Source organism: Camellia sinensis, chromosome 10 (assembly GCF_055761805.1).
Source record: "Camellia sinensis isolate YWXY chromosome 10, ASM5576180v1, whole genome shotgun sequence".
Lineage (NCBI taxonomy): Eukaryota > Viridiplantae > Streptophyta > Magnoliopsida > Ericales > Theaceae > Camellia > Camellia sinensis.
In genome coordinates this window covers 60,642,386-60,714,474 of record NC_138970.1, presented here as the reverse complement: position 1 = coordinate 60,714,474, position 72,089 = coordinate 60,642,386, and the positions used below count along the sequence as shown (strand labels likewise).

The window sequence follows — 72,089 nt, the reverse complement described above, 5'->3', positions numbered from 1 at the left end:
GAATGGGAAATTGAAGCCAAAGTGTGCTCCATGGAAATGGAGTTTTGGTGGAAATTCCTTAAGGTTATAAATTGGCTTGTCCCACATTGATTTGGTGGGAAGTTTTGAAAGGGTTTATAAGGCTTAGGGTGAGATACTTGGGGTGTGCCCCAAGGGGTACCCAAGTGTTTTAGAGGGAGAGGTTATGGGCAAAATGGGCTAGACCCATTGGACCCAAAAATCACCACACGCGCGCACGCGCCGCCGCCGTCCATTCGGTCGGGCGGGCCAGGCTGGGCCTGGGCGCGGGTGCGTGGTGTGTGGTTGGGTTGGCCTTCTAATCTTTTTGGGCCAAAAACATTTGAATTTAATTTTATTTTTTGGTAAAATAAAATCCAGAATTCAAATTAAACTGATTTGGATTTTCTGTACATCCAAACAAGGCCCTTCCCGTTTTCAAACAGAAATAAACTGTTTTGGAATTAATGCACACCCAAACAGTTTGAAATTCAAAACCCAACAGGTATTATACCTGTTCAATTCAAAACCAAGAGCCACATACCTGTTCAATTCAAAACCAAGAGCCACCTTCACATCTATAAATAGACTAGCCTCCCATTTGGATTTTACTGAAAAATTTTCGTACTCCATCCTCTGCAAATTATATTCTTCATCTTGCTGCATTTTATTTCCGAAAGAAAGAGTGTAAACACTTAGTGTGTTCGTAAGGCAAACAATTTGTAGTGCTGCTATTGTTTGTGGTAAGATCATTTCATCCTGGGAGATAGACGTCCAAATTCTGAAAGCACCGTGGAGAGGACGAATCTGTCTTAAGGACACAGTGTTAAACACTGGACTTGATCAGAAAAGTTATTTAAATAAATTAACCAAGTAAGTTGTTTAATTTTATTCTGTTTTTATTTGTTTATTTAATCAGATTTTAATTTTATTTTTGTAACAAAATAAAATCTGTGGTTTTATTTATTTATTTTTATTTCGAGTTTGATTTTTGTAATCAAACAAATTCTCTCCTTTTTATCTATTTCTTTTATTCTTGTTATTGTTTTGTACACAACAGAATTTAATCTATTTAAATACAGTGAAGATTGTCCTACAATCTTAAGACAGATTCCTTTTTGGGTATCTTCATTGTATTTAATTTTCTGTGTTTTCAAATTAATATTCTGGTTGGAAAAACAAATAGTGATTTATGCTATTTGACAGATAGTAGTAATATACTGTCTCTTTTCTTTGACAACAACTAGTAGTACGATACTGGTGTCATTAACAATTCAGAATATTGTTTGGTATTACAGAAAATTCTTGTGATATTTTATTTTTCTAGTTTTAGTAACAAGGAAAATAAAATTATTTTGTTGTTATAATTTATTTTCTGGTTTTAGTAACTAGAAAATTAATTTGTGTTTTAATTTATTTTCTGGTTTTGGTAACTAGAAAATTATTTTGTGTTTTTTCTGATTTTGTAATCAGATAGTTTTGTGGTATTTTATTTTCTAGTTTCAGTAACAAGGAAAATAAAATTACAGTATTTTCTAGTTTTAGTAACAAGAAAAGTAAAATGATTTTGTGTCATAATTTATTTTCTAGTTTAAGTAACTAGAAAATTAATTTGTGGTTTGGTTTTCTGATTTTTGTGATCAGATATTATTTCGGTATTTTATTTCACTAGTTTTAGTAACAAGGAAAATAAAATTATTTTGTATTGTAATTTATTTTCTGGTTTTAGTAACTAGAAAATTAATTTTGTTAATCAATCATGTAACTTTGTGACTCGGTCACAATCTGTTAATTTTGTAAGTAACTTATGGTTTCGTTTGATAGACCACTTATTTTTGAACCCTTTGTGAAAAGGTGTTAATTATTTTGACTTTATCATAGTTCATCGTGAGTATACATGGAAGAATTTGTTTCTAGAGTAAAATATTAGTTTTACAAACTAATTTTATTTTTATTACAATGTGGATTCATAGTCTTGAATTATTTCTGCACTTGAGTCGGAAAATATATATATATATATATATTCACAAGAACATTTTAATGTATATTTAATTTGTTTATTTATGTACAAATCAAACTTATTAAATGAATGTATGTTTTATCATTTTGAAGTTTAAAGTTTGAATGCGTTGGATTTTATTTATGAGTAGAATCCTTTTATTTCATGATGCAAGTGATGGGATCGTGCATGATTAATTTATTTTGTTAATTCATTATTTTTAGTTGATGCGTTTGCTATGCATGTATGATATCAACTCAAGTTATTTCTTAACAATAATTTCAAGTGATTTGGAATGATAAATTGTTATGTCAACTTTGGACATAAGCATGTTAATTTGAATATTTCTAATCAATTTTGAATGGGTGTTTGAACACCAGAGAAATTTAAACATGAAGATGTATGTAATTATATCGGTCCGTTTAATTGGAAGGTAATTTAAGAAATCTTTTTTTATTGTTTATTGAATTATGTGACATGAGATGTCATTGATAAATATTTTACTTGCGTAGTAGAATTTGTTAAATCATGAACCATTTTATTAATATGGGGGTGCATCTCTTGCATTAGTTGAGATAATTTAATTTTCTTCTGTCACAAATATTTTTATGACAGTGACATTTATTTGTTATTGAGTTGCAAGAATGTATACAATCAAATGGGTTTTTGAATTGTTTGATTCTTAGGCAAAATTTTTTTATGAGGATATGATTTTGTCAAAACATTAATTCTGACTTGAGTAGTCATAATTATTTTGGTTTTTTCTTGAATTTGTTTTAAAATTCATTGATTTATATTAGAAGTGATAGGGGTGGTGAATATGATGCACCATTAAATGAATTTTGTGCACAACATGGCATTATTCACCAAACTACAGCCCCTTATTCTCCACAGCAAAATGGAATTGCTGAAAGGAAGAATAGAACCCTAAAAGAAATGATGAATGCCATGTTACTAAGTTCAGGCTTACCACAGAACTTGTGGGGGGAAGCAATATTGTCTGCTAATTATGTTCTTAATAGAATACCCCACAAGAAAACCAACAGCACTCCTTATGAATTGTGGAAAGGTCGATCGCCTTCCTACAAATACTTAAAAGTGTGGGGGTGTTTGGCAAAAGTTGAAGTTCCTGTTCCTAAAAAGACTAAGATTGGACCAAAAACAGTAGATTGTGTGTTTATTGGTTATGCTCAGAATAGTAGTGCATATCGGTTTCTGACTTATAAATCAGAAATACCTGATATAAATGTGAACACTATTATAGAGTCAAGGAATGCTGTGTTTTTTGAACATGTCTTTCCTTACAAGAAAGGACAGGAATTAAGTTCACAGAAAAGAACTTATGATTGTACACAAAGTCAAGAGACTAATGACAATCAAACACAAGAGACTAGTAATAGTCTCGACCAACAGGATTTACCTAATGATGAACCAAGACGAAGTAAAAGAGCGAGAACATCAAAATCCTTTGGTCCAGATTTTCTGACATACTTGTTAGAGAATGAACCTCAAAGCTTTAAGGCAGCAATGACAGGTCCTGAAGCACCTTTGTGGAAAGAGGCTGTTAATAATGAAATTGAATCCATTATGCAAAATCATACTTGGGAATTAGTGGATCTTCCACCAGGTTCTAAACCTCTTGGATATAAATGGATATTCAAGAGAAAAATGAAAGCAGATGGTTCAATTGACAAGTATAAAGCAAGACTTGTTGTTAAAGGTTACAGACAAAAGGAAGGTCTGGACTATTTTGACACATATTCCCCTGTGACAAGAATAACATCCATTCGCATGCTTATTTCTATAGCAGCGTTGTTTAATTTAGAAATACATCAAATGGATGTTAAGACAGCTTTCTTAAACGGTGATCTAAATGAAGAGATCTATATGAAACAACCCGAAGGGTTTGTAGTATCAGGGCAAGAAAAGAAAGTTTGTCGACTTGTAAAATCCCTTTATGGATTAAAACAAGCACCTAAGTAATGGCATGAAAAATTTGATCATGTAATGCTTATTAATGGGTTTAAGATAAACGAATGTGACAAATGCGTCTATGTTAAAAACACTGACCAAGGATATGTCATAGTTTGTCTTTATGTGGATGACATGCTTATCATTGGAAGCAGTCAAAACATGATCAAATCAACTAAGTAGATGCTTAACAAAAGATTTGATATGAAAGATATGGGGGTCGCAGATGTTATATTAGGAATGAAAATTACTAAAACATCTGACGGATATGCATTATCTCAATCACATTATATTGAGAAAATTCTTGGTAAATTTATCAAGGATGATTTGAATTTAGCTAGAACACCTGTAGACATCAGTTTTTATTTATCGAAAAATAAAGGTGATGCAGTGTCTCAGTTAAAATACTCCCAAATCATTGGAAGCCTAATGTACCTAATGAATTGTACTCGTCCTGATATAGCTTATGCTATCAGTAAATTGAGTAGGTACACTAGTAATCCTGGAGAAGACCATTGGAAAGCAATCATACGGGTTCTTAGATATCTAAGATTTACTCGTGATCATGGTTTGAACTTTACTCGATATCCAGCAGTACTCGAAGGTTATTGTGATGCCAATTGGATATCGGATACTAAAGATTCAAAATCCATTAGTGGATATGTCTTTACTCTAGAAGGCGCTGCTGTTTCTTGGAAGTCCACGAAACAAACTTGCATCACACGATCCACAATGGAATCCGAGTTCATTGCTTTAGACAAAGCAGGTGAAAAAGCAGAATGGCTTCGTCACTTCTTAGAAGACATTCCAATGTGGCCAAAACATGTGCCAGCTATTTGCATTCATTGTGATAGTCAATCTGCAATAGGTAGGGCACAGAATCACATGTATAACGGTAAGTCACGACATATTCGTCGTCGACATAATACCGTAAGGAAATTATTGTCAAACGGAATAATCTCAATAGATTATATAAAATCTAAAGAGAATATTGCGGATCCGTAAACAAAAGGTTTGACAAAAGAGCTTGTGTATAGTTCATCGAAGGGGATGGGATTAAAGCCTATTACATAAGAGTCGTCATAATGGTAACCCTACTTATATGACTGGAGATCCCAAGAACTAAGTTCAAAGGGACAACTAAGTTATGTATGGCTCACCAGAAATCACCAAGGGATTAAAATTCCTACCCATTCCTATGGTGAGAGTGATATCTGCAACATATGTTGTCTGCAGGGGTATAAGGATAAGCTTTGCTTTTAATGATTACTTATATCTTGATTAAGGCATAAAATCAAGACGAGTATAAAGAGATACTCACAATAAGAATCACCTATATGAGTGTTGAACTAGGGCCGGTTCTATGAGAATGAAAAGGCTAAATTCTCTAGAAACACTTATGAAAACCAGACGCGTTCAAGGCCAAAATGAACACAACAGTGAGAACCACGATGTGTTAGAAGATATTTTGTGTGAAATCTATTGTCTTGGCTTACACAAACGGCTGAACAATTCAAGGCATCGCGTCCATTGGTTAGCCAGTAAGTCCGATAGGTTATCACTAGGGAAGGTTCAAGGCCGAAAACTACCTATCCTGATGCAAGATATTTTCGACTTATACTCTTTCGATAAATCTGCATATTGTTGCATTTCCGTTGTCATCAAATTCCATTCATGTGGGGGATTGTTGGAAATGGTTATAAAATTCTAGATAAAACCAGAATTTTTTCCTAAGTTCGGTCTATTTTTTAGGTGGGTCCCGAGTGTCGATTTACTCGGGTCAAAGTGGTAACGCGTTCTATGCCGCGTTGTGATTCACGTGGTATATTTGGTTGCTCAAAACCATTACCGAGTGAATGGGAAATTGAAGCCAAAGTGTGCTCCATGGAAATGGAGTTTTGGTGGAAATTCCTTAAGGTTATAAATTGGCTTGTCCCACATTGATTTGGTGGGAAGTTTTGAAAGGGTTTATAAGGCTTAGGGTGAGATACTTGGGGTGTGCCCCAAGGGGTACCCAAGTGTTTTAGAGGGAGAGGTTATGGGCAAAATGGGCTAGACCCATTGGACCCAAAAATCACCACACGCGCGCGCGCGCCGCCGCCGTCCATTCGGTCGGGCGGGCTGGGCTGGGCCTGGGCTTGGGCGCGGGTGCGTGGTGTGTGGTTGGGTTGGCCTTCTAATCTTTTTGGACCAAAAACATTTGAATTTAATTTTATTTTTTGGTAAAATAAAATCCAGAATTCAAATTAAACTGATTTGGATTTTCTGTACATCCAAACAAGGCCCTTCCCGTTTTCAAACAGAAATAAACTGTTTTGGAATTAATGCACACCCAAACAGGGCCCTTCCCGTAATTGCTATCTGTTTGAATTGTTGAATCTGTTTGAAATTCAAAACCCAACAGGTATCATACCTGTTCAATTCAAAACCAAGAGCCACATACCTGTTCAATTCAAAACCAAGAGCCACCTTCACATCTATAAATAGACTAGCCTCCCATTTGGATTTTACTGAAAAATTTTCGTACTCCATCCTCTGCAAATTATATTCTTCATCTTGCTGCATTTTATTTCCGAAAGAAAGAGTGTAAACACTTAGTGTGTTCGTAAGGCAAACAATTTGTAGTGCTGCTATTGTTTGTGGTAAGATCATTTCATCCTGGGAGATAGACGTCCAAATTCTGAAAGCACCGTGGAGAGGACGAATCTGTCTTAAGGACACAGTGTTAAACACTGGACTTGATCAGAAAAGTTATTCAAATAAATTAACCAAGTAAGTTGTTTAATTTTATTCTGTTTTTATTTGTTTATTTAATCAGATTTTAATTTTGTTTTTGTAACAAAATAAAATCTGTGGTTTTATTTATTTATTTTTATTTCGAGTTTGATTTTTGTAATCAAACAAATTCTCTCCTTTTTATCTATTTCTTTTATTCTTGTTATTGTTTTGTACACAACAGAATTTAATCTATTTAAATACAGTGAAGATTGTCCTACAACTTTGGGAGTTACTTTGCTGGTGGACAACAGCAATAGCCACCACAAAGAAGGGCAGTATCAACTAGTGGACAGCAACAACAACTACCACAAAGGAGACTTACAACAAGATCAACTAGTGGAATGCAACAACAACCAAAGAGGGCATCAACAAAGAGGACATCAACACCAATAACAACTATGAAAAGAGATGAAGTTCAAGGAGCCATAGGCCATCAAGCTAGTGTTAATAAAGACATGGTCAACTAAATGTTGTGGATGATGGGATTATGAATTGCTTTTTTTTTGGAATGGCTATGTTACCTGAACCATTTATGTTTTTTTTAACTTTGTGAATGATGGGATTATAACAACAACAACTGCTTTTTTCTACTGCCTTTTTTGTAATGGGATTCAAGACAAAATTATGTATTTAGAACAATTTACTTGGCATAAATGGTTTTGACATGTTGGATGATTGTTGTAAATGCTTAGTTTGTGATAGGATTGACAAATTACTAGTTTTTTTATGCTCGGTTTGTGGTGTATATTGGTTTGGAACAGGTTCATGCTTGGCTTGTTTTGTTCTCAATTGCTCATGCTTGGTGTATATTGCATTGGTTTGTGCTTTATATTAGTTTGGAACAAGTTACTAGTTTTTCATGCTTGCCTTGTTTTGTAATTTGCTTAGTTTGTACATCACCATAAACAAACGCCCATTCTCAATGTTCAATCATTATTCACTTGAACATTTTGTCAAACACATCCAAGACATTGGCAAAACAAAATAAACAAACAAACATAACCATATGAAAAAATCCTTCTCATTGTTGACCTGGTCATTTTGTCAAACACATGGAAGGCATTGGCAAAACAAAACAAACAAATAAACATCAACATTGTTCAATTTCCCTTCACCTGATCATTTTGTCAAACACATCTAGAGTATTGGCAAAACAAATGCATAAACTTCATTAGAAAATCTAAACAAACAAACAAACAAACAAACATTACACAATCCAAAAACACATAAAAACAAAATAGGAAATTCTCATTTCATTCAAAATTATACATTAAATTCAAATTGACAAGTGCATAGTTGCCATTACATTCGCCAAACCATAATTGCTAACTTGCTAACTAACAAACCTATATTTCCTAACTGCTAACTACTAACATTCCAATTGCAATCACTGCAACAATCAATCCAGCTACAATTCCTTTCTGTCTACCACGATAAATTTGAATAACCTCCAATCTTGCAATCTCAATTACCATTTGCTCCAAGGTTACAACCTTGTCCACCAACTTTGGTGAGGCTCGTCCACCACAAGGACAAGTGGGTGGATCATACCAAGAGAAAAACCCACAAGCCCCAATTTTCTGAACAATAAAAATAAATTAGTAAATAAATTAAAAAATACTAATCAAAACCAGGTTTTAGGAAACAAAAATATAAACAAATTTTATAATATTAACGGGAGTGGAAAACTTACTCCATAATTTGGACAACCAAGAAACCTCCTAGCTGGGTTAACATAGGTTCATGAAGTTTAGATCTTTACTCTCAATCTACAACTGCACCGAATCGATTCACCCCAGTTGTTTCCACCCCAGCTGCTCTTTCACTCATATTTCACAATCGCTGAAAATGGAGTTTCATTTCCTTCTGGATACATCATTCTTGTTGCCCTAATTGACGAAATTGAAGAATTTGGGACAAAGTTTAGCCCTAATCAACGAAATCAAAGATTTGAGGCCTTTTATATAGGGCAAATGACAAACAATGTCATTTTGGGTTGGTTATGGCGTCAAAAATGACTTTCTTCGTTACTTCATAAAACAGAGATGGACACGGGATTTACATCATGACACAGAAGAAACTCTAAGGTTTTAATTATCAAAATTAAAACCTTGAGATTTAAATTGCAAAACACGTAAAACTTTGAGAATTTTTTTTTTTAATTCGTCCAAAATATTTGTCATGGTCAATAAAAAATAAATCTATTTAGACAAAAAATATTTTTTTTTACTTTTAAGATAAAACTTTTATCAATGACACTACATTATTCCCACCAATCTCACCTCAATTACCAAACCATCGTCATCACAACTACCTTCACTATCACTGTAGCCACCACACGTTGCCACCTCTAACTCTACTTTCGTCCCACCACCACCATAACCAAACATTAAAATAAATATTTTTATTAAGAATATTTTCTATTGAGACAAACGGAATTTTATTATTTTACATTTTCCTCTTTTCTCTCTCTTCAATTAACGGACCGAAAACGCTGTCGTTTTATCACAACACTCTCCCTCTTACCAACCAAGCCCTAATGCACACATCAACTCTCCCAATCATCTCCATTTCCCGCCACACTCTCTCTCTCTCTCTCTCTCTCTCTACAATGGCAGCAGACAAGAAGAAGAAGAAGCGCCGCCGTGAAGACTCCAGCTCCAGCTCCAGCTCCAGCTCCGACTCCGACTCCGACGGCGACACCAAAACCCGCCCCTTCAAGAAGCGCCTCAACCCCGACTCCCTCATCCTCTCCACCCTCAAAACCCTAGTCGCCAAGCAAAACACCTCCTCCTCCAAAACCCTAACCCTAGCCGACCTCTCTCTCTCCTCCACCTGCCGCGAAGTCTCCGACCTCCCTCTCTCCTCCGTCCAATCCGCCATCGAATCCCTCATCCTCTCTCTCTCCCACTCCATCCTCTCCGGCCACGGCTTCTCCTTCTCCGTACCTTCTCGCTCCTCCGCCAACCAACTCTACGTCCCCGAACTCGATCGCATCGTCCTGAAAGACAAATCCTCTCTCCGCCCCTACTCCTCCGTCTCCACCGTCCGCAAAACCACCATCACCACCCGCATTCTCCAGCTCATCCACCAGCTCTCCACCAAGAGCATCCACGTCACCAAGCGTGATCTCTTCTACACCGATGTCAAGCTCTTCCAGGACCAAACCCAATCGGATGCTGTCCTTGACGATGTTTCGTGTATCCTTGGGTGCACTAGGTCTAGCCTCAATGTCATTGCAGCTGAAAAAGGAGTTGTGGTGGGTCGGCTTTTGTTTAGCGACAATGGCGATATGATCGATTGCACCAAAATGGGGATGGGTGGGAAAGCGATTCCTCCCAATATTGATCGTGTTGGGGATATGCAGAGTGATGCATTGTTCATTTTGTTAGTGGAGAAGGATGCTGCTTATATGAGGTTAGCTGAGGATCGGTTTTATAATCGGTTTCCGTGTATAATTGTGACAGCGAAGGGGCAGCCCGATGTTGCGACACGGTTGTTTTTGAGGAAAATGAAGATGGAATTGAAGTTGCCGGTTTTGGCTCTTGTTGATAGTGATCCTTATGGGTTGAAGATATTGTCAGTTTATGGGTGTGGATCGAAGAACATGTCGTATGACAGTGCTAATTTGACGACACCGGATATAAAGTGGTTGGGGGTTAGGCCGAGTGATTTGGATAAGTATAAGATACCAGAGCAGTGTAGGTTGCCGATGACAGAGCAGGATATTAAGACTGGGAAGGATATGTTGGAAGAGGATTTTGTGAAGAAGAATCCCGGGTGGGTTGAGGAGTTGAGTTTGATGGTGAAGACAAAGCAGAAGGCGGAAATACAAGCGCTGAGCTCGTTCGGGTTTCAGTACTTGTCTGAGGTTTACTTGCCGCTAAAGCTGCAGCAGAAGGATTGGCTCTGAAGATTGGGGAATGAAAGTTGGGTGAGTTTGGTTATGGTAATTTCTGCACTTCTTGTTTCTCTGTTGAGGGTTGAGAAATTGGTTCAGTAGTGCCAAAGCTTTTATATGTATGTTTGGATTTCAATGTTGCAATAACAATTGTATTTCACTACAGTCAATATAGTTTATGCTTCATTGAAGTAGTGATTCTGCTGTATGTTTGGATTTCAATGTTTGCCATAGAAGTTTTCTTTGTTGAAAATGAAAATAGAAAACAAAAACAAACACAACCCGGGAGTTCATATGCCAATTGAATCAATTAGGGGCAAAATAACAGAAAGAAGAGAAAGGAACAAATGGCAAGAGTGTTTCTCAATTTTACAAAATTTCAATCTACATGTGATATTATTACAACTTGCATTTCTCAATATGGTACATGGTGTCCGCGGCCATTATGTTGTGTTTTGGGGAACAATAATAATGAAAAGAATGACAAAGCTGACAAGTGCATTATACACAAAATTTGGAGTAGCTAAATATTAATAATATCACCTTCTAATGATTACTTACTCGTCTTTGTAACCAATAACGCAATGATTTCCTTGTAACCTTCAACCTATGCAAAATTGCAGGCCTTCGGGCAGAAGGTTTCAACTTTGTTGGGAACCTATTACTTCCTAGAATTTCTTCCTCATTTGCATATGAAACAAGAGAGGTACTCGGATTGAATTTTTCAGATCTGGCCAAAGTGACCTCGAGCCCCAATTCATCCTGCAGAAGTTTGGTTATAGCATCTTCTACCTCTGATTTGGCTTTGGCAGAGTTTGTACTTGTTTTTTTGACTTGTAAGATGATGAACAAGTCATCTTTTAGCGGACATCCTATAAGCACAAAACAGTCAAATGTCACAATGCTGAGTAGATTGTACACAAAATATGTGCTTCACAATGTGTCAAAACTAATTGTAAAACATCTGACAAATCAAAATGAGCATTCACACCTTGGGCATTGTTTTCTTTGATCATTCTCAGAACCGCAAGAACAACAATTCGAGCTTCAACCTATCAAAGCACATATTACGGAATATTTTACATATAGAGTCGCAATAAATAGGTGAATAATGAAAATTGTCTTTGGTATGGAGAAGATTGGGTGATTCGGGGTGGTCTTTTAAGAGAACAACTATCTAATGCAGATGAAAGCAAATGTTTCCCATGATTAAGTCAACAACTGTGTGTAATGCATGATTGCCAAAGATATCAAACATAACATTGCCAAAAAGGATTCTACGTTCTATTCGCTATATTAATTGTACCTTTGTGAGACCTTGTAGATCAATTGCCATGCTTTCAGTGTTTCTCTTTTGCAAGTGAACCGCAACTTTCTCAAGAAGCAAGCTGTGAGGTCCCCCTAAGTCAGCCTCGTTGCAAGAACTGAACCGGCCTTCATACTGATTATTATTTTGTATTACTCCTTCACACCACTCCTCTATGAGTTGTTTAAGATAGTAGTCATTGGATTTGTACCTACAAAGTTGGCATTTCAAATAACATCTAATGGAAGGTCGAAAATAGAAATCACCATTTTATCCATCATATGCATTTATTTGTATGAATTAATAAACTTGTGTATATATTTTAGTTTAGCAAGCAACATGAACACATATTTACAATGGTTTAACAGGCAACTCGAACAAACAACCACTATTATAAACATACTGGTATATAGTCATGATTCATAAATCAAATGTATGTAGTTAATGTTTGCAGCATAGATTCTTTAACAAAGGAGGTGATGACTGAACATACCATTGAGCTCACAATGGGTAAGGTTTGGCCGCAAGCAAGGGGGAGAGAGAGAGAGAGAGAGAGATGTGATCGTCCTACTTAAGATATGGCTGCATTGCAATGTCAAAATTTACCAGGATGGAGAAATCGCTGGCTTCCATGATTTTGTTGCTACATATCTTGTAAAATTTTGAAATTCTACCATCCAATAACACACTTAGCTTGATATTAATAATTCAAAGATGGGGCAAACTTGGGACAGCAGAAATGTGTAGTGCAGAAAATAAAAGGTGTCAAGTAACCTGTTCGTGTTCATGACAAGGAGATCAAATTTAAGCCCATTTTCAATCTATTGCCATAACAAACGTGAACTTGTGCAGACTAGAGTATACTAATCTACAGATGTATAAATTTTATTTCCTGAATAAGTAACCTTCATGCCAACTGGAACACAGATTTCATTTATAGGGAAGATGCTGGCCCAAAGGATTGAGATAGTAACACAGTTGAACATTTGGAAACAATATAAACAAAACAGAAGGTGAAATGCACAAGTGACAAAAGAAAAAAATGTTGGGATAATCATACATATTTAGAATTTGTGCCAACTTCAAATACACAATTAGCCAACCTAAAAGTTGAACTTGAGAAATTACTGTAATAATTTACTGGAAGTTAAACATACCCTGCTTTACGCATATCCTGATATATCTCCAGGCATTGTTGGACTTCCTGCAGGGAACCATATGTGCTTCGAGCTCTTAAAAGTGTATTGTATGTTACCTGAAATAACAACCTCAAGGAATTAATAGGGGGAAAAAAAAGAAAAAAAAAACTTTATTTCTATCCTTCCAATCAACATTCTTAAGATAATAATAAGAAAACCATAACCAAATTAGACTGAAATTGCTAATATTCCAGTTGTCCTGGAAATGATGAAAATCAACAGATGAGAAGCAGAACAAGCGCTCTTCTAAAATCATGATAAACATATAATTCAATTTATTTGAAGTATTGAATTATAAGGAAAGTTGATTTGGGGAATTGGAATGCAATGCAATTTAAAAAGCCTCAACCCTAATTCCCTGGGGTCAGCTATAGATCCGTCTTCTGCAGTCAGGTTGCTCTATGTAAAGGCATTCGCAGTTGGAGCAAGGGAATTAGGTCATTCCTTGTGATCTCGACCCATATCCTCTTTGGCCTTCCTGACAGCATCATCAACTAGGATCGAATTAACAATGCTTTAGTTGGTCTAAGTTGCAGGTGGCCAAAGCATCTCAACTTCCTCCAATTTATCTTCAATCGGTAAACGGTGCCATTTCTAACTTCTCACAAATGTATTCATATTGTATTGTATCTTTTCTTGTCACACCACTCGTCCATTAAAACAAAACTAGGAAAGCACATGTTCAAAATTCGTAGCATTACCATATTTGGTTTTATTTGATATCTTTTCATTTCTGCAAACAAGGAGAATGCTGTCTTCAGATCTTTTCTTTCCACACAAACCTGTTAACCATAAGACCAAGATGCATCAATGTAGAGGGCCAAATTAATCTAAGATAACACATTTCATGGGGAATCACATCATGTTCATAGACTATATTTGAACCTTGATGACTGCTGTATATGCAATGACATCAGGTTGAATGCCAGCCTCACGCAAAGAACTCAAAATCTGCACTGAAAGAAAAACAAAAGGTTACTCGAGAACTTATATCACCATATGAACAATCAACCAGTTACATAGCCAATGCCGCAAAAAAACAAAAAAAAAATGTCAAATCCTGTTACACTATCATATCCATAAACTCTTCAGCTTACCAGAATGCTAGTTACCTCCTTATAAAAGAAACCACCACCACATTCCTTTTGGCCTTCACCACAAACCTTAACCCATTCAACTAGAGTTGAATTTGTTGCTGGGGACTAGACTACCTCATCTTTTTTCTCATCCAGGTTAATATTTTTTATATTATCTATTTAAATATTTATTAATTTATTGTCTTTTTATAGTTTTCTACTATTGTATGAACACCTTGTAGAGATTTATAGATTTTTCCTTTCAATATGACAACCATGCATCGATCATACAATCCTTCACAAAAATTTAACTGTCCTATTAGCAAGGCTTAACCTACTTGCCACCCAATTTGACCAGATTACATTCCATATACGGCATTAGTGAGGTTTATCCCAAACCTTCTAATTCTAAAGCATTCCTCCACATTTTAGGTTCCCTTTACATTCTTCATCTTGTAGAGTAAAGGTCCAAAAGTACAATACAATTTAACTGCACCAAGTGTAAACACATTTAAAATTTTGCAATGATAAAATAACATGCAAAAGGAACTGAAAAGTTGCAAAATATCTTCTCATAAACGTTCACTCTATGGTCACTGCAGAATAGATTTGTTACAGCTTCAATTTTGAAAGGCAATATCACATTTTTCAAATGGTGATGATAGAAAAAATAGCTAAATCACATGTACCTGCACAGCACCTTCAACATTCCCTGAGCCCCCACAGATGTGAACTAGAGTTGACCAGCTTATATAATTTGGAGAGAGACCTACTGCATTCATCTCATCCATTAAAGCTTTTGCACGGTAGTAATCAGTACCACAGGCCTTCATTAAAATATTATACGTTGCAGTTGTAGGTGTAAACAGAACACGCCTAGGAAAGTTTAAATTATGCGACTTTGCTGTGCGATTCAACATGGTATTGCTGAAATTTCCATAAGCACCTGCATTACTATATTTATTGACATTGTACCCTTCAACAGAAGCTTTATGAAACCCACTTTCCTTCCAGGACCTGAAAAGACGGAAAGCCCTGTCGTACTGGAAAGCCTCAACACAAGCATGAAGAAGCACATTGCAACACTGTGAATTAGGTTGACAACCGGTGAGAAGCATCTCATCAAATAACTGAATTGCCTGCTCTACAAGACCTGCATTTGCACATGCACTGATCAATGATGACCATGTAACTGTATTTGGAGCGACTCCAGCTGATAGCATATCATCTTTGATTTTCAGTGACATTTGCCACAATTTTGCATCTGCAAAGATCTGGAGATTTGATTCGTTAGCTTGAACATACAGAATGAAGAACCTAACTAATTGAATCTAAATTGTACCAAGAAGTAAAACTAGCAGGTTCAAAGGAGCAAAAGGAATGCAAAATAATGACACTGATACTGATGTTCATATAATTAAAGTGAGATTTACCTTTATAATTGTGCTGTACGTGAAGACGTCCAATTTCAACACTCCTGATGATTCCAATCGTTGAACTTCACTATAAATGTTTTGGGCCAAATCAACTCTTGCAGCAATACAGCACGACTTCAAAAGAATATTATAAGATGTCATATCTGCTGCAACACCTAGATTCTGGACATCAAGATAAAATAAAATTTAAAAAAAAAAAAAAAAAAAAAAGTTAGCAAAGTTATCTTGATGATATGAGTGCAGGGAATAACCCGTTTGTATTTAACAAATTTATCATAAAAAAGAAACAGACGAGGATAAAAATTAAATGTGCTCCTAGAAACTCATCCATATGTGAGTCAGCCATGTCTCTCCTCCTAATTTCAATGGAGAAAAGGGATTCATATAGCTGACCCCACTTGATTGGAGGGGCACAAAGCTTAGTTTGGTTGGTTTGGTTTGCTATATATATATATATGTTTGAACACATCTTTCAGTGTTTGAAGTATATACAAACAAATAAAATATTTCAATTTAACACAATTGTCTGAATATGCAAAAATTGGTTTATGTCGGTGTTCTCTTTTTTCTTTTTGTCCAAAATGTGCAAGTTCATCTCAAATGGAAAGTTGAATCTACAAGTGTGTTTTGCATTGTGAATCTTTTAAAACTAGGCAATCTATATTGGTGAACAAGTTATTGAGCTTTTGGACTGTGGGTTTGTGTGGGTTACTATTAATGGGCTATAGTTGAGATTGACTAAGGCATAATCATCAGTAATATAAAATGAATCCTGATAATAAATAGATGGGCTGGGGTTAACACAAAATCAGCCAACCCACCCTTCTGGGCTTCCTCAAGATAACAGAAGGTCAAAGTCTCTCTTCACACAATAGTTATTAGGTGCTTCCTATGTCCTTGGCAATATATATATACAGGGGAGCACATGCACCTCACCCTTCCCCCCTCCCCCCGTCCATGCACAGAGTAGCCAAGACTAGTTGGGACATGCTTGTGTGTGTGCGTGTGTTGTTGTGAGAGAGAGAGAGAGAGAGAGAGAGAGAGAGAGAGAGATTACTTTCATATGCTTGTAAAGTTGCAATGTGTAGCTCAAATCACAGGCATTCACATTCATGAGGCTGTTGAAAACATAGATATTTGGGGTGACCTTTTTAGCAAGTAACTCCTACAGCAGAAAGTAATGTAATGGCAGGATAAATATTCAGGAACATCCCAAAACTCTGTGATGAAGATTGTAAAGGCATCAGACACTATGTCTAGATTTGCATGTAAAGACATCAAGAATCCAATGTATGCACCAAGATAAAAGAGTAATAATCCTTCATAAACCAATCAGAATGCAAATCATGTAGCCTTCGTCTAGATTTTCCTAAGTGAACAAGATACTAAGGGCTCAATATTGTAATTGTTTTTTATTATTGAAATAAACTAATATATATATAGGTTTTCAAAACATTTTTTATGACGTTTTGTTAGGATGTATGAAAAAGCCAGTATCTCAGCATATAAACATATTTGGTTATACAATTACAATAAAAACAAGATTCCATCTGATTTTATTTAGTGGTAATCAATTTTAAATAGATCTTATCTACAGGTTAACCAAATACAGCTTTGAAATTTTAAAATTAATTTAATCATTTTTATTTTTATAAAACCAGCTCCAATTATCTTAACCAAACAACCCTGAAAACAATGTACTTGAGATCGAGACTAACATGTTAACTGTTCACTTGCATACTACATATACAAGATTTCCATCAAACTAAAGACCTCTGCTGCTAATGGTTTAGGAAAGAGCTCACAGTTCCATACTTGTAAATGTTTGAATTATGCACATACAATAACAATGTTTAAATCAAAGAAAATAAAATTTAAACATTATCAATACAGAACAGCACTATCAGTAATCAGAGAACATTAGCACATATGAGAAATAAATAAATGAATAACACTAAACAGTGGTTGGCATAGTATAATGTAACAGGACTAAGATTTCATTGTACATAACACCTGGTATATGATCCATGCTAGTCACCATCATTAAAAACTCTGCACTATCATTTTGAACCCAAATTCGCTGAGGAAAAAAGATTCATGAATCAAACAAATAAAGACTGCAAAACATAGACAAAGCACTGCCCTAGGTCCCTTGTCCACAATTGTACATGCATCAGCATTGTCCACAAGGAACCCCGAAAATTAATATCGCAAACAAAGTTGGTAAATATTTCAAAAGATTATATAAGCTAGTACCTCATAAATGGACCTAGATTTTAGGTAGTCACCACAAAGACCACAAACATCAATTATTGTGCGGTAGGCATACATATTAGGACCAATCGATTTCTGCTTGGAAGCTTCAAATACAGTCAAAGCTGACACCAAATCCCCTTTCTTCCCAAATTCATGAATAATAGTACAAAATAATATATGTGCATGAGGAATAATGCAAGCATACCTGCAAAACATGACAATTAAACATATCAAATATTAGTTAGACCAGTAATTCGAGCAGTTGATTTATGCGTTCCTTGCATATGATTGGAGTATATTTAAACATGTTATAATGACGAAAGGAAATAACCAACATTTTCAATCAAAAGACACTCTCCCTAAATTTCCCCTTTAACAAACATAAAATAAACAAAATTACAAATGGATGAAGAATTACATATAAGAATGCAACAGTGTTTTTTGTAGCACCCAACTGAAAAGAAAATCCACAAATTGCATTTGATCAGCATGTTTGAGTTCTCAAAAATATGATGTAGACATAATGCAACCAAAAGTTTTGGCATGGATTGGTGATTCAGTTACTGCACCTCATTATTCTTATGCTTACAGTTCCTCAACACCTGCTATAAGAATTTAACATATTATCAAAATCCACCATGACTTTCTTTTAGCTTTAAAACAAGTAGACTCAGACATACTATGTCTAGAACTACTTACGTGATGTTCAACTAATGTTGTTCAAAACCCAGTCATGCATAAAAATTATTTCTACTCAAGTATGTAGCCACTGAAACTCAAAAAACCTAATTGGGCATTTACATGAAATCAGGACAAGTAGTCACTTGGAATTCAAAAAAATATTGTTAGAATTTACCATCACCTACCATCACTACCACCTCACCTACTCCACTAAACCTAACCCACTACACCACTACCACCTCACCTACTCCACTAAACCTAACCCACTACCACCATCCACTACACCTACATCTATATAAGGAACCATTTGTAATAGACAGAAGATTAACAATCAATACATCTATCAATAATATACATCAAATTTTACATGGTATCAGAGCTATAAGATTTAGGCCTATACTCATTTCTTTCCGGCGGGCAGCCGGCCGGCAACCTTGCCTTCGCTGCCCGCGGGAGTTTTTTTCAACACATATCACAAACACTGTACCTTCCAGAGAGAGACTTTCACAGATCTGAGAACGAAGAAGACAAATCTCCGGCGACTCACCCGACGGCGAAACCTCGCCGGTCCAGCCACTACGTCAGCTCCGATCGGTTGCACCGAGACACCACATTAAACCTTCATTGATTGGATTGCCGAATGTTCCAACATCTTTCGAAGGCTATTCGTATGTGATAATGAAGTTAGGACCATTACAACTTACAAGAAAGGGCTTGTCAGTAGCAAGTACATCTGCTTGTTTAGCCTTCTCTATCTTCCAGAGTGTAAACCTCTGCCTAACCACCACAACCCCTGAGCAGCTTGCATGGGCTTTGCAATGGTTTATGCTTCCCTTGATAAATTTCGGTGTTCCAGTGGCCGAAGTTATTCTTACTCTCCTACTTTCATTGAGGTTCATCAATCTGGTCTTTGATGAGGTTCGAAATCTTGCATTGGGGATTGTATCTCGTAGGGTAGATTGGAAATCGGGAGCCTGCAGAACGTCCAAGGCCAGGCCAACCTCTCTCTCTCTCCTATTACCCAACTTTCTTTTTATTATTTTATTTCATCTTTCAACTCCCACTTTCCACCCCACAATCTATTTTTTAATGAACCTACTTTCTTTTTTTTTTTTTTTTAATCAACATCGCCGCAGAGCTGCAGCACCTTTCTCAGATAAACACCTTCTTTTTAATCACTTTCCATAACACTCCCCTTTAATTTTTTTTTTTTTAATACTCCACTCACCTTTCTTTTCTTTTCTTTTAATCTCTATATATATATATATGTTTCTTATCATCTATGCACTCACCTTTCATCTTTTTTTTAATACCCCCCTCCACTTTCTTTCTTTTATTTTATTTTATTTATTTCTTTATTTTATTTATTTATTATTTTTTTTTTTATTAAAAAAAAAAAAAAAAAAAAAAAAAAACCGGAGCAGAAGAAGACGACCTGCACACCAAACCATCTTTTCTTCATCTCAGGGATCAACTCCGATCACATTTTTTACACAACAAAAAAAAAAAAAAAAAAAAAAAAACAACAACAACAACAACAACAACAAAAAACAAAACAAAACAAAAAAAAACAAAAAAAAAAAAAAATACAACAAAACACATCCACAGGCGGGATTTTTCTTCTCTACTCTGCTGCCGGTCTCTTCTTCTTGCCTCCGTCCTGGGCGGCCCTTGACGGTGTTGCCTCCGTGTTTCCCATTCCACTGGGCACGATCACTCCACCCTGCTCCTCCACTACAGCATATGGCGACCCTCCAAATCGGAACATCACGGTGGCCTTCCGCTTCAGCTCCTTATTTTCCGCCTTTAGCACACTTATCTCTGCTCGCGCATCCTTATACATGCGTTGGAGCAGAGCCAGCTGGGCGTTTAGCTGCTGCACCTCATTTGTTCTACTCTGCAGCCGGTTCGACAAATTTGTAACCGCAGTCATGGTTTCCACACATGACTTCAATGTATACTGATTGGCCTCCACATCTGACAGCACTGCCATTCTTTGCTCCACAGACCGCATCGGAAAGTTCAACGGAGTATACCCAGCGGTGTTTGGTTGAGGTTCACTAGCCACCGCACCAGTTCTCTCTCCTGTGGACTCGTTGAGGTCGGGAAAGAGGGTGAGTAGCCCGCGGGAAGACGAAGCCATTTTTTCTGGGCAACAGAGTGTTATAGAGAGTGTTACAGAGTATCTTCTCAGCAAAACCTCTCTTTCTCAGCAAAACGAAGAATTTTTCAGAGGTTTCTCTCAGTTTTTTTCTGTCTCAGTTTCTGCCTCCTCCGCTTCGGTTTATAAAGACCATGACACAGAGGCAGCCACGCGCATCGCGCGCCTTTTGCCGCCGACAACCTGGCACGCCTTTTCATGGCACATCTTTTGATAAAGTGGGCACGCCTTTTGATGGCACGCCTTTTGACAAATTGGGCACACCTTTTGAGGGTGCAACTTTTACATGGGTCCGACAAGACTCTGTAAACTGTCCCGACATTGATTCCGGTTAGTTTCTACAAGGGTCCAGCAAGACTCCGTAAACTGTCACAACATTGTCTTCTACAACGGTCCGACATGACCCCATAAACTGTCTTCTACAACGGTCCGACATGACCCCATAAACTGTCTTCTACAAACGGTCCGACATGACCCCATAAACTGTCTTCTACAACGGTCCGACATGACCCCATAAACTGTCTTCTACATCGGTCTGACACCACCATACAGTGTCCTCTACAACGTTATGACACCCCATACAGTGTCTTCACCAACGGTCTGACACGACCATACAGTGTCTCCTATCCTTTTTTATTTTTATGTATTTTCTTGTTTTGTTACTCTCTCCAAACTCAAGTTGGTTAGTTTCTATCCTCCTTTAGTTTGCGGGGGGCTGTTAGAATTTACCATCACCTACCATCACTACCACCTCACCTACTCCACTAAACCTAACCCACTACACCACTACCACCTCACCTACTCCACTAAACCTAACCCACTACCACCATCCACTACACCTACATCTATATAAGGAACCATTTGTAATAGACAGAAGATTAACAATCAATACATCTATCAATAATATACATCAAATTTTACAAATATAAACAAAAACAACGGTGGAAACCTATAATAATATGAATTATGAAATAGCATACATAAAGACTATTAATCAAAATGTGAATCTTGAGATGTTGACTGAAAAGACAAAGAATAATGAGATTGGGGCATTTAAGGAAATCTAGAGTAGCTTCAATAATTGCTAACATAAGGAAGTGTTAATCATGGAGAGCACTATAGAGAATAAGGAAGCTCGTTTCTGTTGGAAAGCTGTAGAAAAAGATAGCAATCATCAAAAGATAAGAATGACAGAGAATGTAATTGACTAGTGAAAATTTTGAGTTATGATAAACTATTTGATAGACCAAGGTTAAAGGAAAAGATTCACAGCATTCATACAAGTGGCACGGACGAATGTTCTATGCTACCACCTACCAAGTAGTAACCCAGATAATTTGTAGGCTAAATATTTATATTTTGTCCCCAAGTAGCTTCAACAGAACTTGATTCTCCTATATATTATCATTTATATATTTTTGGCAAATCCTTTGCTGTAATATATATATATATATATAAACATAAATACGTATTAAGAAAATAAATTCATTCCTCTAAAGTCATTGAAAAAACTAAAGTGATATCAAGTAAAGTGCATATAGTTGATGGCTACAAATGCACCGGCATGCAGAACATAAACTGCATTATAACTTATAAGGAAAAGCAAAAATGCCATCAAATTATAATATTATATGGTCATGTAAAATAAAACCGGGAATAGCACCAAAATTAAGGAGGCATTTACAAGACGACCCCATTATAGACAATAAAAAAGACTAATTTTTACCTTATAGCTATATTTGAATCACGTTTTCTCACACAAAGTCCTACAATCTCAGATGGATCCACCAGTTCTTTGATCGAAAAATGTAAACCTGAACAACAAAACATCTTATCATCCAATACAAAACATCTGGAGAATGCTTTGTGACAATGTTACCAAATTGAAATTTATGACCTTTTCTGTTTTTGCTCATGCAGTACCCAACAATTCTTTTTTTTTTTTTTTGTAAAAGATGCATGATTATGTGTGTAAGAGCCAGGCCAATGGAATCAATAGAATCACAGGAAGGTAGTCACCCTTATATGTAAGAACTAGTATATAACCAGGGATGGACCCATAAAGTGAATGTATATTAATAAAAATTTTAAATGAAAGTATGGACTACAACATCAATTTTTACCAATATAAGAAGTGAAAAATAAATTGAAATGTGTATAAATAAGCATATTTTCTTGTGTACACGTTGAGTTACAAAGTATAAAAACTGTAAGACAATCTATCTAAAGTGAGGTATATGAGTTGTGTTCAATACTCTTTCAGCCCATTAAAAGGATCTTTGATAGAATCAACATTAAAACCTCAATAATATCTTTCTTAATGAATGTAATCAAGTAACTTGCCACCTTCTTCTCTTCTCTACAAACTCACAAAAATCAAATGTCAAAATAATTTTTTCACTAGTAAAAAAACAACTTCTTTTAGTTATTTAATTTTTTTTTTTTTGTAAAATAACCTTTTAGAAATTTCCCAAACACATAACTCTCTTAGCTCCTCAAGGGAAGGGAAGAAAAAAAAAAAAAAAAAAAGAAGGAAGGAAACCAAACACCAAGCCTAAGGCTTAAAATCGACACTAAGTATAATTTTTAAAAAAAACAAAAAAAAATTGTTATATTCCGTCTAAATGTTTAAATTTTATGATTTGACCCAAGATTTCACCCCCTCTACCAATCACAGGCCCAACCAAGCTCCTGGACCCCAACATATATAGTAGTCAGACAAAATACTAAATTAAAAAGTCCAGCACACACTTCTCTTTAAAACTGAGATATCAAGGAGAGGAAAACTAACACTAAAACTAGCATAGAAGGGACAGGCGATGTGGGACATATTCCAAAAAGTATAACCTAAATTGGCCACTAGTCATTTTGTTCCCTCTAACTTCAACTACTAAATGCAACAAATCACAAAATGCAATCAGATTATCAGACAACCACATTCCCAAATCAAATCAACCTCAACAACACAACAGTGACTCACCTGCAAGTATTTCCATCAATTTGACTGCTTCCTCCACCTCTCCCCGCTTCACAATCCGGCGACACTCTTCCGCAATCGCCTCCATCGCAGCCCCATCAAACAGCCGCAACACATCAATCCCTAGCTTCTCAACACAAATCAGAACCTCAACAACTCTCCAAACCTTCCCCTCGCTAATCACTCGCACTATCCCAGCCGAAAAAAGCTCGATGCTCAACAAACTCAAGAAATCCGCACTCTCGATTCCGGACACCACAACGCTCTCCGTAATCATCAGGAAGTCGTGGAACCTGGCGTCTTCGGCGAGATTGGAAGCGAGGTCGGCGTAGTACTTGAGGTGGTTGCGGCGGCGGGAGGGGGCGGAGTCCCATCGGACGGTGGAGAAAAGGGGAGGACGAGTGGGCGGAGATGAAGTGGACGGTGATTGGAGTGGTGGTGGAGGTTTGGAAGGAGAGAGTTTGGTGGTGGTGGAGGGTTTGAGTTTGGAGAAGTGATTGTTGTTGTGGTGATTTGGAGGGAGGACAATGGAGGAGCCAAGGATAATTAGAAAGTCCCTCATTGTTGCTGCTGCTGGCCAACCAACCGTTTTCTGTTGCGGTTGGGGAGGTTTTGGGAATGGGGTTCGAGCCGGCTTTTATAATTGGAGAAACGAGAGAGGATTGAATTTGAAAGGCAGTTGCTTCGCTGCGGAGTTGCGGACCCCTTTTGGCATGTCAATTCTTGATTTTAAATTTATTTATTTTATTAATATATCTTAATATTTTACTCCAATTTTGATAACTCTAAGAATAAGAATAATGTTATAAGTATCAATTAAAAGACTAACTAATAACTAGTATACTAATAGATGATATGATACAATTTTAAAAATTTTGATTATTTATAATTTGTATAATAAGTGGGGTCAGTAATAATGACATAACACTAGTTGATATACTAATATTGTGCGGGAAGCAAATATTCCACGGAGCCCGTACTCCTTTCGTCCAAACTCCCTGTCTATCCGATCGACCTGCAAACACAACAGCGGTGAGTTACCCGGCGGTGTGTGGCCAGAAAACCCCTCCGACGGTCAAGTTAGCACATACACTCAAGGAGAGAAAGAGGAAGAGAGAGATATATCACAATGAGTGTTTCCCACCAAAATGATGTTGCATGCCAACATAGGGGGCGCAGTCATACTTATATACTTTCTGCGCTCAAATCTGCTCCCATTAGCCTCTTGACACGTAGAGATGTTCTCCCATCTGCCAGCACAAATCCCGCAATCACCACCTAACCAAACCGGTAGGCTACATTAGTAGGATTTCGGCAGCCCGGCGGCATCACCTCGGCTTCACACAACCGTGTTGGATAACGAGTTCGAGTACTCCACTCGTCGAGCTCCATTACGACCGTGCTCGGTTGCATGCCGGTATAACCGAGCTCAAGACAGGTCGAGCTGGTAAACCAAAGCCCTTTTTGCCGAGCTAAATGCGCGAACCGTAGAATCCCGAATGGCAGGGATCATCTTGGCCGAGTAGCTCAAGTAACTCAGTCCTCACATGGACAAGCCCAAGTAGCTCGGTCCCAACATGGCCCTGGGCCTCAACCGAGTAGAACCATCTCCGGACAGGTCCAAGCTATCACGGCCCAAACACGCTCGGTCCTCAATTTGCCCGGCCTTTACCATTGCCCATTCCAGCTCATAAATCTCCCTCTCAAGTATATACATTAATTGGTGCATGTAACACCACCGTAACTCTAATCTATCTATTTGTATATTTTATCTGACTCAATTAATACTTTCTCGACCACAAGGGGGTGGTGGCCTAGTGGAAAAGACATTTCTCTCCACAAGCATGACTCAGGTTCGAATCTTGGGAGAGTGAAATGCTGGGTAATTTTAGTAGTTCTCTATTGAGATCTCGCTCTAACTCCGATTGAACCATAGGCTCGTCTAGTGGGTCCCTTTCTATGTGGGTCATTTCCTATGGATTGGGTTAAATCAAGTCTGTACTACAATTAAACTCTGGGCTTGTTTGGTGGGTCCCTTCCTATGAATTAGATTAAATCAAGCTCTAGGCTTGTTTGGTGGGTCCCTTCTTATGAATTAGATTAAATCAGGTCAGCAATCGGTTACCTTGGGTTTGAACCCTAGGCAAGGTGTGGGCCCACGAATACAGGCTCTATACTTCGATCGAACCCTAACCTCGTATGGTGGGTCCCTTCCTAGGGGTTGGGTTAAAGTAGGCAGGTACTCCGATCAAATCCTAAGCTCGTCTAGTGTTGGTCCCTTCTTATGGGTTGGTATTGGTTCCTTTCTTATGGGTTGGGTTAAATTAGATCGGTAACCCACGAATACAGGCTCTATACTCCGATCAAACCCTAACCTCGTATGGTGGGTCTCTTCCTATGGATTGGGTTAAATTAGGCAGGTACTCCGATCAAATCCTAAGCTCGTCTGGTGTTGGTCCCTTCTTATGGTTTGGATTAAATTAGGCCGGTAACTGATTACCCTAGGATTCAGGGGTCTGGGCTCATGAATGCAGTAATGACACTACAAGCCATCCTTTTTTTCTGTTTAAAAAAAAAATTATACTTTCTCAAATCTTTTTTAATTAAAATTGAATTTGAACAAATATAATCGTATTGGTAATTTTGCATCCCTATTTGTGATTCAATGATGTTAAGGCCTAACAAAACGGCAAATAAATTAAAATATAGTAATAATAATAAGATGAGTGAAAAACATCTTGGTGTTTGTTTCATTTCAATGATTTAAATTATTTATTTTATAAAAAATTTTATAAAAAAAAAAATCTGATAATTATAACTTATTTATTTTATCACATTTATTACAAAAATAAAATATAGATGATTGTTTTTTGGTTAGAGAAAGGCAATAAATTGGAAGAGTTATGATTATTGTATTAATTTAATTTTTTTTTTTATAAATGATATGCACAATAGACTTTACAAAATGAACAATTTAAATTGTCAAAATGCATAGAATTTTCCAATGCAGATCTTAAACTATGACAGGAAGAGAAGTTTAATTATTTAAAAGTTAGAGAGATATTTTTGACTTTCATTTTTAAATTATCAACTACACCAAACATGCAAATAGTTGATGAGCCCCGTTATTGTTTGGTTTTGAATGATTTGAACCCGAGAAGTCCTGCCAGGCTGCCAAGATATGTTTCTATGTAACATAAAAAATTATTAGTAAAAAATGGGAAAAAACAATTAAGTTGGTGTAAAATGAAATGAATTCATCATTTATCAACAAAAAAGAAAAATGAAAATGAATTCATTCCAAATTCAAGTTATTTTGTAGGCTAGAATTGCATTTCTTGTGAGACATTTTTTTTTATAGTTTTTGGGGGCAATAATAATTTTTAAAAATAAAAAAATATTTTCTAGTGTTTATTTTTGTCAAACTAACTTCTATTTTTTCAAAAAATTGATTCTAAAACAGAAACCAAACAAATTTTTGTGCTATCCAATGACTACAATTGGCACTTCAAACCCATTCACTCCTACTCACTATATGAGATTAAGGGTCCGTTTGGGAAGAACTAAAGTGGGTTTTTTTGACTATTTTAGCCACAAAAGACAAAATAGGCTATTTTAGTCACAAAAAATAAAACATCACATCCAACCCATAATCATTACACTCTTCTCTCACAAAAAAAGTCAAAAAAGTCAAAAAGCCAAAAAGTCTTTCCCAAACCAAGCTTTTTAGCCCAGGCTAAAATAGCCAAAAAAATCAAAAAACAAAAAAGTCAACTCACTTCCCAAACGGAGGCTAAGGTGTTATTTGGTGCAATTTATAATGCTATTTATAGATTCTTCATTTTTTTTAAAGAGTTTATGCTAGAGTATTTGGTGCAGTTTTTGCTTATAACTTATGGGGTAAAAATAACTTAAATAAATTTTAAAAAGCTGATTATTTGAAAATTTATAACTTATCAACTTACAGCTTTATCCAAGCTGATCAAACAAGACTTCACCACAAAGCCAAAAATAAATAAATAAATTTGGTGTGATTACGGGTGTATAAATTTCCATAAGATAAACCCAAAACAGAATAATCTTCTAGCTTCATCCCTTTCCAAGAACCAAATGAACAGATGTAGCATGTGACATGCAAAAAACCAGAATGCAAATGCAAAAATTGAATCCCTGGAAAGAGGGAGAGAGAATAATCCAGTTATTATGGGAAATAAAGCCTATTTTACACGCGAGATGAAACCCTGGCTAGTCATGAAGGTCTCTCGGAGACTTATCCTATGTTCTTGAGAACCTCCCCCAAATCTCATGCCTCCTAGAATTATTTCAAGTCATAGAATCATCATCAGACTCTGCTGTAATAAACCCTTCGACATCTTTCCAACCAAATAAATAGAAGGAAAGTTAAAAAAAAGCAACAATAACTTGGACCATTAGTTCTTTCAATATAAGAGAATTGGCTAGATTCAATTCTGTGTTGAAATTTCCCGGTTAAAATCTGCTGGCAATTAGAAAAATGCCGAGGCCCGGAAATGCTATATATTTACACGAAGACTACTAAAACTAGGGATACATCATACATGCAAGTAATATTATGCGGACAGTTGAAGGCACACTTCATCTGATACCTCATGAGCAACATGCTTGCACGATTTCTTCAATATCTGGATCATCCCCTGCTTCTTTGTCCTACAATACAATCAACAATATCACACTGATAATTTCTTGTCTATAGGAACTAAGAAAAAAGGTATAGACTTGCTTGAGTGAGTGCTTTGGCAAACAAAGTAATGTTTTAATAGTGTATTGCTATATTGCAGTTGGAGCTTCTAAGTGGCATACCCATATCAATTTATCATTAAAGAGGCTAAAACATTTCAAAGAGACAACAGAGCAGGGGACTAACCTTGTGGACGTATGAGATGTTACTTTTCCCTGGACCGGCAACAATAATTCCACCTTGTTGCCTGAGAAAATAATCAGCAGAGTGTCAGGCGTCTGTTTAAGCAATGTTGATAACAAAAAAAAAAAAAAACAAAGATAATAATTACATTACTAATATCCAAAGAAAAGAAGGTGAGATTATTGGGCATTTTTTATTTTGCATCCATGCATCATTTAGTTCAGCAATGAGTGATAAGGGACATGTAGGGCAAAGATACAAAATACAAGAAGCTGTGCATAGCTGATTCAATACTTACAGATACAGTTAAGAATCTAGCTACCCTTGCATAAATGTATGGCCAACCAACTGCATAAGTAGTCTACTCAAATTCAATTGCATAGGTAGTATGACTGCTTGTTTGCTTCAGTCATTGAGAGACCATGATTGGTTAAGATCATGTTCATTGTTTAAGCACTAGGGAAAAATAAAAAATAAAAAACAAAAATTTGCAAGCTTAATCAGTAGACATCTTCTTATGGAAAATTCAATTGGGTTTGGGATCTGCAAAACAAATTGGCCTTCTCATGGGTAACCATGATATTACCATCATTTATAGTTGGCTTTTTATAGGCAGTATTATAAGAGACGTGTAACAAAGAAAGAATCTCATTCTAGAAATTTTGTGGGATATATGGTGTGGACAGTTGGAGGTGATTAAGCCGATACATAGCCTTCTGGGAAGATGGTAGACACATTGAGCTTGCACGAGACCAACAGAGGTGGGGGAGGTGAGAGTGGATGTAGTCTTTGAAGGAGAGAAAATAGCTTTAGAGAGCTCCTAAGTTTGTTGGATGCGGTGCTGCATGCATGGAGGTGGTCTACTTTCCCAGAGGGTCAAACCATGGGAGGCAACTCATCCATACTCAAGGACATGTGACTATCCCCTTGGTTTGACAATCCAGAAGTTTCTCAATTACTACTAACCACACCCATGACAAGACCTCGGGATCATATCATGGGGTGGCAATAGGTAGGTATGTTACATCAAAGACAATCAGGGAGTTGCAGTGGGTGCAATAGGTGGTGGGTATGTTTGGCAGTGAGGAGCCAGACTTCTCTGAATCCATACCAAGCATGTCTTCCAGTCGAGGCCTCTCTCTTTTTAAGATTAGTCACCTTGATAAAATCTGGACTCTAGCCTCCAATCCACATGTTCTCAAGGGATCCCTAGCAAGGGTCATGGGGTTGCTCAGGCTCCTCATGAGTCATGACTGAAGCACCAACCTTAAAGGGTTCCTAGGTTCTGTTTTTAATCTAGGTTGGGTGTCCTTTGGTGGAGTATACATCTTAGATGTGTACGTGGTTGTAGAGCTACTGGACCTAGTCAATGGGGTCGAGCATGACCATGGAGAAGGGCCATGCTGTGCAGGAGAGTGAGCATGCCCAACACATGGAGATTGATACTGTTAGAATAGGAAATAATATTTTGTTATATTTTATTCTTTCTATATTTATTTTTCCCTTTATGGATGTAATGGGTTGGCCTATAATTTATGTCTTATGGCACTCTTGTAATTACTCAGTATTATCAATATAAAAGGGGATGAGGTCTAACCTATTCCCTATCACTTTCTCTTCTCTAAATCTTCATGGTATCAGAGCCACACAGGCCCTAGCCATCCTATTCCAGCCTCTCTTTTCTCCGGCAGCCCATGAGCCATCGAAACCCAGCCCCTAGCCACCAAAACCCTTCACCCAGCCTCTCTTACTCACCCAGGTCTCTCAAAACCCTCTACCCAGGCCTCGACAGCCCCCCTCTCACCTTCTAGGGGTCTGTCGAGAGCCCTCCCTGGCTCTGTAGGCTATGTCGCAGGGTCCTCTTGGCTCCAGCGCCCCTGTCGGCACCCCTCCAAGGCTCTTCCCCTTCAACGGCAATCCCTCTGGCTGTCTAGACCTTCCACGACAGTCCCCTAGCCTTTTGTCTCGGTTGGCCCGTCTCTGGGTCTCTCATTTTTATGTTTTAAACTCTCTGTTTGATGTTTTAACCTAAAAATTAAAAAAAAAAAATTGAAAAAACAAACAAAAAAAAAATGCAGCGAAAAAAAAAATCACGAGTTCTTAATTTCTTTATGCTTTCCCAGTGGTAGTTGTGTCTTTCCTTCCACTTTTATCTTCCAGGTTTGTGATTAGCCTTGTTTTTGAGAGTTAAATAGTAGAGTATCCATGGCAGATTCCCTTATTGAATCCACTACTTCTCAGCCACTTCAGAGCGAGAGTTCCATTATACCTCCTATTATGACTGATAACTTCAACCTTGGCCTCAAGATCACCACCTCTCTATTCAATGGCTAGAACTATCTAGCGTGGTCTCAAAATTTAACTATTTTTTTGAAGAGCAGAGGGAAGATGGGGTATATTCATGGCAGGATACCAGCACCAACCACCACGGACTCGAGTTATGATCAGTTGGAGATCACCAACTCCCTCATTATGGGTTGGTTGATCCATTCTATGGTTCCCGAGATTGGAGAGGGCTATCTCTCTATGGACACTGCACAGGATATTTGGAAGACCGTGGCTACCACTTACTCTTGGAAGGGGAACTTCTCCCAGGCTTTTGAGCTACATCACTCCATTGAAAGGTCGGTACAAGGTGAGATGACTATTTTCCAATATTTTACCTTTCTTAGCAATGGGTGGACGAGGCTTGATCATCTTTAGTATTACAAGCCTGTCTATCCCACTGATTCTGCTGGTTATCGGAAGTTTGTGCCACAAGAGCGGGTTTTCAAGTTCTTGGAAGGCCTAAATGTGGAGTATGACCCTGTTCGGAGCCAAGTCTTTGGCATGGACGTGCTTCCTTCTCTCTAGAAAGCCTTTGCTTTTGTGCAGAATAAGGAGAGTTGCCACTCTGCGATGCTTCCTTCTACCACCACTGATCATTCTGCTTTGATTTCTGCACCTTCCCGAGCTGGTGAACGTGTGTCTCATGGTTCTCGTCCTTCTTCTGAGAAGGATAATCTTTTCTGTGACTACTGTCATCGACCTCGACACACCCGAGAGACTTGTTGGAAGCTGCATCAGACTTCTGGTGGTCGCGGAGACCGTCCTGGTACTCAAGGGGGTAGATCTGGCCCGTCTAAAGGCCGAGGGGTCAATGCTCAGGCTCATCTTTTAAACACGGTTGAGCCACCATCTTCATCTCCTATTGTCTCACTAGCTGCTGATGTTTCAGCGTTATCTGCCTCGGATTTTGAGATCGCTCTTTGCCACTTGCTAGACCGTCGCGCCTCCATTTCTGCCACAGGTGCACCCTCCTCTTCCTTTGCCAATTCAGGTAACTTGGCTGCTTCTCCATATGCATTGCTATCTCATATCATTGTGCCCTAGATCATTGATTCTGGTGCTTTTGACTATATGTCTGGTTCCTTTCATTTATTCTCCAAGTATAACCCCTGTTCAGGTCAAGAAAAAGTGCGTATTGCTGATGGTAGTATGTCGTTTGTATCTGGGAAAGGTTTAATTCATGTCACACCTTCCCTTCCCTTATCCTCTATTCTCCATGTTTCTAATTTTAGTGTTAATCTTTTATCTTTAAGTCGTATTACTCGTGATTTAAATTGTAGTGTGACATTTTTTCCTGATCGTTGTCTTTTCCAGGACCTTATCACGAGGAAAGAGATTGGCAGTGGTAGAGAGGAACATGTGTTAGCATATTATATTATCATATTACTATCTGAGTTATTAGTGTGTAATTATTCTATGCCTCAGGGCTCCCTTATAATTTTTACAAACTTTAATCTTCATTAATATAAATAGGGGATGTTATCCTAATCAAACCCTAAGCTGGTTAATCTCTACAATCATCATGGTATCAAAGCAAAACCCTAATACCTAACCTTAGCTACCCATATTGTTCCTATTACAAATCGACGCCACCAACCACCATCGGAGCCACCAGTTACCACCGGAGGGGCTTCAGCTCACGCTGACTCCACCCTGAGGGGCTTCAGCTCATGCCGACAAAGACCTACGTAGTTTCGGGTGGGTTGATGCCTGTCTAGGGTTTCGGCTCACCCTTGTTGGTCGAAATTAGCACCAACGATCACTCTAGGGTTTGAAACTTACCTGGGTTGGTCCTCTGCCTCAGTCGACTCCTCCAATGCCATCGTCTCTTTTCGCAGCTTCAGTCGTCGCTCATCGTCAGTCGATCTCCTCTGCTTGGTCAGTTCGTTGATCTCCTCTGTCTTCGTCGATCTCCTCTGTCAACACAGTTTGTCCTCTTCAGTCGATCCTCACTTCGTCAATCTTCTCAGTTCGTCGATCTTCTTCGTCGATCTCCTCTGTAGCCTCCTCTTCTCTGGTATAACCTCTGTTTGGTCTTACCTCTACTATGTCATGTATAGGCTCTGTTTGATCTTCAACACAATTCATTCAAAAAAAAAAAAAAAAAAAGAACAACATTATGGTTTCTTAATTTTGTTATGCCTTTATAGTGGTCATTGTGCCTGTTCTTTCACCACCACCTTCCAGGTTTGTAATTACCACTAGTTTTGTTGCGGGTTCGGTAGCATAGTATCCATGGCAGATTCCACCAGTGTGTCCCCTACTTCTCAAACACTTAGGAGTGAGAGTCCCATTATACCTATTACCATGCCTGAGAACCCTAATCCTAGTCTGAAAATCACCACCTCTCTATTTAATGGTCAGAACTATCTAGCATGGTCTCATAGTTAAACTATATTTTTTAAGAGCAGAGGGAAGATGGGGTATGTTGATGGTAGGATACAGACACCTAGTGCCACTGACCCGGGTTATGACCAATGGGAGATTACCAACTCTTTGATTATGGGTTGGCTTATTCATTCGATGGTTCTAGAAATTGGTGAAGGCTATTTGTCTATGGAGACTGCCCAGGATGTTTGGGATGCTGTGGCTGCCACCTATTCCCGCAAAGGGAATTTCTCACAGGCATTTGAGTTGCGCCGCTCTATTGAGAGCTCACTTCAGGGGGAGCAGATTGTTCTTCAGTATTTCACCTTCCCCACCAACGGTTGGAAATGCCTTGATCACCTGCAAGATTATAAGCCTGTTTGCCATGCTGATTCTGTCGGGTACAAGAAATTCATCGCACAGGAACAGGTCTTTAAATTTCTGACAGGACTAAATGTGAAGTATGATCCAGTTAGGAGTCGAGTTCTGGGTATGGACACTCTTCCTTCACTTCAGAAAGCATTTGCCTATGTACAGAATGAGGAGAATCGTCGGTCTGCTATGATGTCCCCTGTCTCTACTGACGGCTCAACATTACTGTCTACTCCTCGAGATGGCCTCAACCTGACTCTCATCCCTCCGTCTGCTGCTAAGAAGTCTGTATTCTGTGATTATTGTAAGAAGCCGCGGCATACTCGTGAGACGTGTTGGAAGCTTCATAGGACTCCATCCGGGGGTCGAGGTGATCGGTCTGGTTCTAGAGGAGGTCGGTCAGGCCAGTCTAGAGGACGTGGCTCCTATTCCCGGGCTCATCAGTCTAGTGCCGTTGATACACTTGATTCTAATTCTGCTTCCGTTGGCCAAGCTTCTGATACTGAGCTCGAGGATGCTCTGCACCAATTGTTGGACCGCCGATCTTCTATTGCTCTTAGTACAGCTTCCTCGTCCTTTGCCCGCTCAGGTAACTTAGCCTCTTCTCCTTGTGTTTTCCTGTGTCATAAGTCTTTGCCTTGGATTATTGATTCCGGTGCCTCAGGTCATATGTCTGACTCCTCTGATCTTTTCTCTACCTATAAGCCCTCTTCAGGTCAGGGCAAAGTTAGGATTGCAGATAGTACTGTTTTTTCCATTTCTGGGAAAGGTTTAGTCCAAGTCACTCCTGCCATACCTCTATCTTCTGTTCTCCATATTCTCAATTTTTCTGTTAATCTGTTATCCTTGAGTCGTCTTACCCAGGATTTGAATTGTAGTGTGACGTTTTTTTCCTGATCATTGTCTTTTTCAGGACCTTGTCACGAGGAGGACGATTGGCAGTGGTAGTGCAGAAAATGGTCTCTACTTCCTGGATCAACCGGACAAGCTTGCTTATTCTTCCACCACGTCTTCTACTACCCCCGCTGATTTATGGCTGTGGCATCGGCGTCTTGGGCATCCTTCTTTTTATTTACTTAAGCATTTATTTCCATCTGGTTTCACAAATCATCATGTGTCAGAATTTCTTTGTGAATCTTATCAACTTGGAAAACAACACAGAGCTTCTTTTGCTCCCAATTTTGATAAAAGTTTAGTTCCTTTTTCATTAATACATTATGACGTTTGGGGTCCCTCTCATGTTATGTCTGTGAAAGGTCATCGATGGTTTGTTACATTTATTGATGATTTTTCTTGTACTACTTGGGTGTATCTCATGAAAGATAAGAGTGAGGTTTTCTCTGTGTTTCGCAATTTTCATAAGATGATTTGTACTCAGTTTGGGGCCACTATCAAACTATTTTGTTATGATAATGGCGGGGAATACATAGATTCTGGGTTAGGACAATATTTTTTCTACTCATGGCATTATCCATCAGACCACTTGCACCAATACCCCTCAACAAAATGGGGTGGCGGAACGCAAGAATCGGCATCTTCTTGACACGGCTCGGTGCATGTGTTTTTCTATGAGTGTGCCTCGGCCCTATTGGGGCGACGTTGTTCTCACCGCTGCACATCTTATTAATCGTCTTCCTACCCACGTCTTGCAAAAACAAGCTCCTCTTTACGTCCTCCTAGGTTCCCAGTCCTTGTTTTCTATTCCTCCCAAAATATTTTGTTGTGTCTGTTTTGTTCATAATCACTCTCCTTCTCGTGGTAAGTTGGACCCTCGCTCCCTCAAGTGTGTTTTCCTTGGTTACTCTCCTTCTCAAAAGGGGTATAAGTGTTACCACCTTTCTTCTCGTAAGTGGTTTGTATCCATGGATGTTACTTTCTTTGAGTCCCAGTCCTATTTCTTGTCCTCTCCGATGTCACCGTCCTCATTCCCGGGTGAGCCTTGGTGTGAAGTGAGTCCTATGCTTCCTATGGTGGAACCAGTGCTTCCTCTGGTGGAACCAGTTATTCTTTCACCACCCTCTTCTACTGGGACTATAAAACCCAATGTCACCAAGGATAAGAAAGGGTATGTTTATGTCCGGGACATAGACAGACAGAAAGTTAACTGGATACAAGGGATCACTTCTACTCCTCCACTGCCATCTCCTACTTCTGATGAGAGTTTAGGTAACTTTGAATCTCTTGAGTCCATTAATCTTGATGTTCCTATTGCCAAGAGGAAGGGTGTGAGATCTTGTACTCAACATCCTATCTCACATTTTATGTCCTACTCTCATTTGTCATCCTCATATAGAGCGTTTGTGTCCAATATTTCCTCTGTTAGCATTCCTAACCATTTTCAGGATGCTCTTGCTACCTCTGAGTGGAAACTAGCCATGATTGAGGAAATGAAAGTACTTAGTGTTAGAATTTACCATAACCCACTCCACCTACCACCTCCACTACCACACACACTCACCTACTTCACCTACTTTCCTACACCTACCACACACACTCACCTACTACCCAAATCCTCTTCTATATAATAGGAATCCTTGTAATATCAAATATAACACAACAATCTTGTAATACATCAATCAATAATATACATCAATTTATTTTACATGGTATCAGAGCTAGGTTAACAACCTAGTCATTCTGCTTCACCGGCGGGCGGCAGTCTCGCCTTGGCCGCCCGCCGGACCTCAACACATATCTCCCCCCTGCTCCAGCCTCAGAAAGAACATCATGTATCAATTGCTCAGCCTTCGCTATTTGATCTGGAGTACCCACAAGCTCAACCATCCTGTTCATAATTTTGCTCTTGTTGCATATGACCCTTCTGCTCTGGGAGCTGTTGGTGCCTCAGCAGTTCGTGCTGCTGAACTTCTTCCTGAACCTCCGCTGCGACGTGGAGATGCAGTCATTCTTGTGGGGTTAAGTAGGAGCCTGCAAGCTACATCAAACCCTTTTGCTGCTTTGAATATTGGGTCTGCCGATTGTCCACGCTTCAGAGCAACCAATATGGAAGTCATTGAGCTTGATACTGACTTCGGTGGTACATTTTCTGGTGTGCTAACTGATGAGCATGGAAGGGTTCACGCTATCTGGGGAAGCTTTTCAACTCAGCTAAAATATGGTTGTAGTTCATCAGAAGATCATCAATTTGTCAGAGGTATTCCAGTTTATACAATCAGCCACGTCCTTGACAAAATCATATCTGGTGGAAATGGATCAAATCTTCTCATAAATGGCATCAAAAGGCCAATGCCTCTTGTCAGGATCTTAGAGGTTGAATTTTATCCTACTTTGCTTTCCAAGGCCCGTAGCTTTGGATTGAGTGACAAATGGGTACAGGCTCTTGTTAAGAAAGATCCAATTAGACGTCAAGTCTTACGTGTTAAAGGTTGTTTTGCTGGATCAAAGGCTGAAAACCTATTAGAACAAGGTGACATGGTATTGGCAATTAATAAAGAGCCAATCACATGCTTTCGTGACATTGCAGATGCTTGCCAAGCATTAGACCAATGTGATGAAATTGATGGGAACTCTGCTTCCCAAACACTAATGATAGACAGACACACCATTCACACTGCCACATACACAGCACATGCACGACACCATTCACGCCCATCCTTTCTTTTATTTAATACACACATCCACTACCTCACCTTTATTTTCATTATTATAAAGCACTATCCCCAATTTTATATAAACTTTTCTATTCTAAACTTTTCTCCACCACCCAACACCATCATCACATTTTCCACCACCCATCTTTTATCTTTTATTTCATAAATAAATAAATAAATACATACATTAAAAAAAAAAAAAAAAAAAAAAAAAAAAAAATCAAACCAATTTCCATATTTGTACAACACACCATATTTTATTCATATTGGGGATCAACCCCAATCACACTTTTACAGCAAAACAAAAAATAAAAAAAAAATAAAAAAATAAAAAAAAAACCAAACCCAAACACCCACATCCACAGGCGGGATTTTTTCTTCTCTACTCTGCCGCTGGTCTCTTCTTTTTGCCTCCGTCCTGGGCGGTCCTTGACGGTGTTGCCTTTGTGTTTCCCACTCCACTGGGCACGATCACTACCCCCTGCTCCTCCACTGCAGCATATGGCGGCCCTCCAAATCGGAACATCACGGTGGCCTTCCGCTTCAGCTCCTTGTTTTCTGCCTTTAGTACACTTATCTCTGCTCGCGCATCCTTATACATGCGTTGGAGCAGAGCCAGCTGGGAGTTTAACTGTTGCACCTCATTTGTCCTGCTCTGCAGCCGGTGCGACAAATTTGTGACCGCAGTCATGGTTTCCACGCATGACTTCAGAGTATACTGATTGGCCTCAATATCAGTTTGCACCGCCATTTTTTGCTCCACCGACCGCATCGGAAAGTTCAACGGAGCAAACTCCGGGGCGCTTGGTTGAGTTTCCAGTGCCACCGCACCAGTTCTCTCTCTCGTTGACTCGTTGAGGTCGGGAAAGAGGGTGAGCAGCCCGCGGGAAGACGATGAAGCCATTTTCTAGGCACCAGAGTGTTACACAGTATCTCTCTCAGAATTCTCTCTCAGAAAACAGAGTGTTACAGAATCTCTCTCAGAAATCTCTCTCAGAATATCTCTCGCAGGTTTTTTGCCTCAGCCTTAGCCTCTGTCTTATAGCCGAGGTAGCCACGCGCATCGCGCGCCTCTTACCACCAGCCGACAAACGGGCACGCAAGCCAAGGCGCCCACGTGCCTCGCCATCATGTCCGGCACAACTTTTGATGAATTGGGCACGCCTTTTGATGGCACGCCTTTTGACAAAATTGGGCACACCTTTTGAGGGTGCCACTTTTCCAAGGGTCCGACAAGACTCTATAAACTGTCCCGACATTTGATACCGGTTAGCTTTTTTAAGGGTCCGACAAGACTCTGTAAACTGTCCCGACATTGATTCCGGTTAGCTCCTTTATGGGTCCGACAAGACTCTGTAAACTGTCCCGACATTGATTCCGGTTAGCTCCTTTATGGGTCCGACAAGACTCTGTAAACTGTCCCGACATTGATTCCGGTTAGTTTCTACAAGGGTCCAGCAAGACTCCGTAAACTGTCACAACATTGTCTGCTACAACGGTCCGACATGACCCCATAAACTGTCTTCTACAACGGTCCGACATGACCCCATAAACTGTCTTCTACATCGGTATGACACCACCATACAGTGTCCTCTACAACGTTATGACACCACCATCCAGTGTCTTCACCAATGGTCTGACACGACCATCCAATGTCTCCTATCCTTTTTTATTTTTATGTATTTTCTTGTTTTGTTCCTCTCTTCAAACTCAAGTTGGTTAGTTTCTATCCTCCTTGAGTTTGCGGGGGGCTGTTAGAATTTACCATAACCCACTCCACCTACCACCTCCACTACCACACACACTCACCTACTTCACCTACTTTCCTACACCTACCACACACACTCACCTACTACCCAAATCCTCTTCTATATAATAGGAATCCTTGTAATATCAAATATAACACAATAATTGATGTATATTATTGATTGATGTATTACAAGATTGTTGTGTTATATTTGATATTACAAGGATTCCTATTATATAGAAGAGGATTTGGGTAGTAGGTGAGTGTGTGTGGTAGGTGTAGGAAAGTAGGTGAAGTAGGTGAGTGTGTGTGGTAGTGGAGGTGGTAGGTGGAGTGGGTTATGGTAAATTCTAACACTTAGGAAGAATGGCACTTGGGAATTGACTGAGTTACTTACAAGCAAATGACTTGTGGGATGTAAATGGGTGTATACTGTGAAACACAAAGCAGATAGGTCTATTGAGCGTTACAAGGCAAGACTTGTGGCAAAAGGGATTACTCAGACATATGGCATTGATTATCAGGAGACCTTCGCACCCGTGGCTAAGATGAATTCAATTAGAGTACTTCTCTCTCTAGCAGCTAATCTAGATTGGCCACTTTATCAGTTTGATGTCAAGAATGTCTTTCTCCATGGTGACCTCGAAGAAGAGGTATATATGGACATTCCTCCTGATTTTGAGGATCATCAGACAGAAGGCAAAGTATACAAGCTCCGGAAGTCATTATATGGTCTCAAATAGTCTGTAAGGGCTTGGTTTGAGAGATTCACTCAGGCTATGCTTAAATATGGCTTCAAACAGAGTCAGGCAAATCACACCTTGTTTGTGAAACATTTCTCACGTGGTAAAACTACAGCACTTATTGTTTATGTAGATGACATAGTTCTTACGGGCAATGATAGTGGGGAAATACCTCTGTTGAAGAAATATTTAGTTAGTGAGTTTGAAATCAAAGACTTGGGAAGCTTGAAGTATTTTCTGGGAATTGAAGTTGCTCGCTCCAAGGATGGGATATTTATCTCACAGAGAAAATATGTGCATGACCTGTTGAAGGAAACTGGGATGCTTGGCTGCAAGGCATGTGACACTCCACTGGAAACAAGGTTCTGAAAAGCGGTTACAGTCACCGTAACGGTGGCGATGGAGCAGTTGCGGTTGCGGGGTGTAAAGGCTGTAACGTAACGGTTGCGGTAACTGGAACTGTGAATTTTTTTATTTTTCGCACAATTTGAAAAAAAACTTACCGAGACGCATTTTTTTTTCCCATAATCATATTTATTGGGTTTTAAAATAAATATTGATCAATTTTGTAAATTTTTAAGTATGATTCAATATATTTCATATTTTAAATCACTATAAACTGAGTTTTTTACATTTTATTTTAATAATTAATGACTTTATATGTAATAAATTCATTTTACGCTCGTGGCAAAAAATCAACCACTAACTATTATATATAAGATAAACAATGACAAAAATAAAAGAATAAATAAGAGCCTAAATATATATATAGATAATAACGACACTTATTATTATTATTATTATTTTCAAACAAGATATAGATAGACACACACAAACAAAATGGTTGAGTGATAGCAGCTGAATAGAAAAGCATAGGTCTTACAGTTTTAACAAATCAATAACATGTTCTTCATCTTTCCTCTTCTATCTCTATCTCTTGCTCCTTTATCTTCCATCTTTTCTCTCTATCCCTCTTCCTCCATTTTTAGCTTCTTTTTTTTTTTGGTGTTTTTTTTGAAAGAAGTAGTTTGGAACCGTTACGTAATAGTGCGTAACAGGCCATTATGGCACCATTACGATTGTTGCGGCAGCCGCTACGACCGACACACCTGTGAATCTCAATCACATTGCAAAAGTGGCCGTAACGGGTGGCAGTAACCACCACAACCGTTACGTAACGGCGTTACATAACGGTTGTGGCTGCTTTTTAAAACCTTCACTGGAACCCAATCAGAAATTGGGAGATGATGAAGGAGGAGAAGCTGTTGATAGGAGGAGCTATCAGCGATTAGTGGGTAAACTCATTTACCTATCTCACTCCCGTTCTAATATTGCTGTTGCTGTCAGTGTGGTTAGTCAGTTTATACATGCTCCTTATCAGATTCACTTCGAGGTTGTCATGAGAATCTTGAGGTACTTGAAGTCTGCTCCTGGTAAGGATCTTTATTTTTCAAAGTATGATTATCTTCGTGTGAAAGCCTATACAGATGCTGATTAGGCTGGATCAATAACTGATAGGAGATCGACTTCAGGGTATTGCACCTTTGCTGGAGGCAACCTAGTTACTTGGAGGAGTAAGAAACAGAATGTTGTTGCCAGGTCAAGTGCAGAAGCTGAGTTTAGAGCTATGGCACAAGGGGTGTGTGAGCTTTTATGGATCAAGTTATTGTTGAGTGATCTAGGTATTGATCAGACGAACTCTATGCGGTTATACTGTGATAATAAGGCCGCTATCAACATCGCTCACAATCCGGTTCAACATGATAGGACAAAACATGTTGAGATTGATCGCCACTTCATTAAGGAGAAACTCACTAGTGGTACCATTTGTACTACTTTTGTCAAATCTGGTGAACAACTTGCTGACATTCTCACCAAGGGGGTTGGGAATAAGCCATTTCATGACATATTAGGCAAGCTGGGCATCAGAGATATTTTCGCACCAGCTTGATGAGAAGTGTTTGCATATTATATTATCATATTACTATTTGAGTTATTAGTGTGTAATTATTCTATGACTCAGGGCTCCCTTGTAATTTTTACAAACTTTAATCTTCATTAATATAAACAGGGGATGATATCTTAATCAAACCCTAAGCTGGTTACTCTCTATAATCATCAACATGGTCTCTACATTCTCGATTAGACAGACAAGCTGACTTACTCATCCGTTCAGTTACCATCCACCAAGGAAGACCTCTGGTTGTGGCATCGTCGTTTAGAACATCCCTCTTTTTTACTACTTAAGCATTTATTTCCTTTTGGTTTTGAAAATAATAGCATATCTGATTTTCAATATGAGTCTTGTCAATTTGGGAAACAACACTGAGCTTCTTTTGCCCCATCTATTAATAAAAGTTCAGTTCCATTTATTTTGATTCATTCTGATGTTTGGGGTCCCTCACGTTTTGTATCTTTAAAAAGTCAAAAATGGTTTGTTACTTTCATAGATGGTTGTTCTAGGGCAACTTGGGTCTATCTGCTGAAAGATAAAAGTGAAGTGGTTTCTGTGTTTCAAACCTTCCACAAAATGATTTGTACTCAGTTTAGGGCGGTTGTCAAAACTTTGCGTTCTGGTAATGGGGGGAATATCTTGACTCTGGTCTTGCCAATTATTTTGTCACTCATGGCATTATTCATTAAACTTCCTGCACTAATACCTCTCAACAGAATGGTGTTGCCAAAAGAAAAAATCGTCATCTCCTTGATGTGGCCCGTTGTCTATCCTTTGAAATGCGTGTTCCTAGATCCTATTAGGGGGAGGCGGTTCTCATTGCCGCTTATTTGATTAATCGTCTTCCTACCCTAGTCCTTCAAAAGCAAACAACTATCCAAGTTCTGTTCCGGTCCACCTCTTCTGGGTTCTCCCTTTCCCCTAAGACCTTTGGCTGTGTTTGTTTTGTCCATAATCATTCCCCTACTCGTGGTAATTGGATTCTTAGGCGTGTTTTCCTAAGTTATTCTGCCACACAAAAGGGGTTATAAGTGTTATCATCCTCCCACTCGCAAATAGTTTGTCTCCATGGATATCACCTTTTTCGAGTCTCGGTCTTACTTTCTTCCGTCTCCAGGGTCCCAGTCATCCCTTCAAGGGAAGCCTTGGTGTGAAGAGATTCATGTTCTACTTCCGCCAGTGGTTGCACAGATAGAGGATGATGAGCCAGCAGTTGTTGACGCATGCAATGTTTATGTCAGGGACAAGGACAGACAGCAAGTCACCTGGATGCAAGAACCTACTTTCCCTCCTCTACTGGCAACTGCTTCCTCGGATGAGTGTCCAGAGTCACCCCCCTCTCCTAAGAATCCAAGTAATTCTGATCCTAGTGCTCCCTTTCTAACCTTTCAGATCTTAATGTTCCCATTACTAATAGAAAGAGAGTTAGGTCATGTACTCAGCATCCTAATACGAATCATGTCTCTTATTCTAATCTGTCTCCCTTATATAAAGCCTTTCTGTCTAAAATTTCTTCTGTGAGTCTGCCTAACAATTTTCAGGAGGCTCTCACTATTCCTGAATGGAAACATGCCATGATAAAGGAGATGAGAGCTCTGAGCAAGAATGGCACTTGGAAGTTAGTAGAGTTACCTAGAGGCAAAAATTCAGTTGGAGGTAAGTGGGTGTACACTGTAAAACACAAAGCAGATGGTTCCATAGAACAGTACAAAGCAAGACTGGTTGCTAAGGGTTTTACTCAGACTTATGGGGTAGATTACCCAAAGACATTTGCACCGATTGCTAAGATGAACTCTGTGAGAACACTACTCTCTCTTGCCGCAAATCTAGATTGGCCACTTCATCAATTTGATGTGAAGAATGTCTTCCTTCATGGAGACCTAGAAGAAGCGGTCTATATGGATGTTCCCCTTGGTTTTGAGGATGCTAGGTCCAAAGGTAAAGTGTGTAGGTTCCGGAAGTCACTTTATGGGCTAAAGTAATCCCCTAAGGCTTGATTTGAAAGGTTTGCTCAAGCTATGCTGAGATATGGGTTCAAGCAAAGTCAAGCTGATCACATCTTATTTGTGAAACACTCCTCACTTGGTAAGACCACAGCTCTTATTGTCTATGTTGATGATATTGTTTTGACAGGAGATGATGTTAAAGAGATTCCTTGGTTAAAGGAATACTTAACCAAGGAGTTTGAAATCAAAGACTTAGGCAATTTGAAGTATTTTTTAGGCATTGAGGTAGCTCGTTCCAAAGATGGCATCTTCATATACCAGAGGAAGTATCTACTTGACTTGCTCAAGGAAACTGGAATACTTAGAGGTAAACCATGTGATACACCTCTAGAACCAGGCCAGAAACTAAGTAAGGATCAAGGGGGAGATCCAGTGGACAGCGGGAGATATCAGAGGCTAGTGGGTAAGCTCATATACATATCTCACTCTCGTCCAGACATTGCCATTATAGTGAGCATGGTTAGCCAGTTTATGCATGCTCCAAGAAATTCCCACTTAGAGGCAGTTATGAGAATCTGGAGATACCTGAAGGCTTCTCCTGAAAAGGGTCTCTATTTCTCAAAACATGGACATCTCAGTGTAGAGGCATTCATTGATGTGGATTGGGCTGGATCCGTCACTAACAGACGATCAACTTTTGGATATTGCACATTTGTTGGTGGCAACCTAGTCACGTGGCGAAGTAAGAAACAGAATGTGGTTGCTAGATCTAGTGCTGAGACAGAATTCCGGGCCATGGCCCAGAGTGTATGTGAGTTGCTATGGATTAGACTAGTATTGGGAGACATGGGAATACATCAGATCAATTCTATGAGATTGTACTGTGACAACAAAGTCGCAATCAACATAGCTCATAATCCAGTTCAACATGACAAGACTAAGCATGTGAAGATTGATAAGCACTTCATTAAGAAAAAACTCACTAGTAGCACCATATGTATTCCATTTGCGAAGACTGGGGCCAACTGGCAGATGTTCTCACCAAGGGCATAGGAAGTAAACCATTTCATGGCATTCTTAACAAGCTAGGCATGAGAAATATCTTCGCACCAGTTTGAGAGGGAGTGTTAGAATAGGAAATAATAATTTGTTATATTTTATTCTTTCTATATTTATTTTTCCCTTTATGGATGTAATGGGCTGGCCCATAATTTATGCCTTATGGCACTCCTATAATTACTCAGTATTATCAATATAAAAGGGAATGAGGTCTAACCTATTTCCTATCACTTCCTCTTCTCTAAATCTTCAGATACTTGGAGGGACTAGGGGACACTTGGACAAAGAGCTGCTTAACTGAGTTATGAGTGCACATATCCTCGAGTAGAGAAGGTGACGTGTTAGGGCAGAGATTTACTCAGCCAATTCAAGATGCCTTGGTCTTTTTGCCTAGGCTTCAAGGTTAGAGCATTGTGTGTGCTATCCTCTGTTGACCTAGCTCAATCCTGGAGCGGAGCATGTGGAGAGAGAGATTCTTGGTCCACATGTCACCTCATGAGTTTGACTTGTGGATGCAAGGTCGTTTGAGATGTTAACATGGTAGGCTCAGGGAGATGACTCGCCCTGTCACATGGATGTATATACCTACATCTAGAAACAAAAAAATTGCCACTTACTGTTGAAAAAGGAACTTTGGCTAAAGATATTGAAGAAAATTGTCTATGCTGTTTAGGTTTGAATGATTGATTTCCTTTTTCGAATACCAGAAAGATTAGAGAAAGTTATGATCAACAAAGCTGTTACTATATTTGTATTTTAGGACTTCTAAATTTTAAGGCTTTCGAATTCATGTAGACATTTCTCTCTCTCGATAAGTAATTCATTTCTACGATTAAAAATCTAACTTATGCAAAGTGATGGCTATTGAATAACATCAAGACAATAGATTCATTAAATGGTTCAATACCAGCCGCCTCTTGTCCTGGTGTCCTTTTCGAAGGACAGGCCCCAGTCCTGTCGGTAACCTTCCATGTATGCCTGTATAATCTTCAGACCTGCCTAGAATATTGAAAAAGTAAATATGAAAGAACGAACACACACACATATCTCACAAACTTCACATTTTTATAGTTATGTTTTTACATGTGGATATCCACATACACACACACATAGGTGCACAAAATCCTTACATACCCCAGGAGTAAATGTAGTTGAAACCCCAGAAACAAATCTCAACGCTTTGTATGATGAGTAGCTGGGATCTGCATACACTTCTGAGACCAAAGACAAATCTTGTTATTATGATGCAATAATATGTCAAAAATATCTATATGACCCTGTTAATTTGAGAAACCTCAAAGTGCCCTTTTCCAACTTATGTGATAACAAGCAGGTATTGGCTAGCTTGCTTGTGAAGCTCTAAGTAGCATAAAAGTACATTGCATCATAAAAATTGATGTATATATAGATATATATGTATGAGTTGTAATTGCAATTAATGACTGACAAGCAAGTGGAATGGTCGTTTTCCGTTATCACATCCATTCTTGGTTGTTTCCTATAAATAACCTCATTGGATATACAAGAATTCAAATTTGAAAGATTGACAATCTATATGAAGCATACCTCCTTTGAATTTTGTTTGCTCAGAGAATGCTTTTCCCTAGAGGGGAAAAAAATTTACAATAGTTATTAACTAATCCGAACCTATTTGCATGATGATGTAAGTAGTTCGGTGGAGACAATAAACGCAATTGGGAAAATAAATAAATAAATAAACAGGGTATGAAAGAGATAATTCAATGATACATTTATCATCACCAACTCACTTCTAAGACCGTATCGGCACATACCTGATCTACGCTACCTGGTCCAATTAGAACAAGTGCCACACCGGCTGCATCCATTATATCCTGTTAACAGAAGATGCATTACTGCAATAAACTTCTTTATAGACTAAGTGCCATGAAAATAAATCAATCACCTGTAGACTAAGCAAATTATAATTTCAAAAATCCAGATGTTGCCAAAAGCTTGCACAAAACATGCATATCTTTTGTATTTATGGTAAACTTGGTCTAATTACCAAGGGAGTAAAATGAATTGTATCTTCATCATCAGGAAAACTTCACTATATTTTGATGATACACACAAAATGTGCTCCATCAATGCTCTAGCAATTTTATCGAATAGGTGGGGTTGTAATCTATCATTACCTTCTTTGCAGCAAGATAATCAGCACGTTTGCGACAAAGAACACATCTGCAAAAACACATATAAGCAGACAGGTGATCAGCTAAATTTGATATACCACGCATTATATGAGTTATGCTAAAAAGTACCCGAAATGACGAGCAAATGCAACGACCGCTTTCCTATCTTTCCACAAATCAGAAATTGGTACACCATTCCCATTCAAATCAAACACTTGTACTGTATCCAATAAGCTTGTGGTGTCTTCACTCACCTCAGAAGATGCAATTCCTGTTTCACATCAAGAAATCCAATCACACAATAAATAACACATTGAAGCACCACCTACATTTATAGAAATATATTTTCAATTTGCCCCCCAAATCTTTTTTATCCACTTTTTCCTTTTTCAACAAAATCCTTGCGATTTGCCCCCTCTAAATGTTTATTTTGCTGGAAAATCCCCCTTTATATACTACTACTCTCTGATTTGTTTCTCTACCCCCTCTCTCATTTCATCAGACACCAAACTCGTACACACAGACAGATGCACACATTTTTTAAACTAACACACCAGATGTTTGATAAAATTCCCAAACCAAATTCAAATAGGTTGTTTAACATATGTAACTGATTCATTTACTAGATCATGTATTATCGGCTGAGTAGCAATGTTTATGGTTCCTCCATCGGTTTTATTCATTAATTCCTTCATGTTTGTTATACTCGATTATTATTAATTTATTTTGTATTTTTTTAAAAATAAATTTTGAGCGTGCAATATCGAGGCCTCTTTGATTGCTTAGTTTTATTTTATAACGAGCATTTGGAAAATTGTTAATAAATAAGGTGGAACTATGATTACAACCCAAACCAAAACTTGCAACTGACCCTAACCAAACCAACCATAAACTTTTCCACTCTAGTTTAATTCTAGCTCTGCATTGCATATCTATACTATACTATTATATAAAATGTACAACCAATTTGACGTGAACACCCTTTTGAAGTTGTGTCATGCTAAAAAAAAATAAAAATAAAATAAAATAAATAAATAAAAAACAGATTTTGACTAAAGGAGTCGAAAAAATAAATATCATTTAAAAAAAATGAAATGTCAAAAGTCAAATGTCGTGTCCACTTTTTCACTTACAAAAAAAACAGTTTTCTTAACAACTTTCCAAACACATTGTTGGTGTATGGAAAGTTGCTATTTTAGTAGGTTAAAATTTTTGTGTTTAAAAAAATGATTGGATTTTTTTGTATTTGGATGTGATGTTTGTGAGAGAAAAAGTGAAATGATTATAGGTTTGATGTGACATTTTGTCTTATTGGTTATTGTAGCTCATTTTATCTTTTTGTGAATTTTTGCCCAAAAAACCTAAAATTTCACTTCCCAAACAGGGCCATTATTAACTTCTTCTTTTTAACTCTTAAAAAAAAAAAAACGAACACCCACTAAATTTCCCCCATGTAACTGCCAATTTCAAAATTTATAACTTACACAACTTTTAATAGTACACCCATTACCTTCAACTCACAATAGTTTTAAAGTTTTATCACAATTTTTTTGTAATTTTATATCGAGAATACCTATATTGTTAACTGCTCTGGTAAATAGTGCAAAGAGTTTTCAAATTTAACCATTTCCTTCATTCATCAAATCCTCAAAAAAATTTAAATATAAAATTGCAAATTGAGAATTACACTACTAGTCACTTTGACCCCTAACCTTTCAATTATGATATATTTGACCCTGAATTTTGAATCTTGTTTCAAATAAGGACAATCAAAAATGTTTCTTTTGCAAACGAAAAATTCTCAATTTTAAGGACAAAATTTTCATATAATTTATTTTGTATTAGTTAACTTGTATCTTATTTGAAATTGTATCTTATTTGAAATGTAATGACCTTTTTTCTAATAAATAATGTTGGTACTTTCTTAGTTATAAAGTTTTGTTTGGTTTGATTTTTAGAATCTATTTTTATAAAATTTTCCAAGAAACTAAAAATTAATTGGTGAAAAAAATTTAAAAACACATTATTTTTATATAATTTTATCTTTTTGGGGGTGGAAATAATTTTATAAAATTAAAAAAAAAAATTAATATTTACTTTCGTTAAATTAATTTTCATTTTTTCAAAAAAAAATAATCTAAAATAGTCTTAAAAAACTCAAGTCAAACATGGTGGCACTTTGATATCATTATTAAATCAATGAATTAAATAAAAAAATCCAAAACAAAAAGTATTTCATATGTTAAACATATCGATTACACATTAAAAGCCTAATAATTATCAATTACATGATAACCATTTAAAAATATTTAATAACAACAGAAAAAACAACCATCTATTATATGAGAACCATTCAAAAACATCATTAAAAAAATCACTCATTACATGATCATCATTCAAGCACATACTAAAAATTAATTTGATAAAAAAAATTAAAAATGTAAAAAATTTAAGATTTTTATATAATTTTATCTTTGATGGGTAGAAATAATTTTTGAAAATTTAAAAATATCTTTTGTGACATTTATTTTTATAAAACGAATTTATATTTTATCAAATTGATGACTTTACATTTAAAATTAAACAAAGAAAACGGTGTCTTCAATTATTCATCCTTATTTAAAATAATATTCAAAATTCATTGTCAAATGTATCCGCCCAGTTCGCCCAATTGCAAATGAATTGCGTTTGCACCTACAACCCGTACATCTATACTATATATATAACCAAATGTAGTTGTTTTATCAAAAGCCTCCAAATATTTATTCTTAAATTCTCATAATTTTAAAACACTCTCTTTCATACGTGGCAACCTTCTTTGATTGTCTTTCATGTTTTCTATTTTTCTTCATTTTTTATTTGTTTGATTAATTAAAATTAAAATTAATTTCATTACTTATGGATAAATATTTGAATTTCAAAATTCCTCCATATAGATAAACATATAAAAACTGAAAATTAATTTTATAATCTACAGATAAAGATAAAAAATAAACAATTAATTTAAAAAAAATTAATTTCATAACTTATAGATAATTTAAAATTTCTTCCCATAAATAAACAAATAAAAGTTGATAAATAACTTATAAAAATTAATTTCATGGCCTACAAATAAAGATAAAGATTAAATAATTGATTTTTTTTTTTTAAAAACAAAATTACTCTCTTTTTTTTTCCCCTCATTTCGTACTTTAATTAATTTCATTATAGATAAACATATAAAATTCATAAATAATTTATGAAAATTTATTTCATGACCTATACATAAAGATAAAAATTTTAAAAATTATTTAAAAATAATAATTTCATGACTTATAGATAAATAAACATATAAAAATTGATAAATAATTTATAAAGATTAATTTCGTGGCCTACAAATAAAGATAAAGATTAAATAATTGATTTTCAAAAAATTAAAATAATAAAATTTAGATAAAGATATGATTTGTTAATCTATATATCTATCAAAAACATATATATCTAAATCTTTATTTTGATTTACTCTTTTTTTTTTTCTCCTATCACATATTATCTTTTTTTATTTTAAATTTTTTATCTTATAAAATGCTCTTATCTATAACTTCTTATCTCCTATTAAATTTTTAACCTTCTTTTGATAATTTTTATTATTCATTATTATCTACCAAATGATAAAGATTATAAAAAAAATAAAAAAATTATTGCTCTGAATGAGAATAGTATTAATAATGAAATAATAAAAGCTACATGGGAGAAGGTAGCACAAAAATCTCACAAAATTAATTTTCTTCACTATATTTATAAAAGGTAATAATTTGAGATTCTTTCTATTAGTTATTAAAAATAATTTGCATTAGATCATTGTTATGTTTTTTTTTTTTTTAAGGCTGTCATTCGTTATAGTATTTCTTCAATCTCATCTCTAAATTCTCTCTTTGAAATTTTTGTTTTTTCAATAATTAAGTTTAGAATCAATTTTTTATCAAATTTGTTTTCTTAATCCTTATTTTATTGAAGGATCGAGACGAATAAAACTTTCATATAATATATGAAATTAATGAATATAATACAAAGATGATAGGGAAGTACTACATATTTGTCAATATCTCTATGTTATTATTAGTTGATTTGCTAGATTATACTATAAATTTAGAGCCCATATGATTTAATTCAATGTTCATGACTCTATTTGTATTTGACCATTTTTTTGTTGAGTAAGCGATATAATTTTTTTTTGGATATATAATGATTAAAGCTATCATTTGTTATATTTTTTCAAGTACAATTCAAATAATTTTTTATCATTTTTTTATAAATAAAATGGATTAAAACTACTCTCTTATATAATTTTTCTAATACTGTAACATTCTTATCTTGATTAATTTTTTTAAAATGACGTAGGAACTATGCAAGTATTATTCAAACTATAGAGAATGAATTACACTTTGATATGATATGAGTGTGTCATTGATTGAGGAAATCAAAGATAGAGAGTTGCTAATATAATCAATTAATGATTTGTTTGAGAAGTTCTTTTTATAAGCAAGGCAACAAACTTAGATTAAATTTTTTAAAAACTACTTATAAATTATAATTAAAAGTTGATATTTATTCATAATTTGATCCCACAATAATAATAAACACCACTGATTTAAAAGTCCAAGTAAATTTATGATAACTTTTCTGAGCTTATAGAATTTCTCTCATTTAATGTTTTGTTTAGTTTGATACAAGTTATTTATGTTATCAAGTGATTGTGATACTATTATTCTCAACAATTTTTATAATTAATAATTTTTTATACATATCAAATTTTATTGTAAAATTTTATAGGTTAATTATTGTTAACATCTGCCTAGATGGCTTAATATTATGGCTTGTCGCTATTAAGATATAATTTAAGATTAAGATGATTTATTTATCACACAAAATATATATAGTCTATTTTTTCGTACATCGCACGGTTTACCGCTAGTACATATATACAAGCATGTATTATGTATATGTACAATATGAATTCATAGTCACAGATATAAGAACATAAACACATACAAGTAAATGAAGAGAGGAAAGAAGGAGAAAATGGAACTTGCCGGGAGAGCCAGAGACAGCGGAGACAGTGATGGAGCTTTGAGAGGACGAGAAATTGATGGTTCTCTTGATCGGATTGGGGCGGCGGAGGAGGAGAGAGAAACTGAGGTTATGATTATATGGAGGAGACTGTTTGGGAAATATATGGGATGAAGGGTGATTGGGGTGTGGTTGGAAGGTGGTTTTGGAGGGTAAGGTTGCAGAGAGAGAAATAGCCATTGCTACTACTACTACTCTACTCATTGAAGAATAAATGGACCAGAGGCTTCTTCAATTGAGAGATTTTTGGAGTTTAGGAAGGAGAGGCCTGGAGGTGTGGAAATCAGAGTTACACGTGGCAACATAAACTCAACGTTTGGTTTAAGTTTTCGGAGGCAATGTTAGGAATACTAAACAAAAATGCTAGAGGGTTCAAAAATTCTCCTTTCCCCTCCTCATATAAATTGTGGGCTCATATCCCTCTCTACCAATTAAAACTTTATAATGTACCACGTATCCATACTCTATGGGCATGTTTGATTAGAAGGATTAAAGCATAGGATTAGGATTATTAATCCGTGGGCCCAATCATCCTATGTTTGTTTTGACATTTTGGTTTAGGACTATTAATCCAATGGATAATTAATCCAACAAATTTGTAGGATTATTAGTAATAGGGTAGGGGTGGGATAATTAATACCACACTAATTTGATAGGATTATTAATATCTCACTATTAGTATTGTGAATCAAACATGGCCTATGAATACTGAATAATTATCCCTAAGAAATTGTGAGTCTCATGTGATGTGATATTTTAATTTCTTTTTCATTGCCAAATGTATAGAGCTTCATTTTTAGTGATATATAACTTCTGAAAAAACCAAAATCAAAAAATATGTTTAGTTAATCAATTTTTAAAATTATTCTTTTCTCTCTCCTCTCTCTTTCTCTTATTTATTTATTTATTAATAAATTAATTAATTAATTTTTCTCTCTCATTTCTCCTCTTTCCTTTTTAATTCTCTCACATTGTACATATTAATTAATCAAATTTTCTCTCAAACTCATTTATTCAACTAAAAAGAATTACAAATCATCTCAAAAATTTATATTCTTAAATACTTTGTCCTTGAAAACAAATTCCTACAAAATGACGAAACTATCCACCCATACATATATTACTTCTCCTCTTTCTCTCTCATCCCCTCTCTCTTCATCTCTCTCCACATAAACGAAATTTGAGACACTGAAGGCAAGAAGCCATCAAAAAAGCATGTGTTTGTTCAAATCATAAGAAAAGGATCAAATGAAAGACATGTAATAGATTTTTGAAACAGATTACAAAACGATCAAATGAAATAAAATAAGATGTCTTGGTTTTTAAGAAAATAGAAATTATTGAGAGTGAGAGAAGTCTAATTCGCAGATCTGTGATTGCCGTAACTACCATGATGGTTATTCGGCCTCCCTCTTTCTCAATTTGCTAGTCGCCTTCAATCCGCCACCGTCATTTCCATTAACGTCATCGACGCCCCCAGCTCCACTGCTAGAAATCCAGCTCCATTGTCACACCACCGCCACCAGACCCATTGTCTCTTTCTCCCACTCAAATCTGATGTGTCGTCGTCGTTGGTGAGTACCTGACTGGATAAACAATATCGTTGTTTGAGCAGATGGAGAGATTTGTGAATGGTGAACTCAAATGTGCGAGTAGTGATCTCCAATCCAACTCAGATCTAACCTATCCCAGGCCGCAGGAGGGCTCCGGGCTGCCCACAGCTGCGAGCCAAATTTACACCTCTATATATATATATATGTATAAGGCCAAAGCTTTCTTCATACATTTTTATTGTATTCTCTGCACTTTCTTTGCAACAACTAAGGTCAAGTTTGGCTAAATTAAAAAAGTGCACTTATTTCATCTTTTTATTTTTTTTGGGTCACATCAATCAACATCTCTTCTCTACTTTTTCTACACATAATACAAGAAAAGTCAAAAAGTACACTTATTTAGTCTTCCCAAACTTGGCCTAAGTGTATCTCTAACGGTTCATCTTTTTTATTTATTTATTTATATTATTATTAAGTTTGAGTAAAAATTTCATTTATTATCAAGTGTTCAAACGGAAATTTTTAAAGCTTCATCAAATCACCAGTCAATCGAGTGGATGTTCGGTCGGTCAATCGGCTAAAGTAATTTTTTTTACAAAATTTTGATTTTAGATGTTCATCCAGGGGACATCTGGTGATGAAAATCAAACGACTATGAATAGTGATTTGATGAAAGATACATCCATCATCACTTTGATGAGAGATTTGGTGATGAGTTGGAGTAGCAAAAAGTGAATTTTTTCATCAAATTTTAATGTAATGAATCATTTGGTAAACTATTAGAGATAGTCCAAGTGAGCATTATTTCCTTTAACAAACAATCAAGCATGAAAACTAAAAATAATTTTAAAAAGATATTTACATAAATATACAACACACTTTGAACGGCTCTAGAGGTATTTTTATAAATGACTTATTCTTGCACCTGCTCTAGAAATTTGTTATTCAGATTTTTATAAATGACTTATTCACTCACACAATGTGTGAGTGAATTTCTGACCACATTCCCAACTCAGTATTCAACTGGAGAGCACTGACAGAATAGATAGCGTCTGAATGACCTGCAACAAAAAGAAGAGATTCCGACGGTGGTTCGTCTACTCGGGGGCACTCCGATGATCAAGTCAGTTATCTCTCAAAGATAGAAAAAGTGCTCAATTCACTGTTCAGAGTACAAATTGCGTACCTTAGACCCAAAGGGGGTGCCTCTCTTTTATAGCCAACACAATCCTAGTCCCAATAGAAGCCTAGCTTCAATGGACTCCTACTCAGTACTTATCTTGGACTCTCCAATAGATAAAGATAAACTCCCTAAGAGCTTTATCCTTATCTAGGCTGAAGTCTTTCCTCATTCTAGGACTCTTGTCCCTTATCCGCTTATCCCTGACTCCGATATCTTTGGAGAAAACCTAGGCCTAGCCGAGATCACCTCGGCATCGCGACCAGGACACGTGGCACCCCGACTGACACGTCGGCGTCACTTTGGCCACGTGTTGGTACTCAGAAAATATATCCCCATAACTGCCTCCTAGGTTCTATTACCTCGGCATCTTGAGGTGATGGAACCTATATCGTGCATGTCGACTATCTTGCTATATTATCCATTTACCGAGGTCATAATACATCGGCTTCACATATCCAGGTCCTGTAGTCTGTCTCATCAAAGTTTTTAGAACCAATAACCTAGTTCATTTGAGTTATTTAGTCGAGATCTTCCTATCAGCCGAGTTCATTGCTTTATTAAACCAAGAATTCCAAGAGTTTTATCATGCGTATGAGCTGTCACGCAAAATAAATCAACCATTTCTGCCACGCGTTTGTCCCTCACTGGACCGTGTTCGATACGCGCTTGTAAGTCGTCTCGCGCCTGCATGCGCCGTCTGACAAATACGTTGTTATAGGGTCATTGATGGTGTTTCGCCGCCATTCTTCCGCGTTTTGATCAAAATCAATTCTCTCTCTCTGTCTCTTCACTTTTGCATCCTCGTTCTCAAGCTCCCAACTCTTTCTCTCTCTAACTTCTCTCTCCAAAATATGCCATTGTTTCCAGATTTTCAAGCTCTGTAACAGCTTTCATTCCTCTTCTCCGGTGAAGCTTCCACTGTCCTCTTCTGATTGTAACTGCCCCCTGACTCCGGCGTCTTCAACACCGGCTTCACTTCTCTGGTAAGCTTTTGTTCCCTCCTGGTTTCCAGTTCTTGGTTTCTCTTTGAATTCTGTTTGTATTTGTGTTTCGTTACTGTGGTTTCATTCATATTTTTTATTACAAATATATATGTTGATCTTTTTGCCTCTATTCTTTGCCTTGCACCCTTATACACACTCTGTCACAGTGTTCTTGATGATTCACCACTATCCTTGATTCTGAATCATTGCTCTCGTTTGTGTTTTCTGTATTTTCTCCAGATTCTTGCCTTCAATCTTCGTTTGCTTAGACTTAGGTTTGAGTTTTTCCCTAGAACACACGAATCTTAGGGAAAACTGTAACGAATCCCCCTCTGATTTCCACAAATTCTTATCCCAACGTGAACTTTAGGTTTTGCCAAGGTCTTCTAAGCCTTTATGAAACACTTTATTTCCAATTTATATACCTTCCCTTAAGCCGACGTCATGGATATGTGGAAGCATAGGGTAGACACCCTGACCAAATTAGAATACTTTAGGCGGGAGTTCTCCATTCCAGCCGACGTTCACCTTAGATTGGCTGGGGAAGATGACTCCATCATGCCCACAATTGATTCTATGCTCTTTCCTATTATTGCTTTTATTGGGTGCGATCTTAGGCTCCCACTCAACATCCTCTTCCGTGAGATACTTCATTACTATAAATTGAACCCAATGCAGCTCGCCATCAATTCCTACCGAGTCATTAACGGTATAATAGCCTTAGACAAACAGGAGAATGCTAGGGTTACCTAGCCGACATCCAATACTGCTACACCATGTGTGGCCTCAAATTAGAGAAAGGTTATATTTACTACCTTAAACCGAGGTCTACCGAGTACAAAATTGTTGCCAACCTCCCAGACTCCAACAAGAGAGCTGGGGATGATTACTTCATTATCTCGAGGAACTGGGAGTTCGCTCCAGATAAGGACCTCCACCTCTACCCTCTTCCTCGAATAGTTTTTGTAGAGGGTAATGGCAAGAGCCCAATATTTATACTTACTTGTTTTTTTAAAGTCTTCAATACTTCATTTGTTCTAATGTTTGTTTTTCTTGCAGCTCTTCCCCAACCAGAAAAAGGCTTCCACAAGTCCTTTTTCCCCAGCAAAGGTTTGAAGAAGCTATTGGATCTGCCAGTCCACAAGCGCAGAGACCCTTTGGTACTCAACTTCATCACGTCGTACAAGTCGGTACTTTCCGATGTCCCAAAGAGGAAGAAAAGCCATTCAGAAAAGCCATTCTCCCCCTTCTGCCACAACTCCTCCAACAACTTCCTCATCTCGGCCAGATCAAGGATCGACCTCTGATCCAACAGGGCAGTCATCCACCTCAGCTCCACAACCGATCCCACCATCTTAACACCGACCCCCAGACTCCAACAAGGGAGCCGGAGATGATTACTTCATTATCTCGGGGAACTGGGAGTTCACTCCAGATGAGGACCTCCACCTCTACCCTCTTCCTCGAACAGTTTTAGTAGAGGGTAATGGTAAGAGCCCAATGTTTATACTTACTTGTTTTTTAAAGTCTTCAATACTTCGTTTGTTCTAATGTTTGTTTTTCTTGCAACTCTTCCCCAACCAGAAAAAGGCTTCCGCAAGTCCTTTTTCCCCAGCAAAGGTTTGAAGAAGCTATTGGATCTGCTAGTTCACAAGCGCAGAGCCCCTTTGGTACTCAACTTCATCACGTCCTACAAGTCAGTACTTCCCGACGTCCCAAAGAGGAAGAAAAGCCATTCTCCCCCTTCCGCCACAACTCTTCCAACAGCCTCCTCATCTCGGCCAAATCAAGGATCGACCTCTGATCCAGTAGAGCAGCTATCCACCTCAGCTCCACAACTAATCCCACCAACTCAACGCCGACTCCCAGACTCCAACAAGGGAGCCGGAGATGATTACTTCATTATCTCGGGAAACTGGGAGTTCGCTCCAGATGAGGACCTCCACCTCTACCCTCTTCCTCGAACAGTTTTTGTAGATGGTAATGGTAAGAGCTCAATGTTTATACTTACTTATTTTTTAAAGTCTTCAATACTTTGTTTGTTCTAATGTTTGTTTTTCTTGCAGCTCTTCCCCAACAAGAAAAAGGCTTCCGCAAGTCCTTTTTCCCCAGCAAAGGTTTGAAGAAGCTATTGAATCTGCCAGTCCACAAGCGTAGAGCCCTTTTGGTACTCAACTTCATCCCGTCCTATAAGTCGGTACTTCCCGACGTCCTAAAGAGGAAGAAAAGCCATTCTCCCCCTTCCGCTACAACTCCTCCAACAACCTCCTCATCTCGGCCAGATCAAGGATCGACCTTTGATCCAGCAGAGCAGCCATTCACCTCAGCTCCACAATTGATCCCACCATCTCAACGCCGACGACGACGCCGAACTATTTTTGCTGCTAAGATGGGCCGCCAGAAAGCAGTCACTGAAGACCTCTTGGCTGACATCCCATCCACTGTCGACGCTCAACCAGCATCATCCCAACCTCAAACCAAGCCGAAACAAAAAAAGGCAGAAGAAGGCTTAGCCAAAGGCAACGGTGACTCAGATTGATACTGAGGACACCTTGCCAATTTCAAAATTAGCTGAGAGTGATAAGACCCATTCTGCTGCCGAGAAAAGGCCCGCCGAGGCCCAACCATCCGAATCTACCATATCAAAGAGGCCGAGGTCGTCCTCTGCGACCACCTCGGGGTCATTAAAACATGATTCCCCCTGGGCCCCGCCAATTACAATCGACGACAAGCCGGTTAAGGCTGGTGATAGCGCCAACAACATTGAGGTCGGCGTTGCCCTTCCTATCACCTTGCCGTTGCCTGAAGATCTTAATCGTAATGCTCAGATGAGCGAATATGAAAATTTTGCTCTGATGGTGCAGCATTCCGTTCAAGTAAGCTCTATATACTTGGTATTTTTCTTTCTGTTTCTTTTTATACTTAGAGAATTTTCTAATAACTTCTACTTTGTCCATTTTTCTTCAGGCGATCCAGCACGCCCACTCCTTCTCAATGCAATTTTTTGAGACAAAGAAGAAGTTGGCCGACAAGACTAGGGAGGTTGCTAGTCTACAGAAGGCCATCAAAAGGCCCGAGGCAAAAATGAAGACTTTGTCCGACCAGGCTGTGGCGGCTATTAAAGCCAAAGACGTGGCCGAGGAAAAGGCAGATGCTGCTAACGCCATCAATACGGTGGCCCAGAAGAAAGAGGCTGAAGAAAAGATGGCCGAGGCCCAAAAGGAACTCCAAGATGCCTGAGAGGGAGATTTATGGTCTGGTTTGGGCCGTGGTAATGGTCGGGCAGATTTGGGCTGAACAAGTTTGGGCCGCGGTGAAACGGGCCTATCTTGAAAGGTTTTGCTCGGTTAAGGCAAGGTGTGGTCGGACTGAGCTACGTGGCTTCATGTTGTAGAAGCCAGTCAAGTGAGATGACCGGCGCCAGGCAAGGCGTGGATGTTCTATGGTTCATGAGTTAGCTCGGCAAGAAGGCCGGTGGCAAACTAGTATGAGTTGTCCCGAGCTCGGCTATGTCGGGATGCAACCGAGCTCGGTCCTCAATGAGCTTGGCTATTGAAACACTTGGGCTTGAAGTGCGGCATGGCCGTTGGCAGCCGAAATGCTACAATTCGGCTGCCGAGCTCCCAGTAGAGTAGGCTGGCAGTTGGGTTAGGTGATGTTCAGCAAGATTTGTGCTGACAGATGGGATAGCAATACCCCGTGTCGAGAGACTAATGGGAGTAAATTTAGGGCGCAGAAGGTATATAAGCGAGTCTGCGCCCCCCATACTAGACATATGACATTTTGGTGAGATAAACACTAAACACAACTCAGTCCTCTCTCTCTCTCTCTATCCCTGTATGTGTGTCTAACCTGATCGTCGGAGGGGTTTTCCAGCCACACACCGCCGGGTAGCTCACCGCCGTTGTGCTCGCAGGTCCATCGGACAGACAGAAGCTTAGAAGAAAGGAGTGCGGGTTTGCCTGAATATTTGCTCCCCGCACAATTGGCGCCGTCTGTGGAAACTTTGCAAACAAAACCTTGTCTTCCAGGCTCATCTGATCGTCGTCCATGGCGAACAACGAAGAGATTCTGCTGTCCACCGTCGACGGAGTTACCCCGGAGTCGGGCAGATGGAGAGAAGGACATCCCACCATCATTTCTCCGATGGCGGACCTGGAGACTTCTCCAGCAGGACACTCAAGTGACGCGCGGGATAAGCGCGAAAGAAGTTATGGTCATTCACGGAGTCCAGACAGTCATCGGCGGCAGAGAGAATCGCACGCCAGATGTCTAGAACACAAGCTAAGGGACTAGGACGCCGTCATCCGGCGAATGGCGGCGGAGATGGAGGAGCTGAAGCGGCATGTCAAAGGGAAGGGTGTAACTGGAGGGGGAGACCACAGTGAACGCACCCAACCCTGCCGTTCAGGCAGTCAGAGTCAGCGGCACACTCCTTCCATTTCTATCACCAGAAGTTACAAGGTTGAAGATTCCGACGTGCATGTAGAGAAATCCAACGCGCAAGATAGCACTTACCAGCCCTCATGTCCGGTGACGACGTCGAGGTACTCTTATTCCGCTCGTTCAGAGGATTTGCGGGTAGTTTTGAAGGAACGGGCTCGCCGGCGAGAGGCTCAGAGGGTGTTGGCGTTCCAGCGGCTATCCTATGGGGTTTACGCCAGCGAGGGGGTCGGAATGCCTTCACCCCGCCCAGCCGCGCCTCTCCTTGTAGACACAGACTTGGCGAGGCTGAGTGCCACTCCATTTTCCGTGGATATAGAGACAGCACCGCTTCCGGCGGGCTTCCACCAGCCAAAGTTCACACTCTACGACAGAAAACCGACCCGTATATGCATGTAAGTCATTTCCGACAGGTCATGGCCGGACATAGGCGGAATGATGCTCTTATGTGCTTGATCTTCCTGTCGAGTTTGGGCGAGTTGGATTTGAAATGGTTCGAGTGGCTGCCGGAGGGGAGCATTGAAAGGTGGCAGTAGTTGGCCGAAGCCTTTGTGACGCGCTTCAAAACTAACACCAAAACACCAAAGGAAGTTGATCACCTACTGAGTGTCAAGATGGAACCGAGCGACACATTGAAGGTATACAACTCCAGATATTGGGAGACCTTCAACGAGATCTTGGATTGCCCAGTCAACCTTGCAATCACACAATACAAGCGTGGTCTCCCGGTCGGACATAGACTGCGGGACTCGCTTACCATGCACCAGCCGACATCCATGGGCCAGCTAATGCAGCGCATCAATGAGAACATCTGAGTGGAGGATGATGCGTCAGCATCTACCGTGAAGGCAACTCCGGTAGCAACGGACAAAAGGTCGGCTGGCAAAGTGCACGCGGTCGGACAAGAGTCCAGTCGTTCAAATGACCGCGCTGAAGAATCGGACCGTGGCTCAAATCGTAAAAATCGGGGTAGGGGATGTCGGAATGACAAGGATGACTACCCCCGGGATGACGTAGCCGATGCAAACAGAAGGTTGAAGGCTAGGACAGGTATCACCACGGTCTTTAAGATTCCAATCTATCGCATACTTAGTGAAATCCGTAACGAGGAGTATGTCCGGTTTCCTGTTAAGTTGGGCGACGGACAGAAGGGCTTCAATCCGCAGTACCATTGCACGTTTCACCGGGAGCGCGGCCACCGGACAGAAGACTGTTTGCCTTTGAAGCAACACTTAGAAGAGCTAGTCGCAGCTGGACACCTGGACCTTTACATTGATAGAGGCGTGAAGGCAAATCAAGCTCCGGTTGATCCGCGGGGACCGGATGACCGGGATGCGCCTCCACAAGGGGTTGTTAATGTCATCCACGGCATAGTGGAACCGGCGCGTGTATGCGAGCTCCGCGGTATGATCAAGAAGGCAGAACACATGAGGAAGGTTTTGTCGGTTCAGCCTGCGATCAAGAAGGGGAAGACCGAAGAGAAATATGTGATCAGTTTCTCTTCAAGGGACCTAGAGCGCATTCAGACGCCGCACAACGATGCCCTAGTGGTTACACTCCGCGTCAAAGAATTCGATGTCAAACGGATCTTGATCGATCAGGGAAGCTCGGTCGAGATCATGTATTACGACGCATTCAAACAGCTCAAGCTCCAGGATACAGATTTGGCTCCGGCAACTTCGCCACTGGTTGATTTCAACTCACAACCGGAGTGGCCTTTGGGGAAGATTATCCTGCCAGTCAAAGCGGGATCCGTGGTTAAACAGGTGGAGTTCTGGGTGTTGCAGGTGCCATCTACTTATGACCTGATCCTTGAAAGAGGATGGCTTCACGCTATGCAAGCCATGGCGTTAACCTACCACTAGGTAATGAGATTCCCCTCGGCTATGGGGGCAATTGAGGAGATTTGGGGCGATCAAGTCATGTCGAAGCAATGTTTTGTGGCAGTGAACGGGAGCCGGGTTGCCAAGGGCTTTGTCCAAATGATTGAAGGACTGGAAGACCGGGGAGTCCTTGATGATGTGGGTACTAAGGCCGAGGACAAAGTCGTTGAGAAATTGGTGGAAGTGCGAATTGATACAGAGAATCCGGATAAGTTCTTCTTGCTCGGCTCAAGCCTTACCGCCCAAGAAAGAACTGAGATGGTTGAGTTTTTGATGGCTAATATCGAAGTCTTTGCATGGTCGCCTTACGACATGCCCAACCTCGATCCGAGTTTTATTTGCCATCACCTCAACGTCTTCCCCGGAGCCAAACCGGTCATTCAGCGAATCAGGAGATCGGTGCTGCATCACGCCGAGGTAGTTGTAGATTAAATGAAGAACTTGCTTGAGGCACGCGCAATTCAAGAAGTGCACTACCCTCGGTGGATTTCAAACATGGTCGTGGTGCCCAAGAAAAATGGGAAGTGGCGAGTCTATGTGGATTACAAGACCATCAACCGAGCCTGCCCGAAAGACAGCTTCCCTCTGCCTAGAATTGACCAGCTTGTGGATTTAATGGCTAGACATAACAGACTCAGTTTCTTGGATGCCTATCGCGGCTACCATCAGATTGCCATGCATGGCCCGGACCGAGAGATCACCTCATTCACTACACCAAGGGGACTCTTCTGTTATCGAGTTATGCCTTTTGGTTTGAAGAACGCCAGGGCGACTTTCAAAAGAATGGTGACTAAGATGTCTGCTCCTTTGCTGGGCCAGACAATGGAGGCTTACATTAATGATATGGTGGTTAAAAGCCAGCATCAAGCAGACCACTTGTCCGACTTAGCCGAGATGTTCGCCATTGTCAAAAAACACAAGCTACGCCTGAATGCGTCTAAGTGTGCCTTTGGTGTGGGATCCGAAAAATTCTTAGGCTTCCTAGTCACGAACCGAGGCATCGAAGCAGACCCCACACAGATCAGAGCCATACAAGAATTGAAGCAGCCTAGCTCGGCTAAAGACGTGCAGCATATGGCCGGAATGGCCGCCGCACTTAATTGATTTATAAGTCGGTCATCAGATCGCTGCCGTCCTTTCTTTCAAGCATTGAAGTCAAAGTTCTCGTGGGATGAAGAGTGTGACCGAGCTTTGGCCGAGCTCAAAGTGTATCTGTCTTTGGCGCCACTGTTGGTAACACCGAAGCCTGGCAAAGAACTTTACCTTTATCTGGCCATTTCACAGCATGCAGTCAGTACAGTGCTTGTCCGGTCGGAAGGAATCAAGCACCTCCCTATCTTCTACGTCAGCAAAACCTTGTTACCGGCAGAGTCGAGATACTTGTCGCTGGAAAAACTTGCGTTGGCATTAATGATGGCCTCAAGGAAGTTGGCGCACTATTTCCATGTACATACAATAATCATTCTGACCGAATTCCCCCTCAAAGCTTTATTCGAGCGGGCGGACTTCTCCGGTCGAATTCTTAAGTGGGCGGTCAAGTTGGGACAATTTGATGTCAAGTTCCAGCCGCGCACTGCCATAAAAGCCCAGACTTTGGTCGACTTCGTTGCTGAATTCTTACCCGGAACTCATCTAGTATGCCCAGTCGATATTGCCACGGCAGATGAAGAGGTGAATGCAAGCCTGACCGAAATACCACAGCTTGGCGGTGTTGGCGACACGGAACTTGCGTGCCCCATCGAGACACCTTCAGTTAATACGATACTACAGCCCGGCGATGCGATGATGGAGTTGGGTATCACCGACCAACCTGCTCTGTCCGGTACCGCGTCACCGATGGGGGAAGAAATGGAACCGCTCAGCACAGAGCCTGCGGCTGGCATAATACCGCAACCTGGCGATTCGCCTACGGACATAGGCATTATGGATCAACTTGCTGAGTCTGGTGTCGAATCACCAAGGGGGGCTGAAGTGGAACCGCTCAACACGAAACTGGAAGCCGAACAGCCGAGCAACCGTGATCCCATCAACCTTCAAGCTTCTCAGGACCCCTCAGAGTGTTGGAAGCTCTTTGTTGGCGAAATGTGGAAACTTTTTGTTGATGGAGCCTCGAACTGTCATGGTGCCGAGCTGGGCATAGTTCTGATTTCGCCAGACGGACTGACTATTGAACAATCTATCACCCTTGGCTTCTTAGCATCCAACAATGAGGCCGAGTATGAGGCGCTCTTGGCCGGGCTCAAGAGCGCGCTTCAGATGCAAGCATCCGAGCTAATGGTTTATAGTGATTCCTAGCTTATAGTTAACCAAGTTTCTGGGGTTTACGAAGCAAAGAATGACCGAATGATGGAGTACCAAGCTCTGGTTAGGGACCACATCAAGCGATTTCAGGCGATCAGGGTCCATCAGATCGGCCGAGAAGAAAACAGCCGAGCAGATGAGTTGGCCAGCCTTGCTTCTATGGTTGACAGCTCATCTCCCAACCCTCTTTTGATTGAATTCATTCCGAGGCCCAGCATTGAGAAAACTGGACAGACAGAAGTACTCTGCGTCGAGCTAGGTCCTTCTTGGATAGATCCAATCATCATTTTTCTCAAAGACCGGACCCTTCCAGCAGACAAGAAGGTAGCACATAAAGTGTGGGTGAAGTCAAAGCGGTTTTGGCTCTCTCCATCTGGCGCTTTATACAAGAAGTCTTTCACCAGTCCCTACCTGAAGTGTGTGCACCCGAGCAGTGTGGAAGCCTTCCTGTACGAAATTCACTAAGGCATCTGTGGCAGTCACATAGGGGGTAGATCTTTGGCCTACCGAGCTATTTCGCAGGGCTACTGGTGGTCGTGTATGCAAGCCGACGCGCAGAAGTATGTTCGCAAGTGCGAGAAGTGCCAGAAGTTTGCCCACCAGATCCACCAGCCGGCCAGGGAATTTCTTCCCCTCACCAGCCCTTGGCCCTTTGCGATGTGGGGGCTAGATATAGTGGGGCCACTCCCAACTGCACTAGGCAACCGAAAGTTTTTCATCGCGGCCACAGACTACTTCACCAAATGGGTTGAAGCAGAGCCTTTGGCAACGATCAAGGAGAAAGACGTCAAGCGATTTGTCTGGCAGAATGTGGTAACGCGGTTTGGCGTCTCCAAAATTCTGATCTCTGACAACGACACCCAATTTGACGGACGCCTTTTCAGAGGATTTTGTGAAGACTTGAAGATTGAATTCTACAACTCTACTCCGGCTTACCCGCAGTCCAATGGTCAAGCTGAGGCATTAAACAAGACCATTCTTGATGGGCTGAAGAAAGGCTTGAAAAAGCCATGGGGAAATGGGTTGAGGAACTCCCCAACGTCCTTTGGGCATACTAAACAACCCCGCGAAGATCTACCGGGGAAACCCCTTTTGCTTTGGCATATGGCATGGAGGTGGTCATACATTTGGAAGTTGGAATGCCAACCATCAGAAGTGAAAATTTTGAGCCCGAGCTGAACGCTGAAGCCATCGCCCTGGAATTGGACCTTGTGGAAGAGCGCCGGGCAAAGGCTCTCATCTATGTGGCCGCCTACCAACAAGAGCTCTCAAGAAAATACAACAAAACAGTGCACCCCAGACCGTTCAAAGTAGGTGATTGGGTCTTGAGGAAAGTCATGGGCAATACCCTGGTGCTAGGTGAAGGCAAACTAGGGGCAAATTGGGAAGGACCCTACAAAATAACTGGTCTGGCGGGCAAGGGGGCATACCACTTGGAGGACTTGGATGGTAAAGGAATACCCCGGCCATGGAATGCGGCTAACCTCAAACTGTATTATTTCTAGCTTTTGTTTTCTTTTCGCGCAAAGAAATTTTTTGCTTTACACTTCAGAATGTAATATTCTTTTTGTCAATAAATAAAAGTGTCTCCTATTTGCCTTAGCATTCTGATTGTTGCTTTTTAATTGAGATCGCAACCGAGATAATTTATTCCGGTTGATCGAGTTGATGATTTACTCAACTCTGAGATTGCAACCGAGATGATTTACTCCGGTTAAACGAGTTGATAATTTGCTTAACTTTGAAGATTCTCAACCGACATGATTTACGCCGGTTGAACGAGTTGATGATTTGCTCAACTCTAAGATTGCAATCGAGATGATTTACTCCGGTTGAACGAGTAAGTCATGGACTTGACTCAGGATGAGGAAAGTGAGGAGGTCTCCAAGGATGTTACTCCTGAGAAGGCAACATCGGACGAGCCTATCGCCAACAAAAGCCTCGACCAAACCCTTCAAGAAATAGATGCTGAGCTCGCGGCTGAGAAGGCCACCGAGATGTCTTCTTAGCAGTTTTTCGAACTCCAGACCCAACCAGCCGGAGGCGCTAAAGAGCCTTAGCTTGATGTTTTTCTCCTTTGTATTTTTTTTTTCTTTCTTTGAAACAATGTAAGCTCTTTATGTGGCCGACATACCATCTTTTGAATGTAAATACAACTTCTTCTTTTGAATGCTTGTATGTTTGTCTTCCCTTTACTGCTCTTGTATGATTCTTATACTTAGAATAGTTTGCATATCTTCAATGTACACCTTAACTGTGTAATATTCTTGGGGTGAAATACCTCAATTATACCCACCAACAGTTTACATCGGCAAGTACATAAGTACTTATTTTAATACAACCTTGGCTTTAACTTGTAAATTTTTCACAAATTTCAACAAGCGTTCAGTTCAACTTCAACTTGTAAATTTTTCACAAATTTCAACAAGTGTTAAACATGATTTCGATTTAACTTCAACTTGTAAATTTTTCTCAAATTTCAACAAGTGTTAAACATGACCTCTGTTTAATTTCAACTTGTAAATTTTTCACAAATTTCAACAAGTGTTAAACATGATCTCGATTTAACTTCAACTTGTAAATTTTTCTCAAATTTCAACAAGTGTTAAACATGATCTCGGTTTATTTCAACTTGATCTCGGTTTAACTTCAACTTGTAAATTTTTCTCAAATTTCAACAAGTGTTAAACATGACATCGGTTTAACTTCAACTTGTAAACTTTTCATAAATTTCAACAAGTGTTAAACATAACCTCGGTTTAACTTCAACTTGTAAATTTTTCTCAAATTTCAACAAGTGTTAAACATGATCTCGGTTTAACTTCAACTTGTAAATTTTTCTCAAATTTCAACAAGTGTTAAACTAATTTTAGCTTGTATATTCTACTTTTCCAGGAACCATTTTCCAACTCTCTGCCCCCTTATGTGAACTTAAGTTCCACTTAGGTTTTCATTATGGTTAAACATGTATTCCAGAAATATCGTCAACTATCTTATCAGTCATAAATGTATAAGAAAAATCAAGCTAAAATTGTATTTATTACTTCCGCTAATAACAAAGAACAAGAAAATCTAATGATAAAAAAACTTCAGATTGCAAGTATTCCAGGACCTTGAAAACTCTTTGCCTTCATTATCTTCAAGTCGATATGCCCCATTGCCCAATACCGAGATGATTCTATAGGGTCCCTCCTAATTCAGGCCAAGCGTGCCCTCTCTAGGATCCTTCTTGTTGCCGACGACTTTTCTCAAGACGAGGTCACCGACTTGAAACTCCCTTGAGTTGGCTTTCTTATTATAAGCCCTGGCAAGCTGCTGCTGGTATGTCGCCAGCTGAATTGCAGCTCTCTCCCTTCTTTCTTCTAGCAGATCCAGATCTCGGGCTAATAATACATCATTAGTCCCATTCTCTACTCCCTGAGTTCTGATTCCTAAGATGCCGGCCTCCAGTGGAATTACTGTTTTTGTGCCATAAGCCATGGCAAATGGGGATTCCCCAGTTGATCTTCTCGGCGTAGTCCGATATGCCGAGTGTACACTTGGCAGTTCATCCACCCACTTTCCCTTTGTTTCTTGCAGTCTCTTCTTTATCCCATCCAAGATAACTTTGTTGGACGCTTTTGCTTGTCTATTGCTTTAGAGAAAACTTGGGGTCGAAAAGTAATTTTTGATTTTGATTTTTGCACAGAAATTTTTGATTAGCTTACTGTCAAATTGTGTTCCATTGTCTGCAACTATTGCTCTTGGAATCCCAAACCTGGTGATGATGTTCTTCCATATGAAGCTCTTCACATCCACGTCTCGAATCTTGGCAAGGGGTTCAGCTTTTATCCATTTGGTGAAGTAATCTGTTGCTACCAGCAGATACTTCCTTTGCCCAGTTGCTTGGGGTAGTTTTCCAACAAGATCCATGCCCCATTGGGCAAGCGGCCAATGACTGGATACTGGGTTTAGGTCTGCTGCTGGTTGATGTATCAGAGGTGCAAACCTTTGGCACTTTTCACACTTCTTGACATAGGTTTCTGCATCTTTCTGCATGTAGAGCCATCAATACCCCTGGGTAATGGCTCTATGAACAAGTGATCTACCCCCAGTGTGGCTTCCACATATTCCTTCATGTATTTCGTACAAAAAATCTTCAACTTGTGAATGATGTACACACCTCAAAAGGGGTCCAGTGAAGGATCTTTTGTAGAGATGTCCCTCTGCTGTCAGATTGAATCTTGTCGACTTCAATCTGATCTTGTGTGCCTCTTTGTGATCATCTAGCAGTTTTTCTTCTTTCAGAAATGATATTATTGCATCCATCCAGCTTGGTCCCATGTCCACACATATTGTTTCACGCTCTGTGGTCAGTGGTTCTATGCTCGGGCCCGACAAGTAGTCAACCATTATCATCCTTACCTTTCCAGGTTGTATTGCACTAGCCAGGTTGGCTAGGGCATCGGCATGCCTGTTATCATCTCGGCTAATCTGCTATAGTTGGAAATTCTAAAACAGGACCATCAATCTGCCGACCTCCTTCACATAGGCCGACATTCTTTCATCTCGGGCTACGAACTCACCTATTGTCTGGTTGACTTTTCTGAGAGTCACAGAAGACTATCACCTCATCAGCTTTTACTGCTACTGTCAGTTTCAGTCCTGCAATCAGTACTTCATACTCTACTTCATTGTTTGAGGCCTTGAACCCCAAACGAATGGATTGTTCTAGTATCTGTCCATCTGGAGATACCAGTACTACTCCTTCCTCCGCTCCTTGTCGGTTTGAACTCTCATCAACAAACAGTCGAAAGGAGTCGCCGATGTAAATGCTGCAAGGCCTGAGTTTTTCTTCCTTCCTTTGTTCTGTTGCCCTCGGCTGGGCTCCTTTTTGCTTGCTTGGACACTGTTCACTTTGGCTCAGCGGAGCCTGATATACGATGGCTCCTAGTGTGAACTCGGCCACAAAGTCGGCTAAGACTTGGCCTTTAATTGCTGTTCTGGGTCTACATTCCAGGTCATACTAGCCCAAGGCCACTGTTCACCTGGCTATTCTGCCTGTTAGATCTCCCTGCTGTAACAGGGACTTCAAAGGGTGTTCAGTTAGCACCATAATTTTGTGGGCTTGAAAGTAATGGTTCAACTTCTTTGAAGCCATTACTAAGGCCAGTGTTAACTTTTCCAAGGGTAAATACCTGGTTTCCGTATCAACCAGGGTTTTGCTTACATAGTAAACAGCCCTTTGTTTCCCTTTTTCTTCTCGGATTACCACTACGCTTGCCACATGTTCTGAAACTGCTAAGTACAGGAACAATTCCTCTCTAGGTTTTGGATTTGAGAGAACTGGAGCCGTGGTCAGATACTTCTTCAAGTCGGCTAGGGCGACTTCGCATTCTTCTGTCCATAAGAAGTCTGTAGCCTTCTTCACTAAGCTGAAGAAGGGTTTGCATTTGTCAGAACTTCTGCTTATGAACTAATTCAGGGCTGCAGCCCTTCCAGTCAACATCTATACTTACTTTGTCGATGTTGGGCTTTTCAGTTCTAGGATGGCCTTGATCTGATCTGGCTAGCCTCAATGCCCCTTTTGGTCACCAAGTATCCCAAGAACTTACCAGATCTAACTCCAAATGCGCATTTCGATGCATTGAGTCGGGGCCGATATGATTTTAGGATGTCAAAGATTGCCTTTAAGTTTTCCAGATGGTCCTTAGGTCCCTTGGTCTTCATGACCATGCCATCGATGTATACCTCCACTGTTCGGCTTATTAGGTATCTGAACATCTTGGTTACCAATCTCTGGTAAGTTGCTCCAGTATTTTTTAACCTAAAAGGCATCACTCTGTAGCAATACAGTTATTTTGGGATGATAAATGCAGTCTTCTCCTCGTCTGGGGGGTACATGGCTATCTGATGGTACCCCTGTAGGTATCTAGGAAGCTCATCCTCCCATACCCTGAAGTAGCATCCACCAGTTGGTCAATCTTAGGTAAAGGAAAACTGTCTTTGGGATAGGCCTTATTTAGGCTGGTAAAGTCCACACAGACCCTCCATTTACCATTCTTTTTCTTCACCACCACTGTATTCGATAGCCATGTCAGATAATTTACCTCTCAAATGGCTCTGGCCTCTAAAAGCCTGTCTACTTCCTCTTCCAATGCCTCAACATGCATCAACGTCAGTCTTCTTGCCTGTTGGTACAGGTTTAGCCGACCTGTCTACGTTTAGTTTGTGGCAAGTAACCTCAGGGTCAATGCCTAACATTTCGTAAGGTGTCCAGGCAAACACTTCAATGTTTGCTCTCAAGAAAGCCTCCAGCTCTTTTTTCTCTTCTTCGGCTAAGCTCGAGCCGAGAAGAAAGAAGCGTTCTTCATCCCCCTGCTGGATGAGGATTTTCTTCAAGGCTTCTTCACTCTTCTCGGCTGGCTCTTTGCTGACGTCTTCTAGGACTTCCATGTTCTCGTCTTCGATCTTTGCCCTTTATGGTTCTCATATGCTGTTGGTGGATTTCATTGCTGCCATGGAGCAGTTTTTTGCTTGCAGTTGATCCCCTCTGACCTCCTCTATCCCATGCTCTATTGGGAATCGCAATAGCTGATGCAATATTGAGGGAACAACCCCCATTGCATGCAACTATGGCCTTCCCAGGATAACATTGTAAGGGGAGGGTGTGTCGATTATGGTGAACTCTGTCTTTATCCTCTTGGTATCAGCCTGCACCTCCAGGCTTGCTGCTCCTAGTGGCCACGTCGGCGTTCCATTGAACCCGACCATTGGGCCATTGGATTGCTCCATATCGTCTGGGTGAAGGCCAAGCTCCTTGTAACATCTGACATACATGATGTCACAAGAGTTGCCTTGGTCAATTAGGAAGCGCTTTACTTGGCACTCGCCAACCTGGAGGGATACTACCAAGGCATCGTTGTGCGGATGCTGTACCATTTCCAGGTCGGCTTCAGTAAAGGACACTACTGGTCCCTGGAACTCCTCGGCCTAAGGTCTTTTTTGCCGGACTTGGTACACATGCTGCAAGTGCTTTACCTTCTGGGTCTCCCCCCGTATTTCGTTGTCATTGACCTTCGAGTGAATTACATTAATTACCCGAGGTCCGTCTGCCTGCGGTTGCTGTGCTGGAGGAGGTGGAGTTGCTGGTGCCTGAGGCAGTCTTGCCTGCTCCTCCCTTGTCCTAGCCTCATCTACAAGGTCCCTCAAATGGCCTTGTCTTACCAGGTCTTCTAGATGTGATTTCAGGGCTCTGCAACCCGGAGTCAGATGCCCATCTTCGTTATGGTAAACACAATGCTTTCCGAGACTTCTTCCCATAAACTCTCCTGGTACCCTTGTTGGTGCTCTGAAATAGGGTTGGATTCAGATTTTATCCAGGACTTTGTGAATTGGGATTCAGAATACAGTTGTGATTGCCTGTGCGGTCCTCAGTCCTATCTCTTGTTTACTGGATCCGTTGTTACCTCGGCCTCGCTTCGGCGAATCGTTTCCTTTCTCTTGCTTTGTCGCCTTAATCCCTGGCGTGTCTTCCTCGGCTCTGGCATATTTCTCAATTCTGGCCATGAGCTCTGCCATGCTTTTTGGCAATGTCTTTGCCAATGACTTTCATAGTGTACAATCATCTTTTAGGCCGTTCTTGAAAGATACAACCGCCATCTCTTGGTTACACTCGGGTATTCGGTTGAACACCTCATAATACCTTTTTGCGTACGCCTTAAGGCTTTCATCCTC

The 72,089-nt window shown here is 39.4% G+C and overlaps 3 protein-coding genes across 4 annotated transcripts; 1 reads left to right on the top strand and 2 right to left on the bottom strand.

The window, feature by feature from the left end:
* Positions 1 to 7,966: 7,966 nt before the first annotated feature.
* On the bottom strand, positions 7,967 to 24,410 carry LOC114292160 (Tetratricopeptide repeat (TPR)-like superfamily protein). 2 transcript variants are annotated; one of them, XR_003639603.2, is made up of 14 exons: positions 23,742 to 24,410; positions 22,488 to 22,575; positions 17,920 to 18,124; positions 16,721 to 16,828; positions 15,661 to 15,825; positions 14,917 to 15,501; positions 14,037 to 14,102; positions 13,853 to 13,933; positions 13,110 to 13,207; positions 11,953 to 12,163; positions 11,638 to 11,698; positions 11,208 to 11,518; positions 8,439 to 8,634; positions 7,967 to 8,325 (listed from the first exon to the last, which is right to left on the bottom strand). XR_003639603.2 is itself a non-coding variant. In XM_028236063.2 (13 exons), the coding sequence occupies exons 1-13, from the start codon at positions 24,298 to 24,300 to the stop codon at positions 8,101 to 8,103; spliced, it is 2,763 nt and encodes a 920-aa protein (XP_028091864.2). In that variant the 5' UTR covers positions 24,301 to 24,410; the 3' UTR covers positions 7,967 to 8,100. The 2 variants fall into 2 exon arrangements, 1 of the variants encoding a protein (XP_028091864.2); XM_028236063.2 differs by lacking the exon at positions 8,439 to 8,634.
* Positions 8,901 to 11,661, top strand: RHL2 (Spo11/DNA topoisomerase VI, subunit A protein). The gene is made up of 2 exons (XM_028236065.2): positions 8,901 to 10,679; positions 11,270 to 11,661. The coding sequence occupies exon 1, from the start codon at positions 9,285 to 9,287 to the stop codon at positions 10,656 to 10,658; it is 1,374 nt and encodes a 457-aa protein (XP_028091866.2). The 5' UTR covers positions 8,901 to 9,284; the 3' UTR covers positions 10,659 to 10,679; positions 11,270 to 11,661.
* Positions 24,411 to 28,139: 3,729 nt separating the features above from the next.
* LOC114292164 (Thioredoxin superfamily protein) lies at positions 28,140 to 52,350 on the bottom strand. The gene is made up of 9 exons (XM_028236067.2): positions 51,991 to 52,350; positions 47,048 to 47,189; positions 46,922 to 46,967; positions 46,559 to 46,618; positions 46,332 to 46,368; positions 45,900 to 45,979; positions 45,673 to 45,764; positions 28,642 to 28,702; positions 28,140 to 28,424 (listed from the first exon to the last, which is right to left on the bottom strand). The coding sequence occupies exons 1-9, from the start codon at positions 52,229 to 52,231 to the stop codon at positions 28,365 to 28,367; spliced, it is 819 nt and encodes a 272-aa protein (XP_028091868.2). The 5' UTR covers positions 52,232 to 52,350; the 3' UTR covers positions 28,140 to 28,364.
* Positions 52,351 to 72,089: the final 19,739 nt, after the last annotated feature.

Excerpts from the sequence above, each read along its gene's own strand:
- RHL2 (XM_028236065.2), top strand. The coding sequence starts at position 9,285 with ATGCACACATCAACTCTCCCAATCATCTCCATTTCCCGCCACACTCTC.
- LOC114292160 (XM_028236063.2), bottom strand. The coding sequence starts at position 24,300 with ATGAGGGACTTTCTAATTATCCTTGGCTCCTCCATTGTCCTCCCTCCA. Across the intron at positions 15,502-15,660 it reads CGTACAGCACAATTATAAAG|ATCTTTGCAGATGCAAAATT; the intron begins GTAAATCTCACT and ends TCAAATCTCCAG. Across the intron at positions 14,103-14,916 it reads ATGTTGAAGGTGCTGTGCAG|ATTTTGAGTTCTTTGCGTGA; the intron begins GTACATGTGATT and ends CTTTCAGTGCAG.
- LOC114292164 (XM_028236067.2), bottom strand. The coding sequence starts at position 52,231 with ATGAGTAGAGTAGTAGTAGTAGCAATGGCTATTTCTCTCTCTGCAACC. Across the intron at positions 46,369-46,558 it reads GACCAGGTAGCGTAGATCAG|GGAAAAGCATTCTCTGAGCA; the intron begins GTATGTGCCGAT and ends TTTCCCCTCTAG. Across the intron at positions 28,703-45,672 it reads ACCAGGACAAGAGGCGGCTG|GCAACAAGGTGGAATTATTG; the intron begins GTATTGAACCAT and ends TTATTTTCTCAG.